This window comes from Mustela erminea, chromosome 1 (assembly GCF_009829155.1).
Source record: "Mustela erminea isolate mMusErm1 chromosome 1, mMusErm1.Pri, whole genome shotgun sequence".
In the NCBI taxonomy this organism is placed as follows: Eukaryota; Metazoa; Chordata; class Mammalia; order Carnivora; family Mustelidae; genus Mustela; species Mustela erminea.
The window spans coordinates 10,044,635-10,113,645 of NC_045614.1; the positions used below are offsets into that span (position 1 = coordinate 10,044,635).

Below are 69,011 nucleotides of genomic sequence, written 5' to 3' on the forward strand. Positions count from 1 at the left end.
CTTGGGCATGCATCTAGGTACTGTAAGCCAGTTTCCTCATCTGTAAAATGGAGATCTGATAACCTTCACCCTAGAACATTTATGAGGATTCAAAGACAAACTGCCCCTGAAGTGTTCAGCCAGGCCCAGGAACTTAGAAATTTCTCTGTAAATGTTAATGATGCTGTGACTCACCAGGCCTCTGCTGTGGGTTCGAAATGCTGCAGTGCAGGTTCCTCACTGTGTCAGCCTCATGGGGATACTTCAAGCAGATCCACTCACGCCTTTCATACCCCCCAATGAGTCACACCACTCTTGTCATTCCAAGAAATCTTAATTTCTTTATTGTTTTTTTGACTCAACAATTTTTTTAAAACTTTTTGTTTTTTTCTGAAACGTTCTTGTTATGAGCCTTTTGTTTTGTTCTCGTTAAATGCACTCGACCCAAAATTGGTTTGGCATATCGAAAAGGAGACCAAGGAGGGATGGGGGGGCGGGGAAGGGATGGGAGAGGGGAGGAGGCCCGAATGGACACGGAGAAATCAAGGGTGAAAGAGGAACACAGAAACAGTGAGAAAGACACAGGGAAAGTGGTAGAGACAGAAAGGAAGGCAAGGGAAACAAACAAACAAAAAATACCCCCCCCCCCCGAAAAAAGAGAAAAATACTAGATTTAAAAGGAAATGAATTCAGGAGCCCAAGGAAGGGAGTAGGAGAGGAAACCAAGACCCTTCCTTCTCTATACCGTCCCAGCTGGGGTGGGGTGTCAAGGCACCAGGTCTGGTTGGGGTGAGGGGACACCTGGGCTCTTGGGGGTGGCTTTGCACTAGGCTGCAGTGGTGTCCAACCCCACCAGGGGGCCCTGCCATGCAGCTCTGAGGCCTGGGACTCCACCTTGGTGATTTTGGCTGGAATGGGAACCCAGGGACCCACCCCACCCTCTCTCCCCCGATTGTCAGTGTCTGGAGAGAGGGGAGGGCTGGTCAGGGGCAAGGAAGCAGATTCTTCATTGTACTTCCAGTCCCCGGTGAACTCTCCCACCAAGCCTGTTCTCCTAGCCCTCTTGCTGGTGTCAGAGGCAGCCCCTGGCGCTAGCTGGACTCGTGCTGGGCCCTCTCCATCATCCCTCCTCTTGCCAACTCTTCACAGACCTCTGGCTGCCCCTTCCTACAGTGGAGTTCCTGGCCTAGTGATGCCAAGGAAGGCCACAGAGCGGTTTGGCCAAGACTGTCCCTGCCCTTATTTCTCTTCCCCACCTAGACTTACCCATGGTATTCAGCTGAGAGGTTAAGCCTCCCTACCCGAAAAAGCTAGAGATGGAACCCAACCCTGCCTTCTCCCCACACCTGTCTCCCTACATGGGACAAACCACCATCTTTGGTCTGACCCCTTCTCCCCTAACTGATGGGGACAAGCCAGCCCCAGCTCCCCAGGAGAAGGGAGGGGCTTTCTAGCAGCAAAAAGGGTTCCTCCAGCCACCTACCTGTCCCTTTCCCCCAGTTCCTCCCTAGAGTCCCCCCCCTTAACCCAAAGTAGTTTATGGCAGCAGCAGGCTGAGACCCAAGATGTTTGAAAACTCATGGCACTTGTGAGAAAAGAGGGAGGGGCAAAAGAGACAAGAAGGGGTCAGAGTAGAGGTGGAGGGCCACCCCTGGGACAATGGCAATGACAGGGCTGGGCTACTGTGGCAATGGGACTACCCTACTCTCAAGGAGTTGGGGGGCAGGGTGGGAAGGCCAGGGTGAGCGGCTAGAGAGGGTGCTGGAAGAGGTACTCAGGAGACATCCCCAGCCCAAAGCTTCTGGAGTCTAAAGTTTGGGACAGAGTGCCTAGTACAAGGGTGTCCTGACTGCAGACCCTGGTACCTGGCTTTGCCTTCCCTGTAGGAAGGTGTAGGGTAGGGAAGATGATCTCTCACCTTTGCGGCCCCCCTCCCCCCAAGAGAGAAGACAACTTCATCACTCCCAGCCTCCCTGTCACACCCACCACCTGCTGCCTTCACTTTTCTTCCCCCATCACCCGCTCTAGGTGGGAAATCAGTCCCTTCCTCCACACCCAGAGTCCCAGAAGCAATATACAAGAAGCGAGAACTCAAAGGGACAGCGCAGCCATCTTGGCAAAAGCATCTTTGGGTGTAAGGGTGCCTCCCCTGGGCCAGTGGGGAGGGGAGGGGGAGACAGGCCCCGGTCCTGGGGCAGGCAGTGAGGTACACGCCCCAGGAGGGCTGACTGATGCCAGGGAACAGGCGGAGCAGGGAAAGAGGCGACAGAAACGGTGCCGGGAAGGAAACAGGTTCTTTGTTTCGCTGTTGCTTCTAGATTTTGTTTTCTGTCTCTGGATTGTAAAAAGCTGCTCTGGCGGCCCGCCCACCCCGGCTGGGGATGCACACATACACGGAGAAGTCCTGGCTGCCAGGGCCCAGTGGCGCCACTCTGCTCCGGAGAAAGCCCCGGGCTGGCTGGGCCACAGGCTCCCGGTGGCTTCAAGTGATGAGATTTTCTTTCTTTCTTTTTTTTTTTGTTTTTTTTTTTTTGTCTTTTTTTTTCTTTTCCATTTCGTTGAAATATTTACAGCAATGGGGAAGGAGGAGGAGGAGAGGAAGGGGTAAGATGGCCCCCTAGGGAAAGATCCAAGCCCAGGACCCACTCCCCCGGGAGATCCAGACCCAAAATCTGCTCCCCAGATAGCCGAGCCCACAGGACTGGGAACTGCCCAAATATGGCCACCCCTGTGGGCTGGCGGCCCTGCGGGGAGTTGTGCTTCATCAGGAGTCACCCCAAGGTAGGGGGTCACTGGGTGCACTTGAGGAGGCTGATGGGCAGGCTTGCTGGGGAGGCAAGGACGAAGAGCAGAGGGAAGGAGCTTCAGAGAAAGTTCCACCTTTAAACCAGCAGCCACAACCACCCATTCCTCTTGCCCTGGAGCTCTCTCGGGAGAGGCCCGAGTCTCCAGGAGTAGGGAACTGTAGTGCAGGAGGAACCTGTCTGTCCCCACTGCTCCTTCCTGGTGCAGCTAGCAGCATTTCTGGCTGCAGAGAGAGGAGCAGCGGATAGGTTCCATTCAGTAGGGCCTTTGACCCAGGGAAACCAAAGCCCTCATTTTCCTCCAGAGGGTAGGAAGGTAGGGGTGAGGGGGAAGTAAAGAGTGGGCTGCACCCATCCAATTTCTCCTTCCTTACTCCCTTGGGGACCTCTTGGCTCCTCCTTACTGCACTTCCCCCAAATCGAGCTGGTGCGCATGGCTGGTAGGAAACCCTGTCTGTGAACCCTGCACCACAGGCCCCCACGGCAGAGCTCCTGAGGGGCCTAGAGGGCCCACGGCTGAAGGGTACCTGGAGAGAGTGGCCCACCAGCCACTGCCTCCATGAGTCTCCCTCTCCCACTGGAGCCCCACCCAGGGTTCCCTCCCTGGCCTGGGCCACCAGCCCCTGGTCCATGAGGTTCCTCAGAGACTGGTGACCAGCTGCATCTGCCCATCCCCATCGGGCCCTGGCCCCTCAAGGCCCGGGGCCGCCAGGTAGCCCTCGTGGCTGGGCCGCCGCACCTGATAGTAGCCCTGCAGGGGGTTCCGGGCCACCAGGGCCGGTGGGCGCGAGGTGTAGTAGATTTCCGGGGGGCCGGGGGGTGCAGGCGGGGGTGGGGGCAGGGCCTCACTGGGCCCCTCGGGGCTGCTGTCCGGATAGGAGGGCGAGTCCCGCAGGTTGGCCCCGCTGGCGTAGAGGGAGTCCCGGCCCGGAGGGGAGGATAGGGGCCGGCTGGTGGCCCCATCCTCTGCAGTGCAGCTCTCCGACTCATCCAGATCACTCTGGTACAGCACCGACTGGGCCCGGGGCAGCAGCAGTGGCTCCTCCAAGGCCTTGTAGAGAAGTTCGATCTCTGCCCGGTCAGCACCCCCGGGCCCGCCTGCTTCTTCCTCGCCACCACCCCCTGGCACAGGTGGCACGGGGGGTTCAGGTGGTGGGGGGCCCTTGGCCCCGCTGCTGCTACCCCGCAGGTTGTTGTGTACCAGCTCTGAGATGATCATCTTCTCGAAGGCAGCAGCATCGGCCAGGTTCCGGCCTCGGGGCGGCTCAGAGGCCCCGTCCCCTGGAGGGAAATCCCCACTTCGCAAGGAGTAACTGTTGTTGAAGTTGCCGTTGAGGGGCAGTGTGTCCATGCCGCAGGCTTCCCGGCCTCCCAGAGGGTGCTCTGCAGGCAAAGGGGACCCAGCTCAAGAGGAGTGTGGGCAGTGATGGGTGTAGCCACATGGGAAGGGGGGTGCCTGCTTCCCCGGGGGCTGGGATCTCTTGTTCCCATTCTTCCTCACTGGTAGTGGGGATAGCAGCCCAGAAGCAAGTTGGTGGAATGGGGGCGGGGGGAGCTGGGGACCAGTTCCCTCTAGGTCTCCTCCCGCTGGAGGTTCAGAATCTCAACAGTATGAAGAGGCCTCGTGATCGGCTGCATTTCCTGTGCTCTGACCATCATCACCTTCATTGCTTATCTGAGGACCAAATATAATCCCCTCTGGCTGTATGTGTGTGAGGTCTGTGTGGGGTCTGGGTGGGAACAGCGGTTCGGGGGGCACCCAAATGCTTCTCCCTGCGTGAGGCCATCCCTGGAGGCCACTACCGCATTCCCCTCCCGGCCTCAGAAACATTACCAGGCAAGTCACACTTACTGGGTTCCCGGTAGCTCCCTGTAGGTGCCGGCCAGGAGGGAAAAGAGAGAAGGTGAGAGTGTGCTTGGAAAGTCAAGTCCAGGCTCCAATTCAGGAAGCACTAGGATGCCCCAAGCAAAGTAGCTCGGGATGCAGACCCCACCACACTCCCTGACCAGGGCTGTCACCCTCTTCCTGAACCAGAGAGCTCTTACCTGGGGAGTTGAAGACAGGAGGTGAAGAGGGATTGAAGCCCACCGACTCAGCGATGAGGGTGTTGTAGGGGCTAGTGCCCCCACGGGGCTGCAGCACAGGGTTGGTCAGCAGGTGGTTCCCCATGGTACCTGTCCAGAACATCAGAGGTCACAAGGTGGCCCAGAGACACTGGTCCAGGAATCTTGAGGGACAGAGCCAAGGGCAAGGGAAGGGATGCCATCTCACCTCGGTTCAAGGTGGGGGTGCTGTTGATGTCGCCTGCCATGAAGGAGGACTCCGTCTGTTTCCTCACCGTGTCATTCCACATCCTCCGGATTCGGCTCTGGGGACACAGCCTGGCTGTGAGTCCCCCTACACCCAGACTGCCCACACTCCAAGATCTTTCTGAGGCCACTTGCCTGCTGAGCACCACTAGGGACCTGGGCTGGGCGCTAACCTGCTTCGGGGTCTTGGGTCCAGTACTCAGCCCCAGGGAGCCCTGCCCAGAGCCCTGGCCCCTGCCCAGATACCTGGGTCCCTGTGTAGTAGCGGGTGTTGCTCCGCATGGCTGAGGTCTTGAGTGAGCCGTGAGCGCCCCCAGGTGGGGAGCGGATGCAGCAGTAGGAGTGACGCAGGCACTTGCTGTACTCCTTGTGCACCTGGAGTAGGAGGGCGTGCAGCTGGCAGCGGGGGCCTCTGCAAGCCTCAGAAACCTCGTTGTCTCCTGTCCGCCAGCAGCTAGCCAGGAAGGCAGGCACTCTCCCTGCTCAGGCCCGTCCTTTCTCTACATCCACTGAGTTTCTCATTCATTCACTCAACAGATCTTTAATGAGCATCTGCTATGTTCCCAGCATACTTTAGGTCCCAGGGACGGTACAGAACCAATCATTCACACAGCCCTACCTCCAAGAGCTAGTATTTTGGTACACAGAGACATATGTAGATGCGAACAGTAGCACACTGTATAGGATGTCTGATGCTGCTGGGTGCTGTGCAGACCAAAATGGCCAGGGAGTCCGGCAGTGCTGGTGGGTTGGGGGATGTGGATGGGGGGTTTTGAGTTCAAATAGACCAGGGGAATTCTCCTTGAGGAAACATCCTAGCAAAGATCTGAAGGAGATCAGGCAGCAGGCCTTGCGGATATGTAGGGAGGAATAAGAACAAACCCTGAAGAGGGTCCCATCTAGCTCTTGTGTGTGTGTTTTTTTTTATTGTTGTTGTTCGTTTATTAAGATTTTATTTTTCAGAGAGAGAAAGAGAGTGTGCACAAGCAGGGAGAGCAGCAGGCAGAGTGAGGGAGGGAGCAGCAGGCCTCCTGCTGAGCAGGGAGCCCGATGTGGGACTCGATCCCAGGACCCTGGCATCATGACCTGAGCTGAAGGCAGGGGTTTAACTGAGTGAGCCCCCCAGGCTGCCCTGTCTAGGAGTTTGAGAGAAAGCAGCGGAGAGGATGGCTGGAGGGGAGGGAAGGAAGGTAAGCCTGGGCAGGAACGTGTGAGCCTGGGCGCTCCTGTAAGCACGCTGAAAAGGAAGCTTTATCACTACAAAACTTACAGTTTATCTTGTACCTATTGAAGTAGAAACCTTCCGTCTGGGTGGTTTGTACCCCCACATTGTGGGTGGGTGAGTTGGTCCTGTTACCACAATCCTGCCATGTGCTCCCCCATCTCCCCAAATCCGTCCTCCTCTTTCGCTCCCCCAGGTTGCCGTATCTTGCTCTGTTCTAGAACCCTCTTTACCCCTGCCTAAATCCTCACTGACCCCAAGCCTGTGCTCCCCTCACAGCAGACCCAGGTCCCACTGCAGAAGGCACTTGGACCCCTTCCCTGACCTCACCTTCTTCTGTAAGGCGCAGTGAAAGACAAAGATGAAGACCCCCTGGAAGGCGTTGAAAGTGGTAAAGAGATATGCCATGACCACTGACTCCTTATTGATGAAGAGCAGGCCGAACGCCCAGGTGAGGCCCAGCAGGAAGAGCAGCGCGATGGCCCCCAGGGCCCAGGATCTGGGGGGGCGGGGAGGGGGACAGGGATGTCAAAGTCCTTGCTAGTGGAGAAACCTCCTCCTGCTGTCATGTGTCCTTCTTCAGGTGGGTCTGGATGCTATATGCAAAGACCCATCTGGGGTGCGTGGGCCTTTTGGTGGGGGGGTGGGGGGGGAATTGTCTACATAGTGGTATTTTCACCTGCCCAGGGCCTGAGCTTGGGGTTTGGGGTTTTGCAAAGAACAGTCATTTGCCTTCAGCTTTAGGCCGTATTTCTGGAATACGGGGCCAGAATGCTGCCCATTTCTCTTTAAGTGGACTTACTTTTCAACTTGGCCTCACCCTAAGAAGTATGTCCCCAAAAGCACAGATTGGGTATGTGAATACTGTGTTTTCTAATACTTGTTAAGTAGATACACAACAAGCAAAATAAAACACCACGTTTGTCCTTAAAGTCATACCCTGTGACACTGGAGGTGAGCACACCGCATTTGAGGAAACCCTGGGAGACCAAGCCTGGTAGGGGCTATCAGGGGCAGGGGTGTAGGGAAGGGGCGCTCACTTAATGTTGTCCAGGCGACTGGAATCGGGCTTGAGCACAGACGAGCTCCGGACCATCTTGTGCAGGGTCACCATGAGGAACACCAGGTTCACCTGGGGGTAGGGCAGGAGCGGGGCTAGGCTGGGGGGTCCCCTGGGGTCCTCCACCTCCCAGTGTGAACTCCTGCCCCAGTCTCAGCCTCAACGCCCCCTTCTTCTGGGCCTCCTCTGCTGATGTACCTGACCTCAGGTGCCTGCGGACTGGTAACAACTGTCTGTTAATGTGGCTCCTGGTGGTGGGAGGACAGGGCTCACAGCCTGACACAGGCAGGGGCTCAAATCACAGTTCCTGGATGGACGGGCTTTGGTATCGGAGCTTTACAGACCCACTCTGTTCTTGTCCTCTTAGTTGGCTGCTCAGTTTCGACGGTTTTCAAACCAGCCCTCTCAGGGCTTGGGTAGAGTGGGGGCGGGGCTCAAGGGTCAAGGCTACCTTGTATGAAGGAGGGAGACCTAGTACTGTGGGTACCACCTTCCCACTTACCACAATAACAAAAGAGACAGGACCAATGAAGCTCCAGATGAAGTAATTGTCCACTCGGAGCCAGCAGCTGTAAAGGAAGCGGGACTGGGGTAGACAGAGGCGGGAAAGCCCTTCCCTCCCATCTTAGCCCCCAGGGGCTCTGTAGACCGTGGCCTTAGATCTCAGGAGCAGGAAGGCCGCTGCCCTGAAGGTCCTGGCCTGGGGATTCTGCTGAGCAGGGAGCCAGGCAGGAGAGACCCCGGGGGATGACTGGTGGGGGGGGGGGGGGCGGGACACTCACGCCTTCTCGGTGCCATAGCTGCGGTAGTCGATGGCCGCCGCGATGCCTACTACCAGGGCCGGGAAGCAGTAGCCACCCAGGTAGTAGTACTTGGTGCGGGAGTACTCGCTCTCAAACACTTCCACCAGCAGCAGGTAGAGGTGCACGCCCTCCAGGCACAGCCAGGAGAAGGCGGCCAGGAAGAAGTAGTGCAGCAAGCCGGCGAAGATGGGGCATGCGATCTAGGGGCGGCAGGGAGGGGCACCACAGGTGACAGGCTACCCGGGCCAGCACTGCCTCTCCTCCCCGCTGCCTCTGCCCCTAAACCCTGGCCCACCTCATACTGAGTCTTATCTATCCCGACCAGGAAGAGCAGCTCAGCCAGAAAGAGGTTGATGCACAGGTTCTTGTGGATGGTGTTGCGGTCGGTCTGCAGCCCCCGCAAGAAGCAGAAGGTAGAGATACAGATGGCCAGGCAGACGAGGGAGATCACGATGCCCACCCAGGTGATGACCGACAGCAGCAGCTCGTTGATGCGGCCTTGGTACTGGGGATAGGAGCAGGGGGCTTGCTCAGCACCTCTGGCCTTGCACTGGCCAGGCTCACCCTGCGCTCAGCCAGGTGCTGGTGGTGCGCAAGGTTATAGGCCACGAGTACCACCAACGCTGCCCATCTGGCCTTCTGCCCCCTGGCCAACTTGCTGGCCCCCACCCTTCTGTAGGTGGCACGCTCACTTCCTCATGCTCTGGGAGGCTTGTGGAGAGATGACAAAGATGACACCAACTTGCTTCTCCAGAGTGCCTTGGGAGAAGGTGGGACCATGACCAGAAAGAACCAGACATGTGGCCTCCTGCCCCGGGCAAGACTGGTGCCACCCCCCAATGCCCACGAAGCTCGTCTTCCCTGGCACTGCCCATGCAGCGCTCTCTAGGATGCCATGCAAAGCCAGGCCAGCAAGTGGGCCTGCCCAGAGGAGTGGAGCGCCGGCCAGCTTACGATCTCGCGGTGAGCCATTAGCACGGCAAAGTTGGTGAGGTGGCTGCAGGCACACGTGGTATGGGTCTTGTTGGACTCCACCAGGCGGCAGCCCTGGGTTGACCAGTAGCCCAGCATGGAACGCTCCGAGTAGTTCCAGAAGGAGCAGTTAGCATTGAAGTGGTTCTTGGCCTGTTGTGTGGTGGTGGCCGGGCAGTCAGATCCAGGGAGTCCCGCTCCAGCCCCCAAACCCAGCTATGGGGACGGTGACAAGCATGAGAAAAGCGCCTGGGGCTCCAGGTGGCAGTGTGGGATCTCTGGGGGCAAATGGCCCAAGCTGTTGAGGTGGGGGTTGGACTGGTGCCCCAGGGAGGGGTTGTAACTTGCTCTTGGGGTAGGTGAACGCACAGTGGGGAGAATATACAGCCTGGGGACACGGAAGATGGTGGGACCCCCAGCGGGGGTGGGGACGCCTCAGCTCACCTCCAGGTGGGCCACGGTGAAGATGACAGGGTCCATGAGAAAGACACGACTGGACTCCTTGTTGATGGACGCTGCAATGACCTGCGAGTTCACCACGAGGGAGGCGCCGCCGGGGCCACCCGTACCTGCTTCCCCCGCCAGCTTCACTGTGGCATTCTCGGTGGACAAGAAGAGGCCCAGGTTGTTGTAGAGGATGAAGACCACTTTGACCACACCTGGAGAGGAGAGGCATAGCAGGGTGTGCTATCGGTCCTGAGCCAGCATACCTTCAGCCATACCGGCCACGGGGACCTCTGAAGCCAGGCTGTGGCCCAGGCGACAGGGGCTTCGGGAGCCCTTCCGTGTACCATTGCTCAGTTGTACGCAACTCCAAACAGCAAGGCAGTACGCCAGGACACAGGGACTGCATCCCCAGCCCCCACCTCACTTGCTGTGTGACCTCGAGCAAATCCCCAACTTCTCTGAGCCTTAGTCTCAAATGGGACAGACCTCCCTGAGCTATGAGAACTGACTGCCATTACACAAGAGTGAACCCTGCAAACTGCAAAGTGTCCTATGCTCTGGGGCTTTGGAGGGACCCCACAAATCCCCTGAAACGTTATGCTTGCTTGAATGGAGAACAACTCTGTGAGTCGTTATGAGCCCCACCCTTTCCTTGGATTCTTCAACCCAATACAATTTAAGAACTGATGTTCTTCATAAGGGAAGTGGGGATGCCAGCCCAGGGCTTGGGCACTGACCGTTGCGGCTGTTCTGCTTGATGGTGTTGGCGGACAGCTGGATGGAGTTCTCGCTTGGGTATTCCTGAGGGAACACCAGCTCCTGCACTTGGCCCTCCGTGTTTAGGACTGTCACCTCCAGGACTGTAGGGACAGGGCATGGCAGGGCAGGTGGGTTAGGGTCCGTCTCCAGTCCAAGGACCCAGCTGTAGCAAGAGGCCCGAGGCTAGGGCGTCCCTAGCTGGCAGGCCCCATGGTTGAAGATTTGCACCCAGTCATGATCTCAGGGTTGGCAGACTGAGCCCCACATCAGGCTCCATGCTCAACAGAGTCTGCTTGAGATTCTCTCCCTCTCCCCCAACTCACGCGCATGCTCGCTCACTCTCGCAAATAAAATCTTGAAAAAAGAAAGGTGTGCACCTGATCTTGCCCTGGGCATGACTGCAGCACTCACCCACATTCTGTTTGGCAGCCAGGAAGCGGGCGGGCTCCCTGACATTGTCGGCCAGCAGGAAGGCGCCCTCCTCCAGCACATCCAAGAGCATAGTGGCGGTGTGCACCTGCTCTGTGGCATTCATGTCCTTCCAGGACTCCAGAGCCTCTGGCCGCAGCAGGTTGTCCACTGTCTCCACCACAGCCTATGCAGATGAGGGGACGGCACTGTGATTCCCCCCACATCCTCCAGCTCCCTGGGCTGGACTCTGCCTCTGCGTACCCTCCTCTCAGCCTCCATCCCGTGTTGCGTGGGGCATGCGCACATGATGCTGAGGGCTGCCTCACCCCCTCTTAGCCAGCAGGAACCCTCCGGGCCTCACCTTGATGTAGTCTTTGCAAGTTCTCTCCCGCTTGTGCATCTGGGAAAAGAGATGGAGGTGCTGTCAGCTTCCCTAATGCCAACACTGTCCCGTCTGGGCCCTGGAAAGCTGGCTCTTCTGCAGGGCTGGGCATGAGCGAGACCTGTTCCTAAGGGACCCTCGACCTTAAGGACCTTCCAAGGGCAGCTCAGGAGGAAGATCCAGTATGCCTAGGATCAATCCTCTCCTCTCTGACCGCCCAGCTTGGAGGTAACAGGCCGGACCCCTCTTGAGCCCTCCGGGCAGTACCCGCCCCCACCACCCCCGGCCCCACTGCCGTGCCCCACCTTGTTGTAGTTCTTGCCCGCTGACTCCCGCTCAATGGGCCGCAAGGCCTGTAACTGGGCATCCAGAATATCCAGCAGCTGCTCCATCAGCTTCACGGAGGAGGACACGTCACCCGCATAGATGGAGCCTCGAGTGTGACGGGCCAGCTCGCTGGCAATGTTGGCCGCGTTCTCCCCACTCTTGATCTGTGTGAGGTGGGAGTAGGGACCCCCAGCTATCTCAGAGACCATCTTGCTTCCCACATGTTCCCTTTTCACCTGCCCAGCCTGCTCGGCCCCTCTCCTCCCTCCCTCTCTGACCCCTTCTCCCTCCCCATCCGTCTCTGTTCCCTCTGTAGGCCGGGGAGGGGACCCACACAGTCCTGGCTCCCGGACCTGCCCGTTTGTCTCCCCAATTGCTCTACTGCCCCCAGTGCGCCTTGTGCCCGGCCACCCAGGGCCCAGTGTGCAAGCAAATGTGCCCATCTGGGAGGGACAGCTGCTGCTGGTACCTTCTGGGCCACCTGGTTGACCCAGGGGGAGGTGCAGTTGCTGAGGTCAGGGCCCCGGGGGTTCCAGAGCCCCAGGGCTGGTAGACACTGGAAGGAGGCAATTCCTGCAGGGACAGACAGGAACAGAGAAGGGAGCCACAGGGAAGGAGAGAAAGAGGGGCCACAGCGGGGAAAGGAGATGACAGGGGGACAGATAGGTGAAGAGAGGTGAAGGAAACACGGAAGACCAGACATGAAGAGGGCCGGACAGTCAAGAGAGGCATCCCTGTGAGGTGACATAAGCTACCCCTCACGGCTCCTCTTCCTTCCATCTTTGTCTCCCAGAAACGGAACTTTCTAGCAAAGTCCATCTTCAAAGCCCCTTCTCCCTTAAGCCTCTGCAGACCCTCCCCTTGGATCGCTCCACTTGGAAGCACGGGCTCCTGGCCCCACCCCGCCTGTCACTTCAGCAGCTCTCTGGGCTGCCACTGGCTGCTCCAGGGCCCGGTCCGTCTCAGCGTGAAGCCGGGGGCCCAAGTCATCTCCTGTGGGCTCCCTTCATGGTCTGCCTGGCACTGCAAGAGGGGACAGGGCAGGGGGACTCACTGAGCTGCTCCCAGGCCCCAAGAGCTCTGCTGGGCTCTGGGAACACAGCTGCAGGTGTTGGGTGCAAGCCCTGTCCTCCTACAGCCCGCACTCCGGCAGGGGAAACAGACAGGGGCGTGGTCTGAGTGCTGGGATGTTCCCTGGCCCTTCCCTGGCCAGACTGGGTTTGGCCCCTCCCCAAGTCAGCCACAGTGAGAGGACTATAGCCTCTGTACTCACCTCGGGTCCCCTTGGGGCAGGGCCTCTCGACCAGCATGCCCTGCTGGGTGGCCGGCCACTGGACCCGCCGCACCTCTCGAGGTTCACAGAAGAGCTCTGGGGACACGTGCAGATTGGGGGCGGGGGGCCGCCGGGTGCTGGGAGCCAGGGCTGTGGCTGGAGGCAGGTCAGGTCCCAGCTGGTTGATGGCGCCCACCGGGTGTGTGGTGAGGGGCACTCGGCGGAGCGGGGTGGTGGCCGCAGGAGAGGCCGTGCTGGTGAGGGGTGTGGGTCGGGCTGTGGTGGTTGTGCTGAGAGGCGGGGAAGTGGCTGGGCCTGGAAGGGAAGAGGGTATACAAAACAGGGTCACCCCGTGCCCGGGGCCCTGCCATGGCATGCCCAGGCATGCTAGTACCTTCCCCGAAGAGGGAGGATATCCTGGTCACCACTGGGTCTGGGAGATCTCCCCTGGCCTCTCTCTGTCCCCAAGACCATCTAAAGCACCAGAAAGCAGTAAAAACTCACTTGAGTGTAGCCTGAGGTCTGGAGCAACCAAAGAGAACCTGCCAGGAATGGGATGTGTGAACACAGCCTCCTCCCATTCTCATTCTGCTCTCATTATGGTCACTATAACCTGGCCGGGTCCCTTCCCTGTGCGGGCTTTAGTTCCCCATTATGCAAATAAGGGTGGCCTGGCTCAGGCTCTCTAGTGCCCTGGGGCTGCTCAGAGAGGGCTGCGGGGCTGAGGGTGGCAGAGAGAGACTGCAGCAGGACCCTCACCCTCAGTACTGGCAGCTGGGCTTTGTTCTGGGTCACTGATGGGAGGCTTCCACCCAGGGTTGTGGCTGACGAAGGTTCTAGGATTAGGAGTGCACAGGCCCGAGGGAGGCAGTGCAACTTAAGTGGTTAGGAACGCGGAGTCCAGAGTTACTCCTCAAAGGAGTAAACTAACCCCCTGCCCAGTGACTCAGTTTACCTCAAGAACCGTGACAACTGAACGAGGTAATTGTGAACCGCTTAGACCAGCCTCTGCCCGGTGCTGTGCGACTCTGCCCTCCAGGGATCCCCGGGGCCACCTCCAGGTCCCAGCTCTCAGCACGCGGCATGCTCCCCCAACCCTGGGGCCTAGGCGGCAGAGTAAGGGGAAGCCGTCCCTACCGGCACTGGGGTCTGGCGGCCCGAACTCCAGGCTGTAGCGCACCACGAAGTAGTTGTTCCAGACGTACAGCTGGTTGTCGCGAGGGTTGTAGTCCACGGAGGAGACGAACTGGTAGGGGTTGGGAAAGGCCAGGCTGACCGGCTCCTCGCGGTTGGCGTTGGTGTTGAAGGCGTAGTCCACGCGGTTGCCGGCCGCCTCGCTGTCGTCATCCACGTACACGGAGCGCAGCACGTATAGGACTCCGCACACCATGAAGGCGTTGGACGCCGAGCGCTTGTCGTAGCCCGTCTCCCACGTGCCCTCGAAGCGCAGCGTGTAGGGGTTGAGCTGGCTCACCACCAGGCGCCCGTTGTTGCCCTCAGTGGCGTAGATGACCCACAGCCCGTTCTCGTCCACAGCCAGGTCGATGTCCGTCTTGCCCCCCCAGCGGTAGGGCGACGTGTCGTGGTAGTTGGCCGTGTTGATGACGGTCTCCCCGCTCTTGATGCGCGTGCGCAGATCGTACTTGACAATGTTGCGCGTGCGCTCCTTGTTGTAGAAGACCGCGCCGTCGTAGACCACGAAGCCCGTGCCGTCCACGCGGTTGGGCAGGCGGTAGGTGGTGGTGTGGCGCGAGGCCACGTAGTCCTCCCACGAGGCGTACTCCGTTAGCGTGTCCGTGCGGTAGGGGATCCAGGGCATGACGTAGATACGGTCTCCCGCCTGCAGCGGGTCCTTGCACCACGCGCCAGACTGGTGTTCCGACTCGTGCGTGGACGTGGGCTCCAACACCTTCTGTAGGGTCCCTGGGCACACGAAGACTGGGCCAGGCGGGTGGGCAGGCAGGCGGGGAGGACACGGGGAGAGGAGGAGCGGAGGGGGGAGAGAAAGAGGCAAGTTGGTCACGTGGCCTGGGGTAGCCAGGCTGTCCCCTCCTGCTGCTGCAGTCACGGTTGCTTGGTAGGGCTGGTGATGGGAAGGGGGTTTCCGGGCTGGGACCCCTGCCCTGCCCAGCTGCCCCTCTCCCTGGAGATGTCAACCCTGGAGGCCATTAAGAGCAGGGTTAGTGGGGGGTGGGGGGAGAGGTGGTGCCCCTCTTTCCTTCCCTGGCTGCTGGAGACCCCACAGGCTGGGGATAAAGGGTTTGGCAAGAGCCCTCCCAGACTTCCTCATGTGCCTTAAGTGGGGGCGGAAAGATCCCCTCCCTGCAGCCACTCCTGGCTTTGAGGTTCCAGGGACTGAGTGCCCTGCTCCTTTGCCATCGTCACAGCCCCCTATGGAAGAGCTAGGGTCGAGGGTCCCATCCTTCACCAACCACACCAGGATACAAGATTTTGTTTGTTTTCTCCCTCCCCCACCTCCCCCGGCAAAAATTGTAAGGCAGAGTGATGTTTCCGTACCCACTGTGGGTGTCAGGAGTGCCCCCCTATTCCAGGGTAGAGGAGGCACCCAAAGTTTCTGATGCAGCCTGTGCCCCCCCCCACACCCAGTACCCCATAATCAGTAGGTGAGGAAGGGTTTTTGGAAAAATCCAGCCCCTCCCGCAGGGTGCCCAGCCCTGCCCCCAGCCGGCAAGGTCTCTCATGGGGCCTGTTCAGCAGCAGACTCTGACACTGGTGCACAGGGGAGGGGGGGTTGGGGACATAGGAAAGGAAGGGGCTCCCCGGGAGAGTTGGGGAGGGGGAGGAGAGCTGCGTGGAGGGAAGAGAGACAAGGTGGGGGGCCTCGGCGAGGTCCTGGCTCCAAGGGAGGCACGCTGGAGACCACCTGGGAAGAAAGGGTTAGTGCTGGCGAGGAGAGAGGGGTGAGCAGAGAATTCACTCCAAGGCCCAGGCCCGACTGAGGGTCCCTCGGGGGGGCAGTCCCAGGTCCAGCTCAGAGGGGGCAAGGGAGGGAACCAGGAGCTAGGATAAAGACCCAGCCCGCCCCAGCCAGGCCCCCGCCCCACCCTCCCCTGCCCCGGACCCCGATTTACCTGCAACCATCCCCGGCTCGGGAGGAGGGACCAAGGCAGCGCTGATGTCAGAAAGGTGGGGGGCCCCGCCCCACCCCCCCATTCCCTGAAAAGGAGGAAAACCTCAACTGCATCTCGTTGGCCGCCGCCGGCCTGCCCACCCTTGCCCCGTCACATCCCAGTTCCACCTGCTCTTAGCCTCCCCTTACTGACCCAGTAGGGGTCTGGACTTGGGAGTGGTGATGTCCAGATACCCCTCCATCCAGGATGGCTGGGCCTCCCTCTCACCACCCTGATGGCTAAACCCACAGACAGGCCAGGGTGAGGGTCTGCAGTGAATTCTCTGCTCCTGCTTGGCCTGTCACCAAAGCAGCTGGCCCTAAGCGATACAGGGAGGGCTGGGACCCAGTGCGGGGTTTGGGGGGGGGCAGCCCCAGTGGCAAGAGGGTTATGGACAGGCACCACTCCTCATTCCCCCACTTCAGCCTCACTCTGTGATAGGCTTAGGTGGGGGGTATCTAGCTCTCCCTTCACAGCATCAGGGACAGCTAGGCCCCAGGGGCCCCAGGTGCAAAGCAGCCAGGAGCACACCCTGTTTTAGGAGGGGGAGGGGAGCCTGGGACCCAGAAGTGAGCAGGAACCAGAGGGATCCTGGCTTGCATCCTGGGGCTCTGTCATCTCCTTGTCCCCAGTACCCTGAGGGGTTGTTGGCCTGCACCCTGTGTCCAGCACACCTGGCCTCCACCTTCTTCCTCTGTGCCCAGGTCTCCCCTCTCCCCAAGCCAGGACCCCTGCCAGCTCTGTGGCCCCTGAGCAGACATGTCTGTGTGTGTGAGGGGGCAGTGGGAGGTCTCAAAGCCTGACCTGGTCAGAAGGGTTTGGAGAAGGAAAACATGGTTAGAGGTTACCCTGGGGAAGGGGGAGAAGATGAGGAAGGGTCTGCCTGGGGCCTTTGACAGTAAGGACCCTCCCCAGCACCAAGCTCCCAACACCTCCTCTTCCCTCCCCCCTCCCCACCCCACCCTTGAAGAGAAAAGATCCAGGGCTGCGGTATCAACCACCACCGGTATCCAAACCACCACCGGGCCTGTAAGAAGAGTGTCTGGTGCTGGGTGCGAGAGAGACTCAGGGAGAGAGAGAGGGAGAGAGTGGCAGGGCAGTGAGGGTTGGGGGCCTGGGCTGGCTGCCCAGGCCTCTCTGAGATGGGGGAGGGCAAGGGGAGGGGAGCAGCTTGGAGGGACCCCGCCCCACCTTCCTCAAAGGGGATGCTCCACAGACCACCGTAATTTCAAGGCAAGAGCGATCCCACAAGGACGGCTCACCTCGGGCCCTGTCCCCACAGCCAGCCTCACAGCTGTCAATTTCCCAAAAATTTCCAGGGAAGACGGGACCATCCCCAACATCCCACCCTTCAAGTTCCTCTGCTGCAAGCCCTCCCCTCTCCAGATGCAGGGGAGCGCTCCACCCACCATGGAGTTTTCCTGTTCCTCTGCTGAAGGCTAACCCCACAAGAAATTACAGTGCTCAAGAAATTACGGTGCTCGTGGAAGTCCCCAGACCCGGCCTCTACCTCCCCAACCACCCCCCGCCCCCGCCGCCCCGTCCTCTAACCAAAACAGCCCAGAAGAAACCCTGACTGCAGCTTCGCAAGTGTTTCAGAACCAGAGAAAATGTTCCCCCACCCAGCGCTCCCCCCACCATGAGGCCCACCCCCACCCCTCTGCCCCCAATTTGGCAGACTGCCCTCTGGGGCTGGGAGCAGCTTTACATCCCTCCCAGGGCTGGGCCCCCCGGCCGGTCAAGGATGGGGGTTGGGGGTGGGGGGAAACGGGTGCTCCGTGCTCCAAAACAGCTCTGGGCCTTGGAAACGCCAAACCAGAAGGAACTTATGCCACCAGAAGCCCGGGAGATAGAAGGAATCTGCTCCCCAAAAGGAAAACAAAGGTGTCCCCTCCATCCCACCTCCCCTGAGCCAGATACACGGTACAAAAGTTGGGGCAGGAAGAAGAGAAAGAAGACCGCTCACCCCCGCGTCCTCTGCCCCCAGTCAGGAGCCAGAGAAGGGGGTCCCTCCCTCCCCTCCCGCCCTGGATGCTTACACACTTCTCCTGAAGGAGGCAAAATAAGTATGAGAGAAGGCCAGGTCCCCCCGCAAGGGCTGGGACTAGGAAGGAGGGGCAGGGAGACAGAAAGAGAGAAAAAGAGGCAGAAAGAGAGAGAGAGAGAGACAGAAGGTCCTGCCCGTGCTCAGAGAGGAGCTTCCTCGGGCGTCTGGCAGGTGGAGTCGCCCGTGGGGGCACCAGGGCTGGCCCCACCGGGAGGACACCCGGGGTGGGGGACACCAACTGGACCCAGTTGGGGTGGGGAGAAGAAGGGGCCGGGCGGGGAGGGCGGGGCACATGAGTACGGTACAGGCGAGAACAAAGTGTGAGTTAGGGGTTAGCATTGGTAACAGTGCGTTTACCTTTCTGCTCCACTTCTACTTTAAGCATCGGAAGAGAGAGAGAAAACAAATTGAAAAAAAAATGTGCAAGAAAAAAAAGAGAAAAAAAAAGATTAAATTGCTTTCGTTTCTTATCTGGCAACATGCCCCCTTTTCCTTCCTTTCCTCATCCTGGCTCCCCAACCCCGAAGGCAGCATCAGCTCAGCCCCCGCCCCCAAGTCCCTTTCTCTGGGGAGGGTGTCGGGGAGACAGTCACAGGGAGAGGGAGACACGCGAGGACAGAGACCAAGAGAGACACAGGGGAGGGGGTACAAACAGGCAGGTGGACGAGCCCTCAGACACGTGGGAGCACCTCAGTGTGGCGGGGGTTGGGGAGGGGGGAGCTTCAGCTGGAAGGAGGGCTCTGGTTGGGGAGCACTGGGGAGGAAGTGGTGGGGGTGAAAGGGCAACCCAGTTCCCTCCCCCCTCCGCACAACCCACCTGCTGCCCTCCTGCCGGAAGCAGGGGCCCAGGGGGTGGGGGTTCAGTGCCTCCAGGGGCCTGGACGCCCCCAGCTAGGAGAACATGCTGACCACCCCCCCACTTTCTGTGCTGGCCTTGCTAGAGTCCAGCTGAGTCCCCCCCAAGCCCTCACAACCCAAGAAAAGCCAACACAGAGAGAGAGGGAGGCGGAGCAGGCAGAGCCCCTGGGCCTCAGAGAGCCGGGTGGGGGACACAGAGGCAGAGAAGGAAGAAGTTGGGGTGGGGGAGGGGCGGACGTCACAGACAGCACGTGGGGGCACAGACACGCTCCCACGCTCCCACGCTCCCCCGGGGCCAGCCTTTGGCTCAGTTTGTCTGGCCAGCACCCACCCCCCGACCCGGGGGCCCAGGAGCCAGGAGCTCCCTGCCTGCTGCCCGGTGGGCGGGCGCACCTGAGGGAGGAAGGGGCACGGTTAGAATGTGCTCAGCTGCAAGGCAAATCCAGCATTAGTCGGGCCTGTCTGGGGTGTGTCTGTGTGTGTGGCGGGGGAGTCCCACACACCCACTGCCCCCTCCCCGTGGTGGGCCCCTGCACCCACCCTTGACTCGCCTGCACCAGCACTGGGGTCACCCCAGCCTCTGAAGCCCAGGGCCAGATGGCTGCCCAGGCTGCTCCCCCTTCAGGCTCTGTGTCCCTGGCCCCTCAGGAACCTCTGACCAGGGCCTCGCTCTCCTGCCACTGCTCTAGAGGCACAAGCAGGGGTTCTACAGGGGAGAGTTTGGCTTCCTTCCCAGCGCCTCATCCAGGGCCTGGCACACAGGAAGTGCTCAGCGAACACGAACAGTGGGGGACAAGTGAGTGCCCCGCCTCCCTGTTCTCTGGCCTGGCTTCTGTCACCCTTGGAACTCCTTCTGGAACCAGGAGCTACACCCCCTCAGCCCTGGGTTCTGCCTGTTGAAGGCACACGTGGCCCCACGGTGTCCCAGATACATTCACTGTGTGTCTTGCCTCCCCCGGGGCTCAGGCTCACTCTCTCTAAGTCAGACTGGGGCTGCCCATCCCCTGGGCCATCCTGGTCTCCATGGGTCACGGCCCCCAGGCCCACACTCAGGGGGTGGGGGTCAGCTTCAGGAGGTCCTATGGCTCTTTCCTCCCTGTGCCCTCTAACTTGTTTCTTGCTTCTTTACCCACATGATGCCAACTTGCTTTGGACTCCACTTGGACCAAGGGATGTTTTTCCCGCCCTTTATCTCACCTGCCTCAGGAGGGTTTGTGATCATCATCTGTCATTCGTTTTGTTTTTCATTTCCAACCGCAATAACTGGTAAAAATCACTACGAATAGTCACAACAAAAGTGATGACTACCAAGTGCCTCCTGCTTCCTAAGTGATCAAGTGCTAGGTACTTCCCAGGCAGTCTTTCCAGAAACCTGTCTAGACACGGGGAAACAGTCTCAGCGCAGTGAAGCGACACAACGGAGGCCACGCAGTTGGCAAAATTGGGCACCGTTTCCTTCATATATATTTACGGCCCAGGGTGCAGGAGGAGCTTTCCCCATGTTCTCTCTGCTCCTGGCAGTATCCCCCAGAAGGGACCCTCTCCCAGCATCACAGATGAAGACACGAGCTAAGCTGGCTTGGGCAGGCACCTGTACCATTACTGAGCACATCCTGAACCAGGCTCGGGTCTGGGCGCTGGGGGGTGAGGACAAAGCCTCTGCCCTGGGGAGAGTTTGCATCCAGCACTCGGCCACAGGGAGTGGGCTCCGTGGCCAGCCCTGGGCCAGGCACCTCACACGCGTGTTCTCCTGGCCTCTCGCCTCCTTCTGCAGCAGGTCAGAGAAGTTCAAGTCATTTGCTCAAGTTTCAGACTCAGAAAATCTAAGGGACAGGCCAAGCCTCAAATCCAGCCTGAGTTCCCTGCTGTGCAATGCTCCCAGTCTCCCGCCTCCCGTCCGTGCTGCCCCGGCCATGGGGGTGGGTGGAGAGTGTCCCCAGTGCTGTGGGGAGGCTTCAAGGATCAGATGGGCGTCCCCCTCAGATGGCGGCTAGAGGCCTGAGTTGCTGAAAGGAAAGGGTGAGGAGTAAAAGAAGGTTATGGAAGCACATAAGTGATCCTGTTTCCCCTGGCACGTAGGTCATCACCTGCGAGGAGAAATCAAAGGTTGAGGGGGGAGGCTGGGGTGGGAGGGCAGAGGAGGGAGAGTCACAGGGCCTCCTGCTCCCCTGCCCCTGCCCCCCTCACTCTGGTGGCCCTGCCTCCTCCCCCATCTGCCCGGAGGCCCTGCCTCCAAGTTGGCTACATGAAGCTGGCAGGGAGAGGAGGGAAATGGATGATGGGGAGAAGGGAAGGGGCAGTGAGGGCAGGAAAGAAGGGCCATGTTAAGAGCAGAATGCTGAGGAGGAGAGACCCTGTCTTTGTTGGTTCCCTTTGACTAGATGCAAGAAAGCCAGGCCCCTGGCTCTCCAGATCACCCTCCTCAGGTTTCCTGGGGACCACCCCAGTCCAACATGGCAGCACTTCCCTTGCAGACAGGAAGTGCTATCATGGTAATGGGCACACTAACCAGGAGATAGGTATCTGTGGAAGATGCCCCTGGCCCTCCACACCAGATCTGCCGCCAGGCCTCCAAGGGCGCTCTGCCTCTCTGTGGGTTTGGAGTCCCGCTTCCGGGACTGGGAAGTAGCAGGACTGGGAGTACGTGAGAGGTGACGGGGATAAGAGAAAGGACAGGGAGCTGAGGAAAGAAGGGAAGTGAGTGAGAGGGAAGAGTGGCTGTGTAAGGGGTGGTCAGAAAGGGAAGGGAGGTAGAGAGGTTGGAGGGCAGCTGGTCCAGGTCCAGGGAACCAGGAGACGGGGAGATGCACCAAGCAAGCTCTGGGGTGTGACTTGAAGGGTGTAAATGAGCCCTTCTACCTATGAAGGGGCAAGGTTAGTAGGCCAGGATAACAAGAGTGGGAGAACGTGTCCTGTGGACAGGGACAGAGCCTGGGAGGGTGGGGGTGGAGCAGGGACTGACTGGGGGCAGGGGTCTGGGAGGAGACTGTGTGAGGGAGGGAGCAGGCTCTGCTGCCCCGGCTGTGCCTGTCCTAACTTGGCTGTGTGTGTGTGTGTGTGTGTGTGTGTGTGTGTGTAAGGTCAAGGTGTCTCCTCCTCACTTGCTTCTGGGAGGGGGAAGGGCCCGTGTCCGCATGAGGAACAAGATGACTCACTGTAGGGGACACAGTCGTACTGCACCTCCAGGTACTTGTAGGTCCCAGGACAGGGGTCAGGAAAGGCGTCAGAGCCGGCAACCACCACGCACTGGGTGCGGTTGTTACACCTGCAGAGAAGAGATGAGGAGCTAGGAAAAGACTGGCGGGGCAGGGTGGGGGGGTGCATGCAGGGTCAGGAGAGGAATGGGCACCCCCAAGTGGAGACGGAATGGTGGCAACCAAGGCCCGGGACCTGTGGGGACATCATCTTCTGTGTCCTGCCTGCTGTCCCTTTCCCAAGAGCCAGGCTTCTGCTCTTGGCCCCATAGGGCAGCAAGCTCAGGGCGCCCCTGCCCCGTAAACTGCTTCCCCAGCTCCCCGTCCTCACATCCCAGCCGCGTGTCACGGATGCCATTCCGTCCTTGGCTTTCTTCCCAAATGGGCTGGAAAGCCCCTCCCTGTTCACGGAAGAGTGAGACGTGAAGCCACGTGTACGAGGCGGCGTCTCTGCCAACACGCTGTTGATGAGGGGCTCACAGTGCCTGCCCGTGTCTCCCTCGGGCCACGCCTTACATGGGTCTCGCACTCTGGGCGGCACTGACTTGAGGACCTGCGGTTAGGACAATGGCCGTCTCTTCACCTCATGCACAAGCCACTCTCGGTGCCCCCTGGGGACTTGGAGTCCCCACCAACTTCTGGGAGCCTAACTAATGTACAAAGGGAAGCCAATGTATGAACAGAAAGATGTTTCTCCTGTGCTGTCTGTCTCTCCATTCGAGGTCTCTGGGCCCTACCGCAGGCCAGGTCTCGGCGGGGCAGGACATTAATTCATGAGGGTTTGGTCCTACCCACCCACCTCAACGCCCTTAAAACCTGAGCCCTGACCAGGTCTCTGGGCCCTACCGCAGGCCAGGTCTCGGCGGGGCAGGACATTAATGCATGAGGGTTTGGTCCTACCCACCCACCTCAACGCCCTTAAAACCTGAGCCCTGACCTCTGAAGGTTAAGCCGTGAGTTGCCTGTGACCCAGCAGCTTTGTTCCCCAAGGAAGGGGGAAGCAGCAGCTCAAACCACTGCTTATATGTCAGTGCTCTCAGCGACATCATCTACACAACTGTCAGAGGTAGGAACAGCCCAGGTGTCAGCTGGCAGAGGATGGCTAAGCACAGCGTGGTCCATCCACACAGCGGAATATGATCTGACCATTAAAAAGAAGGCTTGGGTGTGCCACGACGTGGACAAACCCGAAGACACCGTGAAGCCAAAGGAGTCAGGCTCCGAAGGCCGCGTTCTGCGATCCTCAGATGTAATGTCTGGGATGGGTCAGTGTGCAGCGACAGAAAGCGGATCAGTGGCTGCCAGGGGTTGGGGGAGGGGAGCGTGGCAGTCATGGCTCCCGGGAATGGCGTTTCCTGTTGGGGAGATGCTCTGAAACCAAAGGGAGGTGGTGGGTGCGCCACACTGCGAATGTACTAGCCACCGCTGAACTGCTCGCTTTGAAGCGGTGGACATGTTAGGTGAATTTCACCTCAATATCCAGAACAGAGAACGGCTGGATGCCACGCGTCCCAGCCTCCCCTGCAGCTGGCAGTACTCGGGACTGAGTTCCGGTGGGGGACGGGGATGAGCCCAAGGTGGCCCGTAGAGGTGCGGGAGCCTCCGAGACAGAGGGAAGCAAGGGCTGAGGATCTTCTCCCCTGTGATGTGGTTTAGGCCAGCCACTCTGCCTGTTCCGGGTGTCTCATCAGAGCAGCAGGGCTGTACCTGAACTAATACAAAGAGCCTCACCTCCACGCATTAAGATGGCAGAGTGGCGGCCTCTCAGTCCCTGGGCCTCTGGAACTACACGGTTCAGCGCTCCCCCTTTTGGAACCGAGAACCCATGAAAGCCAGAACTGGGCCAGCTGACAGCAGCTGGGGGGACGATGGGGGGACCATGGAGACCCCGCAGCCCTGAGGCCGGTGCTGAAGGGATGAGGTGGCCAAGGAGAAAGCTGGAGGCAGGAGGTAGGAGGAGAGGGATTCCCGAGGAGGACAGGGCACAGCCTAAGCAAAGGCCGGGAAGCTGGATGAGGGCAGCTCATGCGGGGGAGTCAGGGAAAGGGGAGGAGAGGGAGGCCTGCTGGACAGGTGTGCGTTTGAGGGAGCAAAGGTGGGGGGCAGGGAATGAGGTGGCTCCAGCCTGGCCCACTGGTCTGAGCCACGTGACCACACCTGTCCCCTACCCAAAACTCTCTGGATACTCTCTGTGACCTTGCCCGGTGACTTATTCTAGAATCCTCTGCCAACATTCGAGGAGCTGCAGAGCTGGCTCCAGCCCTCCTTTCCTTCTTCTGTTCCATGCTCTGGGCCCTGGAGGGAACCTTGCCCTCTGTCAGGCGTTTAGCAAAAAATGCAGTGAGTGCCTGCTATGTATCTGGCTGGGGACACAGCAGTGACAGACACAGCACACTGTCCCCATGGGGCTGACAGCCCAGTGAGGAAAGACAAACATGATAAAGATGCAAAATATTCCCCAGAACTAAGGTTGGTGTCAGGGCTAGAAGATAAAGCAGGGAAGGGGCCAGGAAGTTGGGGGGGGGGCGGGGGCTGTGATTTCAGAGACAGGCCTCACTGAGAGGATAGTCAGGTAAGAAAATCCATGGGGAAGGAAAGGGACGAGCCCTGCAGGTGTCAGGAACAGCATTCCAGGCAGGAGGAACAGCCGATGCAAAGACCCAGAGGAGGCCCATAGGGGAGATGCACCTAAGGAGCTGGCAGGGTGGCTGGAGCCAAGCGAGTGAGGGGGAGCATGGAGACAGGGAGCACCAGGAGCAGAGCACAGGGCCCAGGGAAGGGCCTTGTGGGCCTCAGGGGAAAGGCTTCTGCTCTGAGTAAGGGGGGTGCCCCCCGCTCAGGTGTTCACAGGCACCCCCTGGCTGCTGTGGTGAGAACAGCCCGTGGCAGGCAAGACGAGGCAGAAGGTAGTACGGCGACCCCAGGGGAAGCCCAGGGGAAGCCCACGGCAGAAGGGGCGGTTAAATCGGGGGGGGGGGGGCGGGGGGGCGTGTATGGTGAGGGAAGAGCCGACCAGCTCTGCGGCGCCGGCAGTGGGTGTGAGGAAGCCTTCTGCAGCTTTGCACGTGAGATGCCTCTGCCTGGCATTCCCCCCACACTCACACACAGCCTCACACACTCAGGCGCTCACTTTGTCTCCGATGCTCACATGCAATTGTGTGTGTTGAGACTGTCACTTCCTCTGGGCAGCCTGCGTGACCTCTGGGCTCTCCCTCAGCTCCCATGACACCTCCACCCTGTCACGCTATTGCTTCTACACTGCCGAGACCTCCACTTCCTCCCCCACGAATCCTGGAACGAGCTTCTGGAGGTACCTAGTGGGTGCAGGCTGCCAGGGAAAGGGGGCTGGGTCTCCCTGGCTGTTTGCACAGGACCTGGCACCTAGCAGGTGCTCAGGAAACGGGCTGGACTCATAGAAGGAAGAGGGAGGGGGAACAGGGTGCCCGGGCCAGGGGGCATGTGGAGGACAGGCATTTATCCAGGGTCCCCAGGAGCCCGGTGGGCTGGGGTGCCTCACCTCTGTGACATGATCTTGAAGGCATCGGGCAGGTAGCACTGCACATTCTCCATCTGGAAAGGGTCCGCGTCGCAGATCTTGTCATCTGTGCGCCCGTAGTTGGCGTTCTCCACCATGATGACGTCGCTGCCTGGGCACCGCAGCTCGATGGGGTAGCCTTCGCACGCCAGCTCCCGGCGCATCAGTCCAAATGGGAGCCCGGCCCGGCTCAGGCCTATGGGGAGGGAAGACCCCACTAAGGAGATGCGCACCCCACCCCCCCAGCTTGGCTCTATCCAGGACGCAGGCTGCACGGACCTCAGGTCTTTCATCTATAAGATGGGCTTCTCGGTGTGCCCACCTGTGCGGTAAGGTCTTTGCCCTTGGCTCGGAGGTGCCTCTGAGCACTGGGGGTGTCCTGCCTGCCAAGCATCTGTCTGCCTGGGGGCGTTGGGCCAGGCCAGATGGTCTACACACCTGTGATGGGTTGAACTGTGTCCTCCCCACCTCAAATTCATATGCTGAAGTTCCAATCCCTCATATCTCAGAGTGGGACCAAATTTGAAACGGGTGATCAAGTTAAAATGAGGCCGTTAAGGTAGGGCCTAATCCAATATGACCAGTGTCCTTATAAGAAGGGGAAATTTGGACACAGAGACACACACAAAGGAAGATGGTGTGGAGAAAGAGGGAGACGAGGGGCAGCTGCAAGCCTGGAACAGCAACTTCCCTCTCGGCCCTCAGAGGGAGCCAACCCTGCTGACGACTTGATCTGGAACTCCCAGCCCCTAGAACTGTAGGGCATTCAATTCTGTTGTCCAAGTCACCCAGCCTGCGGTCCTTTGTTACAGTGGCCCTAGCAAAGGAGCACACTGACAACCTGCGTAGGAGCTTTTGGGTATCAGCTGACCCCTGGAAGGGCTGGGGACTGAGGTTGGTCCTGTGGGTGGTCACCCAGGTCTACATGACTGAGCCCCAGTGAAGACTCTGAACCCCGGGGCCCAGGAGCATGTCCCAGGTTGGCAGTACACTGCGCATGTTGTCACACAGCATCGTGGGGGAGGAGGCGCTGCCCACAGCTCCACCAGCAGGGACCCGCGGGAAGTCAGGGTAGGGGACCCTCCTGGACCCTGGCCCATGTACCTCGTCCCTCAGCTGATTTTATCTATAACTGTTCACCACGAGTATAACAGTGTTGAGGAATTCTGGGAGTGCTTCTAGGGAATCATCCAATCCGAGGGTGGTCTAAAGGACTCCCGAACTTACAACTGGTGTCAGAAGTGAGGGTGGTCTTGGGTGCCTCTCTAACTTCACGTCACCCCATGCAAGCGGGAGAGATGGCTTGGGAGGAAAGGCTCTCCTATTCTGAAAGAACCCACGGCGCCTGGCCTTGCCACTCCTTGGCCAGGCACATCCGAGGGGCCAGAGCGTCTCAGTGTGGCTGGGGGTTGGGTGGGGGGGGATGTGTGCCAGCGGGACCGGCGGCACACGGCGGCTGGTTGGGAATGCAGCTCCTGGCTCCCTGCCCCAGGCTTGCTGAGTCAGCATCTCCAGGGAGAAACCAGGCCCCTCGGACGGACCTATGTGCCCGCCCCCACGATTCTGACGAGCACTCAATTTGGACAGCCTCCTCGGCCTCTGTTCCCAGTCTGTGAGATCAGCACTGACAGCCCAGGGCTAGGCCTTGAGGAGTCCGTGTGCTACAGAATGTTCCCGAAGAAAGCAAGAGCATGGTGCCCTGCGTGGCGAGGGTTAGCGTGACAATGGAAGAACAAGCCCAGGGCGGCTGCACAGTCCCACGTCCGTCCCCATCCCATGCCCTGTGAGGACCAACAGCACCGGCTCAGGCCCCAGAGGGCGGGGTTTAAACCGACCGCCTCTGCGGCCCCCGTCCCTCCCTTCGGAGCCGCTGCTCCCTCCTCAGCACTGGGGCGGCTGCAGCAGGTGTGAGTGCCCCTGACCAGTTACACTTGGACAAAGGCCTGAAGGAGGCAATGAGGTGGCGGGCGCGAAGTACGACTATCGTTAAGATCATCGAGGGGCGCCTGGGTGGCTCGGGCAGCTAAGTGTCTGCCTTGGGCTCTGGTCATGATCTCAGGGTCCTGGAGTCGAGTCCCGCATTGGGCTCCACTTTCAACGGGGAGTCTGCTTGAGATTCTCTCCCCTCCCACTCGTGTTCTCTTTCTCAAATAAATAAATAACATCTTAAAAAAAAATACTTATTGAGGCAGCCGGTCTCTACAGGACAGAGTGGGCTCCGCATGGGCCACACCCACCAGATCAGCCACCTTTCCAGGCACTGGTTCCCAGCCAGGCCTCGCAGGGTGCAGCGGTGAGTGGGGACATGCAGGGGGACTTACAGGCTCTGAGGCGTGGACTGTGGCTCATGGGTACAGAGAAGGAGCGCTGCCCTGGGCAGCAGTGCCAAGCAGACCCCTTTCGGAGATCTGCTCCCTCCACCATCAGGTAGGGGGCCCCAGGGGGATGCCAGCCAGGTCCCCGGGGTTTTCTGGGGTGAGTTGAGTCTCACTAGGGGGAAAGTATTACATGTGTTCCTCTAGCACCATCTGCTTCCACAGCTAATTTTAGTCCTTCCCGGGCCTGGGAGGGAGGCTGGGGGTGGAGGGTTGGCTCAGATGGGTCTGGGGGTGGAAGTGGCCCCTCCCGGCCCAGCTAGGGCGGTGGGGCAGGACCTGGACGGGCAGATAACGTGGGCACTGGGAGAGCAGAGGGTGCCAAGATGGCCAGAGTAGTGCCAAGGGACTGGTGCCTGGCTGAACAATGCCCCCTCTGCCTTCGTGGCTTTTGGGAGCATCGGGCTACATGAAGGGACACTGGAGAGCAGAGTCCACCAACAGTGTGCTCTTGAGACAGAGCTGGGGGGTGCCGGCTGGGGGCATGCCCAAGGTTAGGGGCAAGGCCAGCAGGCCCCTTCTTCCCGCCTCTCCTTTTGCCCTGCCCTGGCCCCTGCCTGGGCCTGCCACGGGGACCGTAATTGAGTAATTGGTGGCGGTGGGCGGGCAAGCTGGGGGCACTAATTGTTGCATGTGCAGGATCCTGGGGCCGGCATAGGGCCGAGCCGGGTAATTAGTTGTTTTTAAATAAACGTCGGCAGGCATGCGTTAATTAAGCCTTCTTCCCAGTGAGAGCCTCAGAGATGTAATCACAGAGAGAGACACGCACATAAGACAGAGGAGTCTCGGCTCACCGGGAAGGCAAGTCCTGGTCCCAGGAGGCCACAGCCCTGCATCCCAGGCTCCAGGACCCCTGGCAGGAGGGGGCCTGCTGCCCCAGGTGTTGGGGTTAAGGGGCCAGTCCAGGGACCCCTCAGTGGTGCTGGGAAGTGCGATGACCAAGTCTTCTTCCGGCTCGGTTCGGCTGCGGTCTGGGGCGAGCCGGGGACCGTGGTTCTTCCCCAAGTGGATGGGAGGTGTTTCAGCATTCTCTCTGGCCTCCCAGCTGCCGTTTGCGCAAGGCTCCCGCCCAGCCCCAGCGGCACCTACCTTGGGTGGCCGAAGTGACAAGGACGCCGGTGATGCAGAGGCTCCAGAGCACTGCAGCCAGACGGGCCATGGCGGCAGCCGGGGGCGTGTTCAGGGTGCTCAGTGTCCTGTGCCGGGGGCCTTGCCCCACATCAGCAGGTGGGCACCACGGCCTGGCCCACCAGCCTGGGGGAGAACAGGGAGAGTAAGGCGGGGCAGGCTCCCAGCAGGCCCAGGAGGAGGGGTGTTTGGGCCGGTCCCCTCTCCTCCTGCTGGCGGCTGAGGGCTGCCACCCCATGGTCCCTGACAGAGGCCACTCAAGGTACTTCCCCCAAGCCAGCTGTGGGGGCTAAAGCTGCACCCCTCCAGGCCCTCTGTCTTACACTAACTCCCACCCCCGGCCGGCAGACCGACCCACCCACTGGGCGCACTGGACCAAAGAGGACCTCCTGGAAGCTCCTCCTGTGGTCTCACAGCATCCCCCCCACCCCGAAATCCCCTCCCCCAGAGCAGGTCCAGCTCACCAGGATGTCATGGCTGTGAAGGGCCCACCCGCACCCAGGCAGGCCTCAGACCCTCTAGCATGGGAGATAAAGGCCTTCTGGAAGCTTCTTCTCCATCCCCAAATCCCAACCCTGCCCACTTGTCTCCCTGACCTGGCTTCCTCACCCAGCACTGCGGGGGTGCTGGGGTGGGGGTGCCCAGGCATCCTGGCCTTGAATGGCAACCTCCCCGACGCCCGCCCCCAGCCCTTGCTTCCTGTCTCTCCAGCTCTGGTAGCTAATTAGAATCCAGCTGGCTGGCGCCACAGATCAGGGACCAGGGACAACTGAGTCCCCTCTTTCCCCTTTGGGGGACTCTCGAGGTAAGCTGGAGACAGGCAGGCGCGGGTAAGGGAGGGGTGTGCGGTCCCCCTAGGGGGCCGGAGTGGGGGCTGGCGTTGTGTGCCCTCCCCTGCAGTCCTCCCACACATCTGCCTGTCCCTGGGCCCTGCCGCTCCGCGGGCACAGGGCTCCGTTCTGACCCATTTCCTCCATTCTTGGCCGCTCCTCCCTTCTCCCTTCTGGTCTCCCTGCTCAGAGTTGCAAACCCAGATCTCTGCCCTCAGCTCTTTGCTTTATCTGCACAGTGGTTCTCATGGTGGCCCTGGCCCAGTGGCACCAGCCTGGCCATGAACTTCTACAAACATTCTCTGGGGAGGGCCAGCACCCATGTTTTAACCAGCCCTCCAGTGTGTGAACAACCATGTGGCTCTGTCTTCTCTAGCTGCCACCCCAGTTTGTCCCACAGTTTTAATGCCATCGACCAATAAATACCTCCCACAGCTCTTATTTTCTGTTTGGAATCTCTCAGCAGAGTCCCAGTCACTGTTTTTCCCTACCAGATGAAAGCCTCTCCACCAGCACCATCAGCTCCCTGATCCCGTTTCTGCTCAGGCCACTACTGCCTCCTGCTATTCCTTGACCACACCGACCCCTGCCCCAAGGCCTTTGCACTTGCCAGTTTCTCCGTATGTATCTTCTGCCCAACAGTCACCCATAAAGCTGATGCCCCTGGGCTCCTTTACACCTTTGCTGAAATATAACTATACAGCGGCACCTGGGTGGCTCACTCAGTTCAGGTCATGATCCCAGCGTCTGGGATCAAGCCCCCGATGGGCTCCCAGCTCAGCACGGAGTTGGCTTCTCCCTCTCCCTCCCCGCTGCGCATGCCTTCGCTACCTCTCTCTCTCCATCACGCTCTCTCTCAAATAAATAAAATATTTTTTAAAAAGTAACTATTTGTTTTTTGCATGGGACGGACCCTGGCAGACAGGAATCACGGGACTGCTTTGCTCACAGCTAGCCTCAGCTTCTAGAATAGGCCTGGCACACAGCAATGTATTCGTTGAATCTCAGACCCCAAACCTTGTAATCCATCCCGATTCCTCACCCTTCCCCACCTCTCCCCTTCGTAAGCTCCACCAGCAAGTCCTGATGGCTTTGCCTCCAGAGCACCTCGCCAACCTGCCCACTTGTGGCCCCCATGCCCCCATCTCGGACCGAACCACCACCCTGCCTCACCCTGCTTGTCTCGGCCTCCCTCCCTCCACGCCTGCCCTCCACTCAGCTTGGGGGGGGGGGTCACTGAATGACGCAGATCCGAGTGTTAACCTTCCCCTCGGCGCTCCCCTGGGGTCTGCATTCCTTACCAGGGCCACAAGGCCACCGGTGACCTGACACCACCCTGCTCTGTAACCGGCCGGCCTCCTCCAGTTCCTAGGAGGCTCTAGCTTCCTCCCCCTCTCCTCGCCGCCCCCCGACCCCAGGCTTTCCTGGGCTGCTCTCTCTGGCTGGAATGTTCTCCCAGGATCCTCGTACACCTGCTATGGCTTCCCACTGGTCAGCACTCAACTCCAAGGCCACGCCAACAGAGCAACCTACCCTGACCTCCCCAAATGTCCCTGCTGTTCCCACCTACCATCCTGAGTTACAGCTTTCAGCCACACCTGAAGTTACCTTTAGGATATCAGCAGGTTTGGGGTCAACCTTCCCTACTATAAGCTCCTGGAGGGAGGGACTTGGACAGGTTCTCAAGAAACAGAAGTGGGAGGAGCACGCTCCCGCGCAGGACACCCCCTCCCAGGCCTCAGACTCTGCTTGCTGTATGGCAAGGGACAGTGTGGCCAGCATGCCTGCGCCCTCCCACCCCCAGCCTTCAGGAAGCACCCCCTCCTCCTGCCTCACCCCACAACCCGGACCAGGCATAGCCTGCGGCACTCTGGACTCCGGCTCCTTTTATATTATTTCACAGTCCTATGTTGTGGGGGGCTGGGGCTTCCTCATTGCCCCTTCCCCACCTCAGCTCCCACCCACAGTCAGGCTCAGGAGGGGTGCTGACCCTCCACGAACAGACACACCACCCCCCCCGGCTCTCCCCAGGGCTCTCCAACTAGTTAGAGGCTGGTTAATGCTGGCAAGGCTGCCGGATGCCAGGCTCTGGGGGCAGCCAAGCCACAGGGGTCTGGATCCAATTCTGCCATTCACAAGTGGTGTGAACTTGAGCTGGTCCTTCCCCTGCTGCCCAACCTCAGTTCCCTCTGTGCCTCAAACCAGCAGGGTTCTGGTTAGGACAGCAGTCTGCACAAGTGACAGGCCAGCCTGGAACCCATCCGAGGGTGCTGTCCGCAGCGTGGTACGAGTCAGGGCCCAGGCAGCATGAGTCTGAGGGCAGCCCAGGCAGCATGAGTCTGAGGGCAGCCCAGGCAGCATGAGTCTGAGGGCAGTGGTTCTTCTCCGTCCTCCGGGCTGCGCCCGGACCCAGGACACTGCGACCTCAGGTGGAGTCCCCAGGCCTCTTCGCCACCCGCACTCCTTCGCAGCGGTCTAACTGGCCTCCTGGCTGTAGACATCGTCTATCCTGTGATGACTGCCACACTGCAGGGCCAGCCCCGCTTCCCTCCTCACTGTCCACCGTCTACACCTCCCTCAGGTCTCCAAATCACCTTCGGCCTGACCAGACTAAAACAAAGTCCCCACCCAGGTTAGTCCACGGGCCCAGCATCCCCCCAGGTCCTTGGGCTGCAGCCCCAGGAGTTAAAGTTCGTGGCTCCTCTCTCCCTCTCCCCGACGTCCAGTTTGGGAGTAAGTCCTGGGTCTGCACCTCCGGGTCGCGCCGGTGTCTGTCTGTCCCCAGCAGCTGCCATCTCGACAGCCCTGACCTCCCCCTGGCAGCACCCCGCCCTTCTTGCTCCTGTGCTCTGGGCTCCCCACTGGCAGCCAGAGAGGCCTTTAAAAAATCATGGTATAATAGATACATAACATAAAATGTGTCATTTTAACCGTTCTTATGTGTTTTATCCAGTGGCACTAACTGCCTTCTCTGTGCTGGGCTGCCCCAATGACGGTCTATTTCCGAAACTCTGTTATCGCCCCAGACAGGACTCTGGCCTCAGGAGCAGCCCCTCCTGTTCCCGTGCCCCCACCCCTGGCAACAACCGGTCTCCCTAGGGACCTCATCTGCATGGAGTCTGCCAGTGCTTACCCCTCCACGGCTGGCTTCCTTCACTCAAGGCCCATCCGCACCGTCACCTAGGGCGGCACACCATCCCTCTTCAGGGCCAAGTAATATTCCCCCACGAGGATTGCTGGCATCTTGTTCAGCCATTCATTGTTTGAGGACCCTGAGCTGTTTCCTGGGGGGGAGGGGGGCATGCTTTTAAAGACCTCTCGACACTCCGTCCCATCTACGGCCCTGCCATGGCTCCAGCTCCCCCATCTGTGAGGCCACGCAGAATCCCAGCCTATGTCCCTGTCTCTGTGGCCCTTAGATCTCAGCTCAGATGTGCCCTCCTCAGAGATGCGGGGGGGCGCTGCCTCCAGACTGTTTCAGCCTCCGCTGTGGTCAGTGCCTGCCTGTCCAGCCCCCCACCGATCCCGGAACCTCCTCTTGGTAAAATGGGGGTACCGCACAGGGCAGCTGCATGACAAGATGAACTCACTCATGTGACACGCAGGGCTGTGGCTGACATGTAGTGACGGCAAAGTGTCCCCCGCAGCAGCTGTCACTACCATCACCACTGATCACGTCACTGCCTTGTGACTCGACTTGTCCCCTTGGGGATTTCCTTTGCACCCCCAGGCCCCCAGAAAAATGGACGATCCCAAGCCCATCTCCGGGCACCCAGATACATAGGCATCTTCAGACAAATCTTTACTGAATGAACGTAAGGTGACAGTGCTGGGAGCAGCTGGAGACAGGTGTTTGTGACCTCCGGGCCAAGTCTGACCCACACAGCCCAGGCGCCATCATTTCAGGGGTACAGAGAGTGTTCCCCTCAGGCTACCCACTGCTCCCTGAAGGCCCGTCCCCAGACCAGCTCCCCGCAGAAAGCCCCAGGCGCCCCCAGAACCTGGCCCCATCTTGGGGCTGGAGTACGAGGAGCCAGGCAGGACCTCTGTCCCCTCCTCTCTCCTCCAGGCCTGCCCCCTGGTGCCCACCTAAGTGGGCACCTAAGTGGGGGGGCAAAGTCTGATGTGGGCAGGTGGCAGTCATACCCTGGGAGGCCTGAGCCTGCCCATTCCCGAGACCTCGGGAGAGGGTGTTATGGATTGAACTGCCCCTCCCCCCAAAGATATGTCAGAGTCCAGCACCTCAGAATGGGACCTTATTTGGTCTTTAAAAAGGTAATCAAGTTAAAATGAGGCCATTAAGGTGACCCCTAGTCCAGTATGAGTGGTGTCTTTATAAAAAGGAGATATTTAGACACAGACAACACACAGGGAAGGCGCTACGGAGGATGGAGGCAGAGGTCGGGCAATGCAGCCACAAGCCAAGGATTGCCAGCGAACCCCCAGAAGCTACGCGACAGGCATGGGGCAGACCCCTCCAGAGCCTCCAGAAGGAACCAGCCCCACCCACACTCTGACCTTGGAATTCTGGCCTCCGGAACTAGGACAGTGAGTTTCTGTTGTTAAAGCCGTCCAGTCTGGGGTACTTTCTCACAGCAGCCCTAGCAAACTCACATGGGGGTTCAGGACAAACGGTGGGCTGGGAGGCAGAGATGGGGACAGGGCGGAGCTGCAAACCTTGGGAGCCCCACACAGACTATGGCACTGGGAGGCCTGCTGGAGCTCCAGTCCTGGAAGCTCCCGTGGCGCCAGGGGCAGTGGCTGACACCTTGGTGCCCATCACAAGCACTGCAAACACATAGTTCATTTAACCCAGAGGAACTTGGTACGTGGGGCTGGGGAGGGGGCACAGGGATGGGGGAGAAGCACACACCTACATCTAACGGAGGAGGAATATGAGGACCCAGGGGCACCAAAGTGATGAGGGGACTTTGAACCCAGGCAGCCTGGCCCCGCAGGTTGGGCTGGGGAGCCCCTGGTGGCCCGGAGAGTCCCCTCCTCCAGTCAACCCCACCGCTGCGTGTGTGACAGCAGCGCTGGAGCTGGGCACACCCAGCGCCACTGCCCCCACAGGGCCAGATGAACCGGCACCTGCGTGTGTTCCCACCTCAAGCCTCAGTAGACTTGGGTGACCCTAACTGAATGCCTGGAAAACCAGGCTTACTGCCTCCCCATGGAGGGGGACTAGAGCTCAGGCATGTCCAACCCCCAGGTCATGTGGACAGTCCACCCACACCCGCCTCTGTTTGCTCCTGAGCCCCATGTCAGTGTCAAGTTAAGGGGGCATATAGCACGGGTCCCGGGGGCGGGTAACATGGCCCAGGCTCTGTCCTCAGGTGCCCTTAAATGGGGCCGGGGTAGGTGACAGGAGGAGAACCAGCTGCTGGAGGAGAGAGGGCGCCTCCAGTCTGCCCTAGAGTGCAGTTGCCATGGCAACCCTCTGCTCGAGTGGGTGGGAGTCTGAATGCCTGGGGGGGCGGGCACCAGCAGAGGGGGCTCTGGGCCCCTCACAGCGGAGCCCCACCACACAAGTCTCCTGCTTCTGGCCCCAAAACTAGCAGCCTGAGAGACCAGTGCCACAAGCCTGCCTCCTCCAGGAAGCCCTCAGGAAATGGCAGAGTAAGGAAGCAGCTGGCCAGGGCACCTGGGTAGCTCAGTAGGTTAAGCGACTGCTTTCAGCTCAGGTCACGATCCCAGGGTCCTGGGATGGAGCCCCATGTCGGGTTCTCTGCTCAGTTCTCCCTCTCCCTCTGCCTGCCACTACCCTGCTTGTGTGCTCTCTCTCCCTCTGTCTCTGTCAAATAAATAAATAAAATCTTTAAAAAAAGTTAAAAAAAAAAAAAAAAAGATGCAGCAGGTCCTGGGGAAAGGGCCTCCCAAGTCTGAATCTGCTTTGTGGCCTCGGGCTTAGCTCTTGGCCGTTCTCAAGTCTGTTTCGCCGCCTCGCCTCAGGGACGAACATACAAACCTCACAGAGGTGGAACGAGAGCCTGGGCAGTGCCCTGCGCGCAGCCCTCCTCTGCGAAGGGCCCTGCGGGCTCAGAGACCACAGAGTCCTCCCCAGACCTTCCACTCCAGCCCCACCTCCTGCAGCGGGCAGCCCAGTCCTCCCAAGTGCCCCCTCTGGACCCCTCTCTCCTTCTCACCCTCATATCAAACCCCGGCAGCTCCTGCAGCCCCTCCTGCGGAATCTGCTCACCTCCCACTCCCTCCCTGGTCCAGCACCATCACCTGCCCCCTGGTCAGACCCGCCGCCCCCTCAGGTCCCCAGCCCTTGCTGCCCACAGCCTGATCGTCCCAGAGCAGCCAGAGGGCGCCAGTGAGCATCCGGGTCAGGGCACAGCCCTCCTCTGCTGGGAACCTTCTGCGACTCCCACCTCCCTCAGAGCAAAAGCCCATGTCCTCCTGGGGCCCATTCGGCCAGGTACGCTCTGCCCCATTCCCGCCCTCAGCTCCTCCCACTCTCCTCCTTGCTCACTCACTCAGCCCCGGTTCCTAGAGGAAGCCATCAGGCACCTGATGGTCCCATCTCAGGGCCTTTGCACAGGTGGTTCCCTCCTCCCCAGATCCCCACACCGCTTCTCCCTTGCCTCCCCAAGGCACCGCCTGCTCAGCGAGGCCCTGCTGCTCCTAGCACTCCTCCATCCTATCCTGGCTTTTTTCTGCACGGCGCCCATCACCGGCGTGCCAGCCGTGATTTTACTATCCGCTATCTTCCCCTCACCACATGTCAGTGCCACAGGGTGGGGCTTGTCTGATTTGTCCGCTTTAAAAGGTCACTCCGGCTGCCCAGTGGCACTGGACCACAGTGGGGTGGGAGCCATTCGAAGCAGCCGCTTTCCGCTGAGGCCTCCTCCCTGGTCTCCCCCATCCATCTGCCTCTCCCACCCCATGTGCTCTCCATCCAGCCCAAGTGATCTTTGTAAAATGAAAACCCAACCCTGTCCCTTCCCGCCTACCACCTCCATGGCTCCCTATTGTCTCAGATGCCCTAGCATGGCATCTCAGGCTCTGGTCTCTGGCCACCTGGTCAATCCCGTCTCTACGCTAGCTTCCTAAGGTGCCCCCAACCCAACACACTTCTCCCTCTCCCATAAACACAGTGCCAGGATGCCTGTCTCTGCCCCCTCTCCTCCTTCAAAAGGTTCTGCCCCCAGGACTGCCTGTGTTGGCTGGTCTTTCCTATGCCCACACTCATGACACACTAAGCCTCCACATTTGCCCCCCTAACTGGATTTGGGCTGTGCTGTTGAACGTCTATCTTTCCCACCAGCTGGGGACCTCTCAGGGAAAGTTCCATCACAGGTCAGTATGGCTCTCTCTTGCGTGTCCAGTCCTGGGCAAGAACAAGCACTTATTAATTTGTTTAATGAACAGAGACAAAACAGACCCAGAGAACAGGTCATCTATTCAGTGCATAGTTACATAGTTCCCACTGGGTCACAAGCGTTTTAGAAGAAAATACGCCTGAAGGGGAGGGGGGTTGTGGGGGCCTATCTGTGGGTACAAATGTAAATAGGGTACTCAGGGAACACCTCTCCCAGAGGGAAACATTTTAACAGAAGTGTCAAGGCGGTGAGCCATCTAGGTACCTGGCGGGGAAAACCTCCCAGGCAGCAGGAACAGCACGTGCAAAGGCCCCGAGGTAGGATCTGCTGGAACACGGCTGTAGCCCAGTGAGCAAGGGGGTGAGTGGGAAGAGGTGAGGGCAAGGGGCGATTAAAGGACAGAGCTAGCAGGGCCTTGTGAGTCGAGGGTAGGACACAGGCTTTTTCTCCAAGTGAGGTGGGAGCCAAGGAGGGGCTCTTCTGAGCAGAGGAGGGGCGTAGCCTAAATCAGTTCAAAGACTCTTTCTGCTGCCAAAGGAGATTAGACTGGGAGGAGGTGGGGGGCTGCTGAGAGCAGTGGGTGAACCCCACCCTCACCCCTTTTTTCTTCCTGTCCATTCAGCCATCAAAGCCAGAATCCTGCCATGTAGCCCATGCTTCCTTTCTTCACCCTCCTACCAATCACCCAGCAAACCATGTCAACTCTCCTGTCCTCAGAACCCCCACACCAGCCCATCTCTAATGTCTCAAGGCCCTTTCCAGAGCCTTCACTTTGACAGCTCCCAGAGGCCTCCTCTTCCCTTGGCCCCCCTTCTTCCCTCTGGGGTTCTCTCCCACTCAGGAGCCAGAAAACTCATGCTGAATATTCCCATCCTGTCTGGTGGGCCTTGACTCCTCCATAGGCTTTCCCAGCCCCATGGACACACCTCATGGCACAAACTCAATCCTTCTGCCCCCATGACCAGCCTCCAGCCTCCTTTCTACATGGCTGCCCATAAAACCTCTTACCTTTTCCCCTTTGAGCCACCACTTTCTTTCTGAACTCAGGCAGGCCTCTCCTCACATACTCTCTCCCCACTCCACTTTATCCCTCCTTTCCCCTCCAGGCTGCAGCTGGGAGGCCCCCTCCCCCAGGAAGCCCCCCTGACTTACAGCCTGGCCAAGTGCCTCCACTAAGCTCCTCACCACAGGAAGCTGGCACTATGGAGGCCTATGGTACATTTGCACTGCGTATTGTTCACTGCCCATCCTCGAGCCTTGCACTTCGAGCATGACAGAGCACAGCTGAAAGAAGTGGTAGGAGCCATGGCCCAAGGCAGAGGGTGGGAGGTGGCAGGAGTCTCCGGGCCTCCAGATGCTGGCAGTGAAGGGGCAGGGTGGCGGATAGAGAGACCAGAGGGAGGTGGAGGTGATGTCCAGCAGGGCAAGAGGGAAGAGTCCCAGGGTCCTACGTTCAAATCCCAACTCTGCCCACTTTGGGCTGTGTTCTTCCTCTGAATTGTCTCTCCCCCGGGGTGGCTACAAGGCTTGGAAGTAATCGATGGTGACCCCACATATCCTTTCTAGAGCACCATGGTACCAGACACTGACCTAGGATGTGGACAGACATCCGCGGATGAGTCCGACACAAACGGCACTAATAAAGCCGATTCTATGATGTACTAGTTTTGTGGAGGAACAGGGGCTCTGGTGTGTGTGTGTGTACAATTTAAAATAGGGTGATCTGGAATGACCAGACACTTCAGCAAAGCCCCACAAAGGTAAGGAAGGAGCCATACAGGCGGTCAAGGAAGAGAAAAGAGTTCCTGTCAGCAGGCACAGCCCATGCAATGGTCCTGGGGCTGAGTCACCCCCAGGGTGACTGGGGGAGTGAGTATGGGGGAGTGAGAAGTAGTGAGGGCAGGGAGGTGATAGGGACAGACTGTACCAGACTTGCCATGTCCCTAAGTGCACAAGCGTGGCCCAACAGGGCTGCTCTTCTGCTGAGGAGGGTGCACCCAGAGGTGCCCCAACTTCCACCACAAGGGCACCTGGGGGGCGCTCTGGGGCAGAAGCGTCCACCTGGGGCCCAGTGACTGACTGTTTTTGCACAGCCAGGAGCCTAAGAGAGCTCTTGCCACATCGGGAAGGTTGTGAAGAGGCAGAGGGGGATACGCATGAGGGCAGCTAGGCCGGCTTCCCAACTCCGGGAGTGACCATCCGGCTCTTCACAGAGAAAGTCTGCCGACCCCTGTCCTGAGTGACGGTCTTCCTCAGCGAAGGACCATTTTGTTCTCTACCCCAGTCTGTTTGCCAATGTCTCGGACTCATTTAGGTGTCTCAGCTGGGGGGGTGGGCACGAGGGATGCTACTAGTATTTAGAGGGCACCGACCACGAACGCTGCCCGAAGTCCCAGATGCCCGGGACAGTCATCACAAAGAACAGCCGGCCCAATACCAGACTGCCATGTCTGCGAGAGCCCAGCCCAGAGAGCCGGCCCTCGGCCCCGGGCTGCCCACACCTCCCCTCCGGCGGCCGGACACAGGCACCCGCTCAGCTTCCTGGCTTGCCCCCTCCCGACTTCCAGGGCATTTTGAGTGTCTGGGGGAGGGGCCCTGGCTATTCTTAACTTTGGGGGGCAGGGCTATTTTTAGTCTCGGTGTCTATTTACTGAAATTTTCATCTTCCCCCAGTTTGGGAGTTCGAGGTGGGAAAGCAGAGAGCTTCAGCTCCACTGCTTCGCCAGGGCCCACGCAGGCTGAAGCATGAGGGTCTCGCCCCACAAGCGAGGCTGAGACAGTGCCCCAGGAGGAGGGGCTGCTCAGGCCTTGACCCTGGGTTTCCCATCCCCTGCATGAGCAGAGGGTGCCTCCAGTGTCCCACCCCAGGCTCTAAACCCCACAGCGCACACACGGCTATGCACACACAGCAGCTCACACACAGCTCCGGGGCAGGTGGGCCATACAGGTACCTGCACCCACAGGGCACCCACGAGGCCACCTCAGAGAGAGTACTCACAGGTGGGCACAGCAGACAGGTGCAGAGCTGGCCTGGTCAGACGCCCAGTGGCAGCTCTCAGTCCCCCCAGAGGGGCAGGGTGGACAGGGAGTCCTTGCCATGCACAGCCAGAGGACTCACCTGGGAGTCTCCAGTCCTTCGACAGACCCCCTCCCACACACTCAGTGAAGACTGCTTGAACACCTACTGTGGGCCAGGTATGAGTCTACGCATCTTGGATCCAAAAGCAAACCGAGTAACAAACTCCCTGAGCACTTGGACTCTGGCTGGGGAGACAAATGATAAATAAGCAGCCAAAATAAATCAAGAAATTATAGTGTGAGAAAAGCCATCCATCCTAGGAAAAGTCAGGAGGTAAGTGGGGGGCTGCATGGGTTAAAGGTTACTGGAAGGCAGGGTGACATCTGAATTGGGTGAAGGAGCAAAAGCCTTACAGATGTCTGGGTGAGAGTCCCAGATGGAAGAACAGGCAGTACAAAGGCCCTGGGGTAGAATCATGCTTAGAATGTTGATGAAGCCACAAGGAAAGCGGGAGTGAAGGGGATGAAGTGATGGGGAGGATCACACAGGACCAAACCCCAAGACGCCCCATGGCCTGGTCTGCGCTGGCGCCTGGACAGGCGGGCTGCTACCTTCCAACTCTGAGGCCGCCCTCCCACCCGCAGTTGGGACCCTGGCCACTCCAGAAAGGAGACATAAGCTTTCTCCCTGGCTCCTGTGACACAAGCCTCTTGACTGAAATTGCTATGGGTGGCCAGACTATGAGTTCCAAGAGGATAGGACCAAGGCACTGTCCCTACAGCACCGTCAAGCACAGCACCTGTAGAGAAGGCGTGTGCTCACAGACTACATGAAGAGGTGCACGGGCCTTGGCCCGAGAAGCCCCATGTATGCACCCCTGGGCGCACGGCTACAGGTGCACCTAAGATGCAGACCCCGCTCCCGTGCAGAGCTGCAGACACACACGGTTCTCCACCAAACTCATGGCACCAGCTCTGAAGAGACCCCTACCAACATGGGGCTAGCCCGATGACACGGGGTCACATACAGGCTTTACCAGGTCCCCATCCCAATCACACACAGAGCACACACAGACATCTGACAGAGGACTAGCTTCCAGGGGTTGGGAGACACCCCCCCCACCATGGCTCTGTTCAGCAGCAGCCTCCCATCCTGGGACCCTGCTTTCCCCTTTCTGGGTGGTGGCCAAGACCCAGCCCAGGCACCTCCTCCAGGGTCACTGCAGCCAGGTCTGGTTCCAAACCCAGGGAACCCCTCCCGCCTCCCAAAGAGGGGTCTGGAAGAGGGGAAGTGTCTGGCGTCTGGAAATCGGATCCTCGAGAGGAGCCCACACAGAAACCAGAGACTTGTCCTTGGCCACACAGATGGCTGGAGAGGTAGCGGGGAGCAGAGACCTGGAGCTCCAGCTCCCCACGCCAGGCCAGGGCAGGAGGGGGCGGGGGGTGGGATGCACTGCAGGGATCTCACTTCTCCTCTTTCCCATCAGGGGTACCCACTCTAGCAGAGCAGCACAACCTCCTGGCATCAGCAACCCCCCACCAGATGCCCATGCTGGGGCTGAAGCACCTCATGCTCACCCACCAGCTGGGGGGTTGGGGAGGGACCATAGGGAAGCTGCAAACTCCAGATACAGGTGGCTCTCACAGGTGGAGGTACCGGGGTTCCGGAGTCCAGACCAGCCAGGGAGCCCACCAGCCCCTCCCCCACATATCTGGAGGGTTCTCCTAGGCCCCCCAGGAGAAGGGACTCCCCAGAGCACACTGGGAATAGAAACAGGACTTCATGAGTCTCCCTTCCACCTCCTCCCTACAGGCACCAGGGCCCAGGTAGGCTGGCTCCCCAGCTCCCCACTCCCTAACCCTGGGGAGCCTCAGCATCCAAGATCAGGCATTAGCAGCTCCCCAAGAGTGGAGGCTGGGATGGGTGCCCTGCGGAGGGATGGCCTAGTGGGGCATTAGAGGGCAGAAGCAACAAGCATGGGGCAGGCTAAGGCCCTGTGGGAGGTCACTGGGGAGAGGAGGAAGGTGGCCATACCAGCGGCAGGGCTGGCACTCACATGTGAGCGCACACGTATGTGGCTCAGTGCATGGGTGCCACTGCTGCCAGCCAGGGATCGAATTAGTTCCCTTTTCCGTTTTCCAGATGATTTTTCATCTCTGTAATTAATGGGCAAGTCAGTTCTGAACGGCATGGCAGGCAAATTGCTAGTTAGGAAAATCATGGATAATTTTCTCGATATGATAATGAAGGTTGTATTCCTTCTCTTATTCTCCCTGTTTTCATCCTACTTTTAAGTAATAAATTTGGCATTAGTGGGTGGGGAGAGGGGAGGAAGGAGAAGTCACCTGCCCCCACAGCTGGGGCCTGACCCAGGCCCACCCGGAGTTCTGAGCCCCTGGCCATGGGGCAGACAGAGAGGATGAGAGATGGGATCCTCCATGGGCCACCCCAACACCCCAAATGATCAATTCAGGGTGTCAGGGCCTAGAAGAGCCAGTTGGAGGGCAGGGAGCCCCCAAGCTGTTAGCTGGGCTGAAGAGGTTGAGTCTAGGGTCAGGTTACAAGCTCTTGCCGGCCCCTGGGGTGCTGGCAAGAAGAGCAGAGACCAACAGCCTCTCTCCAAGAAGCAAGAAGCATCGAGGTCAACAGGCCTAGAGCAGACATCAACCTTAATGTCCCCCACACCTGTCCCCACACTGTCCAAACCCTTCTCTGTGGTGACTCCTGTAGCAGCTAAGGGACCAGAGCAAGCAGAAAAGGAAGAGAGAGAAAGAAAAACAGACAGAGAAAGGCGGAGAGGCGACCAGCCATCTTGGCAGCCATTTTGAACCCCTCCCCCTGCTCCCCCAGGCACACCACATGTTTGGATGTGGGCAGACAAACCCAGACTCTGGGTCCTGTAGAAGCCAAGAAGAAAGGGGGCCTGCCTCAAGACTGGGACGGCGGGACACCCCCGTGGCTGCCAAGGCCAGGGAGGGTGGAGGGGGGCAGTGGTCATGGCCCAGGAACGAAGATTGAGGTGCTGGACAAGGATTGGGCTGGGTGCTGACCTAGCCTGGACGGGCAGGGACTGGGCTGTGCGTGGGGGGGCTGTGCAAGCAGGGTGCTGTCTTCACATGGGTGCCAGGGGTGCACTGGGCCAATGCCTGCGGGGACATTTTCTGGCCGAGCCTGGAGCACCCACAGCACTCTCCACCCTCTCCTGGTCCGGACTTCTGTCCCGGGACCCTCAGAGGCGAGGATGACAGCCGAAACCCCATAGCTCTACCCAATGAACACCTGGGGGAGAGGAAGGGCTGTCCCCCTCAAAGCCCGGATCCGGGTGGATCAAACCCAACAGCTACCCATGCTTAACCAGGTACCACGGAGAAAGAGAGAAGATGCCGCCGCACACCTCCAGACAGCGCTGGCCCCCGGGCTGCAGCTGGCCGGCCGGACATCCAAACAGACCCCTCCCCATCCACCGCGTCTCTGCCTCCGGGAGAAAAACAATCCCCGGCCCAGCATCCTGCGGTGCCAGCCCCCGACACATCTCCTCCGGGGGCCGGGGCCCGCGCGCGGCGCGCACACGCACCCTCTCCGCTCACACCCAGACACCTACACAAACAGGGCGCCAAGCACCCGCGCGCACACGCACCGGGGACACGCAGGCACCGCCGCGCCGCTTCCCCACAAAGGCTGGCGCGCGCGCGGGCACACGCAGCCACGCGCGGGCACACTCACGGTCCCCTCCCCCCGCCGGCACCCCGCGGCCGTCCATCCGCACCCCCGCGTCCCCGGCGCTCCGTGGGGGCCGTCCCTCTTGACCCCCAAGCGGGTGGGTATGAAGTGCAGGCCGCCCCTGACTCCCCTCCAGCTCAGGTGCGGGGAGTCCGCGGCTCCAATATCCCCTCCCCCTTCGCGGCCCAGGCAGGCCTCGGCTCCCGTCCTTCCCCCCCAGCCGCCTCGGCCCGCACACCTGGCCCAGGTGCCGCTGCGTCCCCCTCATCCTGGGCCCGCAGACACTCACCTGTCCAGCGCCGCTCTGGGGTCGGCCCTGCGCGTGTCTCCTGCGGCTCCGCGAACCCCGGCCCCCCGCCCGGCACATTTCCCGGAACCGGGGCGGGGGGGAAAAGGGTGAGGGGTGGCGGGGCGAGGGCGGCCTCCGTGTCCCCTCCTTCCCCCAGCCCAGCACCGCCGCCACTAGCCAAAAAATTAAAAAAAAAAAAATTAATAAAAAAGCGGATTACACAGCTCCAGAGGCGGCCCCCTCGCGGCAGCGGAGGCTCGGGGTTGGGGGCGAACGGGTCCGCGCCCCTCCCGGGGAGGGAGGCGGCGGAGGCGGCGGGGCGGGGGCGGCGTCAGAGCTCAGGGGGCTGGGGCGAGGCGGAGCCCCCCGAGGCGGCGCCGACAGCGGCCCGCATCTCCTCCGCAGCTCCGCGGCCCCGACGGAGGCGGCACGTGTGCGCCCAGGCGACTTCCCAGCCCCCTCCGACGGCGGCGGCGGCGGCCGAGGGGTTAACGGGCCAGCCGGGGCGCCCCTGCAGCCCCCCGCCGCCCGGCGGCGCCGCTCCGGGGCCCGCGCGGCCCCATCCGCCGGGGCCTCCTCGGCAGACGGCGGGGCGGAGGCGCCGCAGCGCCAACAGCTCCCGCGCCGACGGCTCGGGCTCCCCGCAGTGGCCGCGGGGGGCTCGGGTTGGGGGCGGGCGGCGCGGAGCTGGGGGGGCGCGGCTGGAGGCGGGCGCGGCGGCGTCGCGCCCCCGGGGCGGCCGGAGCGGGGGGGGGCGCCGGGCCGGGCCCGTGGGCACCGCAGGACGCGCGGACCGAGCCGGCGCCGGGCACCAGCAATGACAAGCCGCCTGCTCGCCCCTCTCCCCGACGCACCCGCTCCGGGAGGGGGGCGGCGGGCACGCGCAAAACCCGGCCCGGAGCCGCCGCCGAAGATCGGCCGCCGCAACCAACCGGAGCGCACCGGGGGCCGACCCAAAAACCCGGACTGGATTTTTCTTCCCTCAGCTTCCTCCAACCCCTCTGGAAAAGCCAAGAGCTGGAAGGCGACGTGCTGGGTCGCTGCGTCGGAACTGGGAGTGGGGGAAGGGAGACGGGCGCAAGGAAGACCCGGAGAGGATTTCGCCAGCAGTTAAGTAAAGGAAAGGCGCCAATCCGGGCGAAGGGAGAAATGGAGGAGCTCTGGAAGGGGTATGCAAAACCCGGATTGGATTAGACAAAGATGGGAGGAAGGGGGGGCGGCGGGTAGCTGCGACAGGGCCAAATGCACCCGGGGCACGCAAATTTGGGGCCGGACTCATCCTCGGGAGACGGAGTAATGCGTCATGCCTAATGCAGTGGGAGTAAGCAAGACCTGGCCTAGAATTCGCAGACCTGGGCTCGCAGGGGGCTTCAGGAGGGGGCTGCTTAGTGGCTGAGGCGGCACGGGCTGCCCCAATCTTTCTGGCAGAGACGTGTAAGGGGGAGGGGCAAAAGGAGGGCTGGACTCCAGCACGAAGGGATCCGGAGCGCTGGCTGCTACGATGCAGGCCGGTAAGAACAGCTTCAGGATCCAGGGGCGATGCGAAGGGAATGCGTTGAGGAGGCTGCTACCCTGGGAGACCAGACCTACAATAAAAGACGGGGGAGGGACGCAAAGCCTGGACTGGAATCCGCGGGACAGGACAAGATCCCGGGAGAAGGTCCTGGGCAACTGGACATGGGCTTGGAGCTGACGGGGCAGCAGGAGCGGGGAGGGCAGTGCTAGGTGGAGGTTGTATCTATAAACGCCTCAAAAGTCTCGCTTTGGGAGGGGAGACGGACGGGGGGGGGCGGGGGAGGGCGGAGAGGAAAAAAAAATTGAATTTTAGGTTCTTGGCAGGATCTAAAACCTGGTACGGAATTTCACAGCCCAGCAACTACACTGCAGCTGGTAGACTCGAAGAAGTAGGACAAGGAACCAGAGGGTTCCTAGGCATCTGGCTGAGTGAGGTGAGGGGCAGGTTTCAGGCTGAAGCTGCAGAGGGAGCCCTGCACCCCCTCTCCAGGGTGGCGAAGTGTGTCCAACCTGGCTTGATCCCCAGAACCAGACTGTCACTGCCAAGACCCACAGTGGGGGCTATAAAACCGGGCCCCAGGCCAAAAATAAGCACATCAGCTGAATAGATAACTCAGTGCCAGGTGGGGGCTGGGGGGAAACTGGAAGGGTGAAGACCGCTGGAGGGTCCTTTGAGGTAAGATCCGGTTAGGATCTAGGGAGATGGGACCTGGAAGCCTGGTTGCAGGCTCAGTTTTATGAAAGATGGGCACAACTCTAAGACTGTTGGATGAGGAGGAGCAAATCCCTGGCTTGGATCCTCAGGGAAGGGAGTCCATCCAAGCGGGGCCTAAATAGTAAAGCAGCCAGGGCAAGCAAAGTCTAAAGTCCTGGCTGAATCTTGATGGGTCCAGAGTGGGCATATGCACAGTGAGGTGTGATGGAGAAGTAGGGCAGACAAATCTGGAACTAGATTATAGAGGAAGGGGAAAGGCTGAGGAAGGGGAGAAGGGTAAACCCTTGTTTCTGTCTCCAGGAAAGAGAATGCATTGCCACCCAAGCTTGGCTCTGCAGAACAGGTAATGAATAGGGTGGAAGTAGCAGTGGGAGGGTTTGGGGTGGTAAATACACAAAACTTGGGGAAGACTTGAATGGGAACGCTGAGTATCTAAGAAAGCCCAAATTGAACATCCGCAAGCAAATTGACCTGGCTTTTAAGAATCCCTTCCGAGAAGCATATCCTGGTGGCTGAACATAGGGGAAAAATAGAGACACCAGACTTCCAGGCCTGCTGGGTGACCAGGGGCAACCTCCATGGCAACCAACTGCCCTCCACCCCCTTTTATGGAGAGCCTTCATTTCAGGACTAGGGAGGGATTTTCATATCCCAGAACCTGGGGGCAAATCAGGCCCCAAAACTTCCCAGTGGGGAGAGGGTGGGTGGACCACCTTTGGTTCCCTTTCATGCCCAGGACTCTACAGCTGTAGAGCTCAAGCCTTGAATTTGGGTGGTGCAGCCCAACAACTGGATCTAAGAGAACAAATGTGAAGGAAGCAGAGGTTGGTGGATGCGGAAAGGAGTCCATCTACCTGTGGTTCCTTCACTGCTGGTGTGTTGGGTGTGGGGATGGGGGAGAGTGTCTTAACTGTCCACACCTCAGTTTCCCACTTTGAGATATATCCCTGACAGGACCCATGGAAGGTTTTGGTTTGCGGGGGTGGGGGGGGGGGTGTATTCTATAAACCCAGCAGGATCGGAAGGGGAAAAAAACGTGTAGCTCAGAGAAAGCTGGACATCTCCAGAGCCCTCTGGCTCCGAGCCGCCTCCCCGCCCCTCCTCCCCCGCCCTGAGCAGCCCACTCTCCTCTTCAGCAGAGCAACCCTAGGGATTGATGAGCCTACCTAGGAGGTGAGGTGGTTCTAACTTGCGTTCTCCAGGGACTGCGAAAAGGGGTGGCTTTTACTTGTATAAAACGAAGGGGTGGCATGCTTTAAAGGACTCCCAGCTCAGTTTGAAAAAATCGCGGCCAGGACCCCCTCCCAGCCCCTCCTCTTTTTCCTACTGCTCTTGCTCTCAGCCGGGATCGCTTAGCCAGCCGCCATTCCATCCCAGTCTTCTGGCCTCGCGGGCGAGGGGCTCAGGAGGCAAAGGATGGGGAGAGGATGGGGGCGTGAAAGAGCCTTGACAGCCCTCCAGCCCCCAGCCCTCGGCTGCGCAGCCGCAGTGGAGGCGGCGAGAACTGCCTGGCTCCGGGAACCAACGCGTCGGCCCGAGCGCGCAGTCCTGCCCGGTTGCCGTGTGCCCTGCACCATGCAGGTCGGTACCGGTGCACCGGACGTCCACTCTCTACTCCCGGGGTGACTCTTGCTTCCGGCACCCTGCGGTGCGCCGCGGGTTCTCCCATGCCCAGCGTGACCCGCGCGTTGGGTACCCCACGTCCTGTGCACCCTATACCAGAAAACCCCCACACCCAGGGTGTCCCGCGCTGAGGGCAACTCACGTTCTGATCCTCCCATCTGGGGGACCCTGCGTGTTGCCCACCTTAGCACCTCTGGGCACCGGGCTTCAGACTTGGCTAGGACGGTGGATGGGGATGAAACGTGTTCCTGGACTCAGGAGGAGCTGAGCAATGCCCCAACCTTCACCGCTGGCCAGATGCGCTCAGCTGTTTTCCTAGAGCCCACTCGGCACAGCACAGCACGAGATGCATAATCCCGCAGGTCATTTTACTATTCGGTTCATACATTTGCTCCTTCTATTTATTCCTTCGATACAGAGCGCCCCTTACATGCTCTTAGTGCAGGCATGGGGCTAGGCATCAAGGAAGCCCTAATGCCCCAAGAGCAAGCCTGGAAGCCCTCTCAGGGGCATTCTGGTTCTAGTGGGTAAGGCGGAAACAGGAGGCACATTGGAATTACCCCTGGAAAGTGAGCAGGGTGCTAGGAAAGCGGATGGCAGATGTGTCCAAGCCTTGAGGGGTTAGCAGGTGAGGCTCTGTGTGCCCCTGGCCCTTTCGGAGATTCCCTGTACCACACCTGGGGCAATGTTTGAACCCTATCCCATTCTATGCCCTCACTCAAGTGAAAAGCAAGGTGGAAAGTTCTCAGAATTGGGCCAGGAGGATAGGGAGTGGGTGGAGATTAACAACAGCTGCTGTCTTTGGGAGCGGGAGGGTTCAGCTAATTAGCCAATGTCTACGGAGCACCTACTGTGTGCCGGGCACTGTACCAGTTGCTGTGGACACAGTGGTGAACGAGGCAGAAAATTCTCTGTTCTGGGGCTCACATTCTAAGAATGACAAATGAGAAGTCAGACAAGCAAAAGATACAGGATGTCAGATGATTAGTGCTATGAAGAAGACTAAAGACAGAAAACAGGGCATGCTGGTGACTGCAATTTTAGATAGGGAAAGTCAGGGAAGCCTTCTCAAAGAAGCTGGGATTTGGAATAAACACTGAAAGAAGTGAGGGAGGAGTCATGGGGAAGGGTAAGGTTGTTCCAGGCAGGGGGCACAGCCTGTGCAAAGGTCCTGAGGCAGAAACATGCTGAGTGGGCAAAAATTCCATGACTCGGCCTGTGAGGCTGGAGAGAGGGAGTGAGGGGGAAAGGAGATGAGGTGGGGAAGTTCTGGGGCAGATGCAGGGATTGTGGGAGCTTTCTGAGGAGGAGACAGTTGAGCTGAAGCTTGAAAGCTGAGGAGCCTATCGTGTGTGATCCAAGAAGAGTGAACAGCAAGTACAAAGGCCCTGCAGTTGCAACAGGCTGGACTATTTAAAGAGCACAAAGGCCAGCATGGTGGGACCATGAGGCACAGCCTCAAGGGCCATAAGGAGGGTCAGGATTAGATTCTCATGACATGGGGAGCCAAGGGAGGGCTAAGAGCAGGAGGATGGCATGTTCCTAGTTAAATGTTTAGCAGGTTATAGGGGTGTTTCCCCAGTGACCACAACATAGAATTACCATATGACCCAGCAATTCCACCCCTGAGGGTGTCCCTGAAAGAACTGAAGGCAGGTACTTGAATAGATACTAGTACACCAATGTTCACAGCAATAGCATTCACAGAAGCCAGAAGATGGAAACAACCCAAATGACCATCAAAGAGTGAACAGATAAACAAAAGGTTGGCTATCCACACACGGGAATACTATTCAGTCATAAAAAGGAATGAAATCTTGACACACACTACAACGTGGATGCCTCTTGAAAACACTATGCTGAGTTAAAGAAGCCAGACACAAAAGGCCAGCTATTATATGATTCCTTTTATATGAAATATCCAGAAGAGCTAAATCCATAAAGACAGAAAGCAGATTAATGGTTGTCAGGGGCTGAGGAACAGGGGGAGGTGGCCTGACTGCTAACAGGTACTAGTTTCCTTTTGGGATGATGGAAAAATCTGGAATTAGATAGAGGCGGGGGTCGCACAACACTGCAGATGTACTAGATGACAGTGAATTGTTCACTTGAAAATACTTAGTGGTTAATTTTGTTATATGGATTTTTCCTCAGTTAAAACAGAATTACAGGGGGAATCTGAGAAAGAGCCAGGAGACTAGGAAAGTAGCTGCCAGTTGAGAGGAGACAGAGGCCCAGAGGCCTGGAGCAGGACTGGGTGAGGGCAAAGTGGTCAGATTTGAGGCATACCCTAGAGGCAGAGCCAATAGAATGCCTTAACCTTTGCACTACCCGCCCCCCACCTCGCCCCAATCAAGACTGATGAAATGTCATCTTTCGACAGACACACCACTGAGAACTGTAAACACCCCATCCCCTTCACTCCCCAAAAGGAAGAGTCCAGGAAGCCGACCGCAGCGCGCAGGCAGGAATGGTGGTTGGTTCCCAGTTAGGTACAGACCGGGAGGGGCGCCCAGCTGCACCTCCCTCCCCGGCCGCTAGGGGCCGCTGCCCCGCTGCTCTGCGGCCTCCAGGTGAGGAGGCCCCGCCCCTTCCCCCCTAGGTGCGCGGGAGGCGCGGCCGCGGGAACCCGGGAGGAGAGGGGAGAGCGCAAAGCTGGCGGAGGAGCTGGAGGCTGAGGGGACAAAGTGGGAATGAAGGGAGCGTGTCTGTGGTAGGGGCTGCTGAGAGGAAGGAACAAGCCAAGGGGAGGTTGGAGGTGTGAGAAGATGAGGGAGGAGGAGTCCGCAGGGTGCTTGGGGCGGGGGGGGTGAGCAGGGGAGCGAGAGAGCGCAGTTGGGAGGAGACCACCGAGGGCTCAGAGCAAAGCTGGGGGAAGGAAGACAGGTGAGAAGGTCAAGAGTCAGGGAGAGTACTAGAGGTGAAGGAGTTGCCTTGGAGTTGCCTTGGGGACTTGACTGGGAGACATTGGGACAGTGCTTAGGGACGGCTGGGATGCTTGGGGGTGGGCCGACCTGTGGGAAGTTAAGGACCTCAGGGAGGGTGCCCTGCGCTTCGCCATCCTTCACTGTTATAGACTGGGGGCGGGGTGGGGGGGGGATATAGCTGGAGGAGACCCTCTTGGGCCAGCCATGGGGAAAGAGCTTCTGAGGATGACGCGTGCCTGCCTGGCTCATCCCAGGAGCCCAGCTTGCTTCTGCAGAGGGTACGGCGAGGTAAATGGTTTATCCTACCTGGCAAGAGTGCTCTCCCTCTCTCCCCTTTATGCCCCATGCCCCATGGCCAGAATTCCCTGTGCATTTAGCCGGTCGTGGGCAAGTGGCAAGGAATAAGACAGATGCGGTCGCAGTTGGCTGGGAGCTGGCAAGGACTTGTCAATGCAAACGTGAGCCATGGAAGACAGGTGGGAACTATGGGAGAGTACCCCTGGGAGGCCCTCCCCTGCCAGAGAGTAGAGAAGGCTGCTTTGGGGAAGTGGCCTGTAATCCGACAGCAGAAACCCACACCCTGAAAAATCGAGGTCTGAAGGGACTGCAGGCTCTGAGATGGAGTGGAATTGGAAAGGGTATTGAGAAGGGAGATGAGGGTCAAGGCCATGGCCACAGGAAGGTAGGAATCAATTCCTGACCTTGCACGGGTCCAGGACAGGTGCCACAAAGCCAAATGCCGACCAGGGAACAAAAACATAGAAATGAGGCAGGTGGGAGGCAGCAAGGAGGGAGGGTGGCAGCTATGGGGAGCTGGAGATGCACCCCCCTTTTAAGCCAGCAGCCACTTGCTACTACTTAACTCCAGTCAGTGCTACCACGTGCAAAGTCAGGCTCGGGGCTGCCAGAATAGATTCTTCAACAGAAGCCAGAATACAGGATTTTTGTGCAAAATTCCCTGAGCTTTAGCTAGCACCGACTGATTGATTAATGTTAAATTGTCCCAGCCCAGCAATTCCATTCCTGGGTTTATTCCCAGTGGGAATGGGCACTTATTCCCACCCAAAGACACACATTCATGATTTTCAGACCCTGGACACCCCAGGGCACCAGCCAAGTGGCCATCGACTGGCAAATGGAAAATAATTACATATTTACACAATGGAATATGAGGCGGTAATGAAAAAGGATGGTCTGGGAATGTGTGCAGAGCCTTGGTGCCTGATGAATCTCAAGACACAATGTTGAGCAAGAGTCCAAGACACAATGAGGCTACTGTGTGATCCCATTCTATGACATTCAAGGACAGATGGAGGTAATCTATGGAGTCCGGCAACCCAACTTTTCCTAACTGTAGACCATTGACATTTGGGGCAGGATGGTTCTCTGTTGTGGGAGACCAATTCTCTGTGTTGGAGGATCTTGAGAAGCATCCCGGGTCTCTCTCCACTAGAAGCCAGTTGTGACATGTGTCCCTTGTGTGGTGGAATACAATCACCTTCAGGTGAGGGCCGCTGGGCAAGTGAGACTTTGGGGTTGGATGGTTCACTGGGAAGTGGCCTCAAGGAGCCTCCAAGAGACTGGAATATTCTATATCTTGAGCCAGGTGTGGTGACAAGGATGGAACATTATTTTTTAAATTCTGCATTCTTAAGCTATATTCTTAAGAAGTATGTGCTTCACAATAAAAGAGTTAACCCTACAATATGAATGACCCTTGAAAGCATTATGCCAAGTAAAAGAAGCCAGACACAAAAGGCCACAGATTGTAGGCTGCATTTATGAGAAATGTCCATAATAGGCAAATTCAGAGAGACAGAAATTAGATCAGTGGTTGACCAGGGCTGGAGGAGGGGGAGCAGGGAGTGACTGCTCATATAGTGTTTCCTTTAGGGTGATGAGAATGTTCTGGATCTAGGTACCAGTGATAGTTCTGCAATACCTGAATATACAAAAATGCATTGAATTGTACCCATTAAAATGGTTAATCTTATGTTGGGTGAATTATACCTTAAAAAGAAATGATAAGAAAAAAAATGTTAACTCACAGAGGCTGTAAGAGACGGAGCCCTGGGTCAGCTGGCCATTTTGCGTCAGAGGGAAGGGGAGGCATCACTGTCTGGAGAAAGGCAGAGTGGTTTCTGTGGGCATTCGTGGGGAGCGAGGGCTACAGCAGCTTGGAGGCAAAGAAATCTGCTTCAGCTCAGGGGAGCGCTCCCTCTGAACCCAACCTGTCAGGCCTGGAAAGAAACAGGCTGCAGGTCAGAGGCCGGCTGGCAGACTGTTGAAGGGAACGGAGAGTTCTGGCATACAAAGGAGGAATGACAACCACTCAGCCCAGCCTCACACCGAAGGGACCTTCTGGGGGGCTTGCCGAGTGTTCTCTGCAAGCTCCGGGGAAGGTGGGGGCCTCACCCCAGCTCTTGGGCAGCCCACAGAGAAGCAGCCTACCTGCGGGCTCGGCCTGCGTGGGAAACAGAGGACCGTCAGATGGCATTTGGGCCTACATCTCCCCTCCTGGCAAGGAAACCACCCCACCTTCACCCCCCACTGTGGGCTAGGGAGCAAGAAGTGGGTGTCCACGCTCTGGTTATCCCCTGACTTCCAGAAATTGAGTAAAGTAGAGAGAGAAGAAAGCAAGGCAGGACTCCAGAAACCTGTGGGGCCTGTCCTGCATAAATGGTGGCCCCCACAAGATGTCCACCTGCGAGTGTGACTTTATCTGGAAAAGGGGGTTTTTGTAGAGGTAATTAAGTTAAGGATCATTTGATGAGATCATTCTGGATCAGGATGGGCCCTGAATCCAATAACAAGTGTCCTGAGAAGAGGAGAGAGGTCACAGAGAAGGCCACGCGGAGGGAGAGGCAGAGTGTGGAATGATGCGGTCCCAAGCCAAGAACTACCAGAAGCTGGGAAGGGCAAGGCAGGAACTTCCCTTAGAGCTGGTGGAGAGAGCACAACCCTGTGGACACCTGGATATCAACGTCTGGGGGCGCCTGGGTGGCTCAGTGGGTTAAGCGGCTGCCTTCGGCTCAGGTCATGGTCCCGGGGTCCTGGGATCGAGCCCCATGTAGAGCTCCCTGCTCAGGGAGAGTCTGCTTCTCCCTCTCCCTCTGCCCTTCCTGCTTGTGCTTGCCCTCTCTCTGTCTCTCAAATAAATAAAATCTTTAAAAAACAAACAAACAGCAAACAAAAGAAAACCTTCTGGTCTCCAGAACCAAGAGAACCAATTCCTTGTTTTAAGCAGCGCTGTCCTATCCTTTCAGTGTGCTGGGATCACTACCAATGGAGAAGAGGGTCAGGGATGGGTGTGCGGTAGGATGGAGGAAACTCTCTTAGCAGGGTCGATGACACAGAGCTGAGCCACATCCCACAGGCGACAGCAGGGAATGCAGACACGCCAGACAGCCAAGTCAAGACCAACCATGTCAGCAGTAGCACAGGTGACCCCCAGCTTTCATGTTGGGGAGCGAGTAAATGGTGGTAGGATCTGTAGTGAAGGCTGGTAATAATTGTTAATACTTATCAACACTTGCTAAGTCCTTTCCTTATACGATATAAACTCACGTAACCCTCACATCAACCCTAGAGGCAGGTATAATGGTTATCTCCATTGACCAGGTGGGTTCACTGAGGCACAGGGGTTGAATCAGCCGGCCCTGGCAGGAAACACATGATCCATTCGAAGTGGGTAATGTAAGCAGAATTCAATGAGGGAATAAATTTACAAAGTGTGGACAGATGTGGGGAACCGTGAGGAGGAGCACCATTCCTTAGGCTCATAAAATTGGGGAGCTCTTAGCACCCCTAGCTCTGAGAGGTGAGGCAAGGCGGGTTGTCCGAACCTGGAGACATCACAGGCGATATGGATGGTGAGTGCCTGTAACCTATGACAAGGACACAGCGGGCCCACAGGGGCCACAGCGTAAGGGGCTGAACTGGGGAATAAATACCCTTGCTCCCCTCTTCCCCCACTTCATGGGTCCTCAATGGCTGAAGCCAGCACAAGCCAGAGGATCCAGGAGCCTGTTGGTGAAGTCCACACAGCCCAGTCTCCTGGGACACCAGGGCGGAAGGAGAAGTGAGGAGAATCGCTCCAGGTGGGCACTTGGAAGATTCCAGAACAGGGAGGTTGAGTGATTCCAGCCTGGGCAGTCTGGGTCCAGAGTCCCCTTAACCACTCACCACATGAGAACCCTGGAACCAGCAAACCCATGCCCTCTCCTCAGGGGGCCACCCTTGCTGAGTGCCACCCCCTGCTGAGAATGTGACCTCAGCCCCTCAGTGGCTGTATCTTCTGATGGAAAGCCCGGAATACAGATTTTTATGCAACAGTTGCCTGATATTTAAGAGCTGGCAACTCCTTGCATTTTTTTTTTTTTTAAACCCTGCATGGGCCCAACACATGACATCGGTGGGCTGGTTTGGGCTCTGGGTGCCAAACCTGAGGGCTCAGGAGGTAGACACGGAGGGGGCAAGGCATCCAGGCACCAGAATCGGGACGTTCAGAGAGGTGACAGTGCAAGGCATTCTGGGAGAGATGGGGACCACACATGGGCCGCTGGTTTTGACTAGAAGGTGCCTGAGGTCGGGGAAGGCGGGCTGGATGTTGAGGGGATGAAAGTGAATACGTATTTGGGGTCTAAACTGGGAAGGGCCATTGGAGCCAAATGAACAGGTTTCAACTTGGAAGGAAAGAAGCCACTGATGGTTTTTAAACAGCTAAATGACTCAGTCGTGTTCGTCTCTTCTCCCCACCACCCCAAAGTTGGCTCTGGATCAGGTTTTTGTAGGGGGTGGGATGTGGATAAACGAGCAAAACAAATGAAAAAGCCCCCCGTTCTTTCAGTGTGCTCCCAGGTTGGTGGGGGACACATCCTCTGCATGTCCCACACCAGGGATGAAGGGACAGGGCGTGGTCCTGCCTTGGAGGAAACAGGCCAGTGAATGAGGGAAGAAATGAAGGGAGAGGAGAATCCCAGGTGGTGATAGGAGAATGTAAACATTAAAGGGAGGGGCTTATGTTAGGCGCCTGCCAGCAGACCCAGGGGACAGAGGGGGCTGGGGGCAGGGGGACAGGGAGGCCCTTCCTCTGCTGGGGCCCAGCAGTCTGGCCCGGCCTCCCTCTCCCCCGTCACCCCCATCACACCACCAGGAACAAACCCACGGCTGACATGGATTCCTAACGCGGAGCCTAAGCAGGGGGAGAGAGGGGAGAAAAAACACCCATCTGTTCTCTCTCTGATGGAACACGATTCTTCACCCAGTGCTTAAACCCCGCGCTTCTCCTCCCATTTCCTCTCAGCAGCCGCGGTGACGCGGTATAAATCGCCACAAATGGGTTTTCCCGCCGGTAGCCGTGTTGTTTTAATAATGGTTCATTTTCTGCTCCGGGAAAAAAATATTCCGTCGAGAAATTGGGGACAGGGGAGGAGGGGTGGCTCATTCTGTGTATGTGTGTGTGCGCGCACGCGTGTGCACGTAAGAAAATTCTGGAACATCCTGCTGAGACACCCAGTGACCTATCTGGTTGGGTGATGCCGGTCTGAGGTCCGAAGCATCCTCCTCACCGGGGCAGAGGAATTTGTTGGGAAACCTCCTGGGCATATTTATTGAGCACCTACTATGTACCATGCCTGAACTAGGTATAAAGGACACAGTGATCTCCTGGGTCCTGCCCTTCCCAGGCTCACTTTCTAGAAGGAGAGAGAGCAATATTTAAAAAAAAAAAAAAAACTGCTCAAAACTATGTAATACAATTGTGGAAACTGTTCACAAAGGAGTATCAGGTGAGACGAAAACGGATAATAGGATCTTGCTATAAGTGAGGCTCCCATGTCCCCTGTGCCAAACTGCAGAAGGAACCCTCAGACTGAAACTTGAAGGTGAAATGGATGGGTTTGCAGGAAAGAATGCCATTCGGGTGGAGGGAACTTCCTAGTCAAACATCTGAAACCTCACTTGGAAACAGGGTCTTTGTGTATACCATTAGCTAACATGCCATGCCATGATATTGTGTTAGATCAGGGTGGGGGGGGGGTGAATCCAATGACAAGTGTCCTTCTAAAAAGAGAGGACACATGGAGAAGACAGAGGTAGAGGCTGGAGTGATGTGGCCATGTGCTAAAGAATGCCAAGGAATGTCTGTAGCTCCCAGAAGCCAGGAGAGAAGCAGGCAGGGATCCTGCCCTGGAGACTCTGGAGGGAGCACAGCTCCTCTAATATCTCAATTTCGGACTTTTGGCCTCCAGAACCGTGAGACAATACACCTCTGTTCTTTTAAGCCACCCACCTTGTGGTAACTTATTACAGCAGGCCCAGGAAAGGAACGCAGTTGGGATCTCCAGAGGAGATACCCTGATCTGAGTACAAGTGGTTTACTTGGGAGGCAATGGCAGGAAGCCCTGGTGGAAGAGAGGGGAGATGAGATAGGGAAGTGAGGGTGCCCAGTAAGACTGTGTTCATGAACAGGTCACACTGGGATATCTTGGGGTTACTCCCTGTGGAGACCTATGGGATATTCACCCCAGAATTATCTCATATGAGCGGTGAGGGAGCTGGATTGTTCATCCACCAACATCCAGCCTTCATTGGGTGAGGTATGCTAGCAGGACCAATGAGTCTTCTAGAACTGGGCTGCCCCAGGCAAGCCTGAGGTGCGTCTGCAGTGAGAGAGCCTCCAGGCAGTTACTGGTGTGGCGGTATGAAGCCATTGGACTGATGTGCGTGCTGAGGTAGCAGCCTCGAAATAGCCTCCAGTGATCCCCACTCTGTGTGATCCCTTCTCCTCAGGTGTGGATGGGGCTCCAGGACTTTCTTCTAACCAACAGAATGTGGCAAAGGTGATTGGGATGTCACTTCCGAGATTAATTTCCAAAAAGACGGTGGCTTCCGTCTTGGGTGCTTTCTCTCACTCTCTTTTTCTTTTGTTTCGAGGGAAGCCAGTGCCATGTTGTGAGCTGCCCTGAGGAGAGAGGTCTGTGTGTCGAGGAACCAAAGGAGGCCTCTGATCAACAGCCAGTGAGGGACTTGAATCCTGCCAGCGACTAGTGAGCCTGGCCGCAGATTTTCCCCGGTCGAGCCTTCAGAAGAGACCACGGCCCCAGCTGCCATCTTGGTTGCAGCTCTGTGAGAGACCCTGAGCCAGAGACACCCCGCTAAGGTCATACATGGATTCCTGACCTGCAGAAACTGTGAAGGAATACACATGTATCATTTTAAGCCACTAGGTATGTGGGGTAACTTGTTATAGGGTGACAAATAACTGGACATGCTCAGAGCCACAGGAATGTGGGAGGGGGGGACAGGGACTGGTAAACCATCTACTCAATTGCTTTAGATTCTCATCTCTCTCTCACTCCTCACGTCCAGTCCCCTAACAATTCCTGTCAACCGTAACTCCCAACCAATCCCAAATCCATATTCCCTCCCCACCTGCCCGGCTCCCACTTCATGCCCAATTAGCCCCATCTCTCACTTTCGTTACAGTAAGGGACACCCTTCTCCTCCAATCTCCATCCAGCTACTTCTCCGCAGTCAGGGAAGACTTTCAAATCAATCATGAATCAGATGGAATCAGTAGGTGCTCAATAATGATGGAGGGAATTCAGGTATCAAGTCAGGCTGGACCGGGTTTCTCTCCTAACCCCGAGTTCAGCCCCTTGTTCTTCCAGCACCTGCATGAGAAAGGGAGTCACATACAAGGAAGGTTGTTAGGCCACCAGCACTGACCTCCAGGCCCTGGGAGGGAGCTCTCACCCTCCTTCTTCCACGTGTACATTGCACCAGCGCTGCCTGTCCAGGCATGGAGGCTACACTCATTAAGCCCATATACTTACTATATGCCCCTGACTTCGAAGTACCTGACAGGCACCATCTCATTTAATCCTTGAAATGAGCCAGAGGAATCTTAAGAAAGAGGGAAAGAAGTGGAGGCATCATACTTTCTGATTCCAAATCATACTACAAAGTTGTAGTAATCAAAACAGTATGGCACTGGCATTAAACACACACACACACACACACAGGCTAATGAAAGAGAATTAGGAGACTAGAAACAAACCCATGCATATCTGGTCAATTGATATTTGACAAGGGAGCCAAGAATATTCAATACAGAAAAGAAAGTCTTGGGGCACCTTGGTGGTTTAGGGGGTTAAGCTTCTGCCTTCAGCTCAGGTCATGATCTCTGGGTCCTGGGATCGAGCCCTGCATCGGGCTCTCTGCTTGGTGGGGAGCTTGCTTCCCCCTCTCCCTCTGCCTGCCTCTCTGCCTACTTGTGATCTCTCTCTCTCTGTTAAATAAATAAATAAAATCTTTAAAAAAAGAAAGAAAGAAAGAAAAGACAGTCCATCAATAAGTGGTGCTGGGGAAAATTGGATATTCACATGCAAAAGAATGAAACTAGAGCCCTCTCTTTTACACCACTCATAAAAATGAACTTGAAATGGATTAAAAAGACTTCATCCTCAGGGATCCTGGGTGGCTCAGTGGGTTAAGCGTCTGCCTTTGGCTAGGGTCATGATCCCAGTGTCCTGGGATCAAGTCTCACATCAGGCTCCCTGCTCAGTGGGGAGTCTGAACCTTCCTCTGCCCCTTCCCCTGCTCATGTTCTCTTTCTTTCTCAAATAAATAAATAAAATCTTAAAATTTAAAAAAAAAAAGACTTAATCCTCGAAATGGTCCTACAAAGTAGGATTGTCATTATCCTGATTTATAGTTGGGGGGGAAATGAGGCACAGAGCAACAAAGCCACTCCCTTAAGGGCAGGGCTGGGATCTACACCCAGGCAGTTTCAACACTAGCACTGGGGTCTTCACTGACACTCAGCTCATAAGTTCCAGGTTAATTCTTTTGCATTCAATCAGACAGGCATTGCTGAGTGCCTGGGAACCTAAGCCAATTTATACCCCTAGGCTTTTTCTAGAAGGTAGTTCTGTCTTGCACCCTGAAAGGGCCATTCTCTGCCCTGGGGGAAATCCCAGCCTAGCTGGGGAGCCAAGGGCATGGATAACCTGAAATCCACAGTAATGACAGCAGCCCCCCGCAGAGCGTGCTGAGCATCTGAGTGGCGTTAATTCGGGGGTTGGGGGGGTGGATTCTGGACAGCTGGAAAGGCTTCCAGATACTTGCGGTGCTGCTGTGTCCATTGATGGAGGACACTCTTGTCTGTGTCTGGACCCCGGGACTGCAGAGGGTCCTAAAGCTCCCAAAGGCCGGGAGTGGGCAAATGCTTGGCTCCAGATCCAGGGCACCTTGAGCATTGTGTCTTGCTGCCTGCTGTCCCCCCTGTATAAATATCCTGTGGCGGCCCACACAAAGGGCCACGAGCTAGGGGCTTAAAACGACAGGCCTCATCTCACAGTTCTGGAGGCCAGAGGTCTGAAACCCATCAGAGGGGCTACCCTCCACCTGAAGGCTCTAGAGGAGGAAACTTCCTTTCCTCTTCTAGCTTCTGGGGGCTGCCAGCTATCCTTGGTGCTTCTTATGGTATAGGCGCATCACTCCAGTCTCTGCCTCTGTCTTTATTTTTATTTTGTTGAAGATTTTACTTGTTTATTTGACAGAGAGAGAGCACAAGTAGGGGGAGGAGCAGAGGGAGAGGGAGAAGAAGGCTCCCCGCTGAGCAGGGAGCCCAAGGTGGGGCTAGATCCCAGGAGAGGACCCTGAGATCATGACCTGAGCCAAAGGCAGACGTTTAACCGACTGAGCCACCGGGGTGCCCCTCTGCCTCCGTCTTTCTGTGACATTGTCCCTGCATGTACCTGTGTCCGTGTCTTGTTTTTTAGAATAAATTGATAATCCAGTCACACTGGATTAAGATCCCCCCCACTCCAGTCTGACCCCATCTTAAGTAAATATATCTGCAACAACACTATTTCCAAATAAGGTCACGTTCTGAGATACTGGGGGTATAGACCTCAATAGGTCTTTCTCTTTTAGCAGGGACACAATGCCCCTCATAACACTCTCTCTTCCTAATCAACACCTAGTTAAATGCATCCTAGTTAAATGTCCATGCCTCTGCTTTTTTATGCAGCAGTGCCTGAGCCTCATTCCATATTCTAACTTAAAAAAAAAAAAAAATCAACCAACAAGTACACTGCCTGTAGTATTTCTAGAGATCCAGACAAATTCAGTGTCACCATTCGGGGATGCACTGGGCTATAAGTATCAAACACCAAGCTGCAGTGGTTTAAACAAAAAAGTGGCTTTTCCATCTGTGAACAATCTGGACTTGGCACCGGGCATTGTGGGAGGCCAGCAGCTAGATGGCACCAGGGCCAGGACCCTCCAGTTCCTGGGGTCCCCTCACTATCCCTCTAGGTTCCTTAAGAGACCCTGACCACAGAGAGTTGCAGTTTTGTCCCCATTTTACAGCCAAAGCAACTGAAGCTCGGATAATCACATGCTTACCTTTCCCTGCACCGTCTGCTGACAGACCTCTGCCTGGGCCTCACTGGCCAGACGTATGCCACTGCTACTTCTAGAATTCTAGAAGCAAGGCAGGTTGGGAGACATGCCAGAGTGGGGCACATGGCCACTCAATGAGCACTGTTTGCAAAGGAAGAAAGCAAGAGTGAGTGTTGAAGGCAATTTAACGTGTCTCCCACAGTTCTCCCTGCCTCTAGGTCTAGACCCGGTACGTTGAGGGCCCTCGAAAGGTGAGGCATTGTGCTATGGGCTATCTGAATTATGTCTAAAAATTAGAAATTGGGGCACCTGGGTGGCTCAGTTGTTAAGCATTTGCCTTTGGCTCAGGTCATGATCCTGGGATTCAGGGATCAAGGCTCATCAAGGCTCATATCGGGCTCCCTGCTAGGCGGGGAGCCTACTTCTCTCTCTCCCACTCCCCCTGCTTGTCGTTCCTCTCATGCTGTGTCTTTCTCTGTCAAATAAATAAAAACCTTTAAAAAATAAAAAGTAGGGGTGCCTGGGTGGCTCAGAGGGTGGTTAAGCCTCTGCCTTCAGCTCAGGTCATGATCTCAGGGTCCTGGGATCGAGCCCCGCATTAGGCTCTCTGCCTAGCAGGGAGCCTGCTTCTCCCTCTCTCTGTCTACTTGTGATTTCTGTCAAATAAATAAATAAAATCTTTAAAATAATAATAAGAAGAAGAAGAATTAGAAACCGCGGTATTTAGTTCATGGACTCCTAAACACCTGTGAGGCACATGCTATTAAGGTCCCATTTTTTTTTTTTTAAGATTTTATTTATTTATTTGACAGAGAGAAATCACAAGTAGGCAGAGAGGCAGGCAGAGAGAGAGGAAGGGAAGCAGGCTCCCCCGCCGAGCAGGGAGTCCGATGCGGGACTCGATCCCAGGACCCTGAGATCATGACCTGATCCGAAGGCAGCGGCCCAACCCACTGAGCCACCCAGGCGCCCAAGGTCCCATTTTTCAGATGAGAAACCTGAGGCTCAGACAGGACCGGTAGAACCTCACTGAGTTACTCTTTTAGCAAATATTTATTGAACATCTACTGTGTGCCAGGCCATTTGGGCAACAGTGAATGAACTGAACGCTTCCCCTCCAGTCTCTGCCCTCAGGAGGGGAGGAGGGAGGGGGGAGCACCCAGAAATAATACAAGTAATATCAGTTCTGGGAATTACACCTAGTGTAGGCCAGGCACTGTTCTGAGGGCTCATCCGTGTTGGAACTGAGACTCAGAGAAGTGAAGCAACGTGCCCAACGTCACACAGCCTGTAACTGTGAAGCCACGATTTGAACCCAGGTTCCAGAGCCTGAGCTCAGGTAAGTAATATAATGTCAGGAGGTGATAATACAAGTGAGGAGGGCTAAGTGGCCAGGGAAGTTCCTTCTGAGGCGTGGACATATCAGCAGAGACGGGAATAAAGAGAGGAGGAGCTGTAGAGAGATCTAGAAAGAAGTGCCAGTGGGAAGTCACAGGTGGGACACGGGTGTGTTTGGGGGCTCAGCGAGGGGCCAGTGTGGCTGGAGCAACAGGGCTAGGAGCTGTCCTACCCACTTGACACTTACTACTTCTTTTCAGCATCATAAAAGACTCATGACATAGGCTTTTGTAATTATCCTCATTTGACAGATGGGGAAATTGAAGTTCTAAACAGTTAAGTCAGCCACCCAGCAGGGAGGCCACATAGCCAGAAAGAGGTGGCCCAGGTGGCCTTGACTCCATTGCCCAACCGCAAGAGAAAGAGCAAATGCCAGCAGGCTTGAGGGCTACCTGGAGGAGGTGGCTGTCAAGGGGACTTTAAGGGATTGGAGGAGTAGGGAGGGGGAAAGCGGGGAGCTGCTGCATGAAGATTCCGACTGAGGATAGCACATGAATATGTTCCAGGGGGCAGTTCTTAGAGGACAGATTTCCAGGCACAGCCGTGCCTCGGCCTCCCCCAGGCCAGCTCTGCGAAGAAAAGGGAAGGCAGCAACAGGGGTTTCATTAGCGCCTCAGAGGCCCCAGCAGCCCTGGGGGGATGAAAAGGACCGGAGAAGGGAGCCATCCTAATTTTGGCACACCTGGCAGGGGGCACAGGGCCACTGAAAAGGAAGCAGCTGGGGCCGGCTGGGCAGGCCCGGTCATTGTTCCAGCTGGATCTGCCGTCAGCGCTTCAAATGCAAAACCAGAGTAAAGGGGGTGGGGGCGCCGGTGGCCTGTGCTCCTCCTTTAATAGACCAAAGGACCCTGGCGGCTTAGCTCTTTTTCCTAATTTAAAGATATTTTCAGGCGTTTGGGAGCTCCCCTATGGTGCAGCAGGAAGGTTGGAATGGGGGGCCTTAAAACTCTCATCGTGGTTGCCGATGGGAGGATGGGGGAGCAGGCAAGGAAGTGGAGGTCCTCAGAGTGGTTTGGGGCCAAGGAGGAGACCCTTGGGGAGTAAGGAGGTCACTGGGTTCTAGGCTCCCTTCTGCCTCCGTTTCCTCTCTTGGGCACCTCAAAAGGCCTCTCCAGAAAATAAAACCCATGCCAATGTACCCAAATATCCATCCCTGCTAAGAAAAGGGGGGTTGATCTTCGGGGTCCACACTGTAGGCCTTGAGTTGAGACGTCGTAGGGGTCTTGCCCCATGCCAACGCCTGGGCAGGGCAGACGGGCCACAGGGGAGGTTATCAGAAGCCTGGGAAAGCAGAGGGATGAGGCTGCCCATCTGCCCAGAAGACTGATGGGGGAGGTGTGTTCCCTCTCAGTTTGGCACTTCTGGTACCAAGGCAGGAAAGAGGGTGGGGAGCCAGGCCAAGGGGGTGCAGCTACCTCTATGTTGGGGGATGGCGCTCCTTGGCTCATCTCCACGGAGAGGGTGCACAGGAACCAGGAGAGAGCCAGGCAGGGACCCTGGCTGGAGGGGAGGGTGTAGCCTAGGGACAGCTTGGGGTGGGGGGAGGTCCATTCCCTTTAACCCAGGCTTCCCACCCGTTTCCTTCCCCTCCTCCCTCCCTCGCTCCCCCCATCCCAGACCGCTAACCTTCCTGCCCCATCACCTGCCTCCCCCCTACCTCCGTCCCCCTCCCAGCTCCCTGGCTAGATCTCCAGACTCCCGCGGTGCCCCCTCCATGGGCTGCCTATCTCTTCCCTCCTCCAGGCTCCCAGCCATTCCCCCCCCCACCGCCCCTCCAACCCCCCCCCCATCCTGCCCTCCTCTCTCTGACTGGCTCCCGCTTCCCCACCGGTCTCCCAGCGCCCCCCTTCTCTCTGTCTCCCTCTCTGTCTCCCCCTCTCTTCCCCTTCTTTCCTTCATCCCGGCCTCTCTTCCCACCTTCCCCAGCAGGAGAGAGGGCCCGCACTCTCCCCCCTCCAGCCCCCTCCCCGGCCGGCGGCTCGGCTCCGCGCCCTCCGCTGGGGCCGCCGCCATCTTGCAGGATGCTGGGGAGGGAGCGGCGAGCAGGCAGTGGAAACAATGCATCTTTTATGAAGTCCCCCCCCCCCACGCCTGGAAATCTTACATTAACGCGACATTGATTTCCCTCGGAATAGAGGGGCCTCTTGTGCGCCCCCAGAGGGGCCGGAGGGCGGGGCGGGACGCGGGGAGGAAGGGGCCATGGTGGGGGGGGGGGGTCCGCCTCGCGCCAGGGGTCCAGCAGCCGGCGCCCCCCATCCTGCTCTACACCCCGGATCCCGAGACCGCGCCGGGGCAGCCCCTGAAGATGGGCTCCTGCACGGAGGGACGCAGTGGGCCGGTTCTCAGAAGGGCGTCCGGGAGCGAGGCTTTGGAGTAACTCCTGGACCGAGGGCGCCCAGCGGAGTCCCTCGTCAGTCTGGGCTGCCCCTGGGCCCGCTCTCTGCGGCCAAATCCGATGGGCCGCGTGTTTCCCCCCAAACAGCCTTCTGGGCCCCCTAACCCCTCCCCGCCCAGTTTCCTTCCTCTCAGCTCTCCCATCTTGCCACCGAACTCCCATCCTTTCCAGTTCCCGCCTCCCTCTTTCCTCGTTCTCTCCCGCCCCCCCTTCTCCCTTCCCTGCTGACTGCTCGCTCCCCCCACACCCCCCTCCTTGCGTGCTAATGGCCCGGTGGCAGGCGGCTCCGCGGCTGTTTCCGGGGGAGTCGGGTTTGCAGCCAGGGGAGATGCTGGAGCGATGGGGGGGGGGGTGGAATTATACACACATAAATCTGGGATAATGACGGTGGTGCTAATGGGGCTGGCAGCCGGAGCTCCCAAGCACCATTCCCACCACCCCCCCCCCACACACACACAGATACTCAACAACCAACCAGGGCTTACTGGCTCTCCTAAGGCCCATGGATCCTTGTCATCTCTGAATGGGTCCCCCTGGATATACAGGGCCCAGGCTAGTTTGGGACACCTCATGCCACATTGGATCTCAGTTCAATTTGCAGCTTGCCACGTGCCTGCCCTGCAGCGTAGAGCAAATAGGGACCACCACAGAGACAGGTAGATTTGGGGGATCGGCTGTACCCCCCTCACCAAGTTGTCCCCCACCTTCTGGAAACCTATCTCTAGGTTTTCTAAGGCCATGCCACACACAACATGGTATCTTTCATATAACTGAAAAGTCAGACTTGGATTTTCTTGCCCTTTCCTCGTTTCTTGGATGTATGACCTTGGGCAAGTCACTTGACCTCTCTGAGACTCAGTTCCCTCTAAGTTGAGGATGATAATAACCATCTTCAACTGGAACCTGAAGCATGGTTCTCCCACAGGTTTACTGTTATGTGAAAGACACCAGACAGAAGGGGGCATGCGGTATGGTTGCATTTATACGAATTTCAAGGACAGGCAAACTCATCTATGATGACAAAGTCAGACTGGGGGATATAGACTTCCAGGAATGGGCGTGAGGGCATTTTCTGGAGGGACGGACATACTCTGTCTCGGTATGGGTGGTGGATACACAGGTATATACATGCACAAAGCTCACTGAGCTGAAACTTAAGATCTGTGCAGTTCATTTTATCCATGTAATACTTCATTCAAAGAAAAGAAAATATCCCCCACACATCACCCACTTCTTCCCACTTCTATGGTCCTCGCCCTAGTCCTGCCCCCCTCTTGTATCTGGATTATCACTGCTTCTGCCCTGGGCTCCTCCTCTCAGTCTGCAGGTGCCCAGAGGGGTCTTCGGAAAGGCAAGAAGTTCAGGATGTCATTCTGTTCAGAACACTGCAATCCATCCCCATGGCTCTTAGATTCGATTCAAATCCCTCACTCAGCCTCTTCCCCAGGGATCCCTCTCCCCGGGGATCCCTCTCCCCATAGCTTCCTGCACCCCAGCTTCATGGAGCCTTTGCACTGACTGTTCCCCTTCCTACAACACCCTCCCCCCCTAGATCTCACTTGGTTAGCTCTACCACCTTCTTCACGCCCCAGCTCCATGTCACTTCATTCCTGGGACTCTTCCAACCACCCCCAGTCACTCTCTATCCTTCACCTCTCTGGCACTTTCCCCACTCTGATACGGCCTTGATTATTGGTCTGCAGGTTACAATCTGCCTCACCATCCCCCACTGGAACACAGTCTCTTTTTAGACCCTGATTTTTATTCTGTGTGTCCCACAATACCTGGCATCTATTAGATTTTCAAATATGGGTTGAATAAGTGAATTAAATAAGAATGTTGTAACGATTTAAGGATATAATGGATGGAAAGTTCTTGGTTTGTCACGGGCATTCAATAAGTCAGGGCACCTGTCTTCTTCATGAAGAAGGAACAGGAAAAATAATAATCTGTGGTTATTTACTCTCGTGGCTCTCTGTCCAGAATTTAGGGAGATAATTTGGCGTAGGAAATATTCTCCCAGAAGGAAGATATTTGTAATAGTTTCTGACAAAGGATGCACGTCCATTATATATAAAGAGCTCCTACAAATCAGTAAGGAAAAGACAACCAAATGTATAAAATGATAGGAGACTCAAACAGCTAGCAAAACAGAGTATCAAAGTAGAAAATACACACATGAGAAGATGCTGAATGCCATCAGTCATCAGAAAAATGCATATAAAACAATGAAATACCACAACACAACCGACTGGAATGGCTAAAGTGAAACAGACTGATGGTACCAAGTGTTAGCAACGATGTGGACAACTGGTGCTTTTTTTTTTTTTTTTTTTTTTTTTTCAAAGTAGGCTCCATGCCCACGTGGGCCTTGAACTCATGAACCTGAGGTTAAGAGTCAGGCTCTACTGCCTAAGCCAGCCAGGTGTTCTGGAACTTTTTTTTTTTTAACTCATTTTTATTTTTGTTTAGTAATCTCTACACCCAATGTGGGGCTTGAACTCAGGACCCTGAGATCAAGAGTTGCATGCTCTCTCTTCTGACTGAGCCAGTCAGGCATCCTGGTACTTTCATACACTGCTGATGAGAATGTAAAATGCTCTAGTCACTCTATTTAGGAAAACTCTTTGATGGTGTCTCCTAAAAATGCACACACACCTGCCCAGTGACCCAGCAGGTGCACTCCTGGGTACTTACCCAATAGAAATGTACACTGTGTTCACATACAAGAATGTTCATGGCAGCTTATCTCAAGAACCAATCTGTTAACAAGCCAAATATCCATCAACAGTAGAATAAATAAGCCAATTGTGGCACAGTCTCACAATGGAATATTACACAACAAAGAAAAAGGACAGGGTACTAATACTAATAATGGTAAGGATGCGTCCCACAGGTTCAATGTTAAGTCAAAGACACCAGACAGAAGAGGGCACGCAGTATGGTTGCATTTATATGAAATTTAAGGACAAACAAAACTCATCTATGATGACAAAGTCAGATTGGGGGATATGGACTTCAGGAATGGGCATGAGGGTGTTTTCTGGAGGGATGGACATATTCTCTCTTGGTTTGGGTGGTGGATACACAGGTATATACATGCATGCAAATCCATTGAGCTGAAACTTATGATCTGTGCAGTTCACCTTATCCGAGTAATACCTCAGTCAAGGGTGAAGAAGGGAAGAAGGAAACACAAAAGAAAATGTCCCCTAGAGCTGTGTATAGACCACAGGCAGTGTGAAACCTGATGTGTTCCTCCTCTGAGGCTTCACAATAGTGTTCCAGGGTGGACAAAAGTTGGAAAATTTAAGCAGCTGCCCCAGATTCAGGATGGAAGTTCAAGGGTAGTGGCGCCCCTCCCTGTGTCTCTGGGGTGATGTGGGCTCCTAGCCTCCTCTGGCACTGGGTATGGGTGGTCCAGTCTCAGGACAAGGGGGTGCCCTTGAGGTCTCCTTCCTACCCCTTCATCCCCTCCAGCCCAAGCTGTAGGCCCAGCCACCTCCTGTATCAGAAACTGCTAGTGAGTCTGGTTGCTATGACAACAGGGCTGCAAGGCCCCCAGGAACCCGCTGCTCAGCCTCATTGCATGGGGAGCTTTTCCCCCCTTTAAAATGAAATGGGAGTCGGGGGAGGGGGAACCCCCTGCCTCTGATCTTGAAGGAGATCCTTGCTCCTACCAGCTTTGTCCCAAACCCCTGGTTATGAGAGGAGGTTCTGTGTGGAACCCAGACGGTGGTTAAGGATGGAAAAGGGAGGGGTATCTGCTCCCTGGGTTATACTAGTCCTCCTAGTCCTTTAAAAGCCCAAGAAAACAGTCTT

The 69,011-nt window shown here is 57.4% G+C and overlaps 2 protein-coding genes across 8 annotated transcripts; both read right to left on the minus strand.

The window, feature by feature from the left end:
• Positions 1-397: 397 nt before the first annotated feature.
• LOC116573379 lies at positions 398-3,424 on the minus strand. The gene is made up of 2 exons (XM_032313467.1): positions 3,027-3,424; positions 398-2,992 (listed from the first exon to the last, which is right to left on the minus strand). Exons 1-2 carry the CDS (start codon positions 3,413-3,415, stop codon positions 2,071-2,073), a joined length of 1,311 nt encoding a protein of 436 aa, XP_032169358.1. The 5' UTR covers positions 3,416-3,424; the 3' UTR covers positions 398-2,070.
• Positions 3,401-44,553, minus strand: ADGRL1 (adhesion G protein-coupled receptor L1). 7 transcript variants are annotated; one of them, XM_032313423.1, is made up of 24 exons: positions 44,204-44,390; positions 28,979-29,143; positions 25,497-25,710; positions 21,941-22,050; positions 18,285-18,302; positions 13,887-14,687; positions 12,750-13,064; positions 11,946-12,049; positions 11,455-11,640; positions 11,129-11,167; positions 10,768-10,951; positions 10,335-10,457; positions 9,595-9,809; positions 9,133-9,303; positions 8,474-8,683; positions 8,158-8,378; positions 7,878-7,944; positions 7,356-7,447; positions 6,646-6,814; positions 5,340-5,468; positions 5,056-5,152; positions 4,830-4,958; positions 4,636-4,653; positions 3,401-4,166 (listed from the first exon to the last, which is right to left on the minus strand). In XM_032313423.1, exons 2-24 carry the CDS (start codon positions 29,046-29,048, stop codon positions 3,424-3,426), a joined length of 4,425 nt encoding a protein of 1,474 aa, XP_032169314.1. In that variant the 5' UTR covers positions 29,049-29,143; positions 44,204-44,390; the 3' UTR covers positions 3,401-3,423. The 7 variants fall into 7 exon arrangements, with proteins under 7 accessions (XP_032169314.1, XP_032169322.1, XP_032169343.1 ...); XM_032313431.1 differs by having other exon boundaries at positions 18,285-18,299; positions 44,204-44,389; XM_032313452.1 differs by lacking the exon at positions 4,636-4,653 and having other exon boundaries at positions 44,204-44,553.
• Between the last annotated feature and the right edge of the window lie 24,458 nt (positions 44,554-69,011).

Bases quoted from the DNA above. Each gene is read 5' to 3' on its own strand.
- ADGRL1 (XM_032313423.1), bottom strand. From the start codon at position 29,048: ATGGCCCGTCTGGCTGCAGTGCTCTGGAGCCTCTGCATCACCGGCGTC. The intron at 22,051-25,496 runs GTGAGGCACCCC...TCTTCTCTGCAG, and splicing joins TTCAAGATCATGTCACAGAG to GTGTAACAACCGCACCCAGT. The intron at 13,065-13,886 runs GTAGGGACGGCT...CTTCCCTTCCAG, and splicing joins GCCGCCAGACCCCAGTGCCG to GCCCAGCCACTTCCCCGCCT.
- LOC116573379 (XM_032313467.1), bottom strand. From the start codon at position 3,415: ATGGACCAGGGGCTGGTGGCCCAGGCCAGGGAGGGAACCCTGGGTGGG. The intron at 2,993-3,026 runs GCTGCTCCTCTC...GAAATGCTGCTA, and splicing joins CTACTGAATGGAACCTATCC to GCTGCACCAGGAAGGAGCAG.